The sequence below is a fragment of the Carcharhinus amblyrhynchos genome, chromosome 20 (genome assembly GCF_965287045.1).
Source record: "Carcharhinus amblyrhynchos chromosome 20, sCarAmb.v2.hapA, whole genome shotgun sequence".
Lineage (NCBI taxonomy): Eukaryota > Metazoa > Chordata > Chondrichthyes > Carcharhiniformes > Carcharhinidae > Carcharhinus > Carcharhinus amblyrhynchos.
The window spans coordinates 9,348,901-9,420,989 of NC_137343.1; positions in this window are offsets into that span (position 1 = coordinate 9,348,901).

Below are 72,089 nucleotides of genomic sequence, written 5' to 3' on the forward strand. Positions count from 1 at the left end.
CTGTCTACACTTGCCACTGCCTTGGAAAAGCAGCCAGCATAAACAAGGACCCAATGGACCCCAGACGTACTCTCTTCCACCGACTTCCATTGGGAAAAAGATATAGAAGTCTGAAAACACATACCAAACAATTCAAGAAGAGCTTCCTTACTGCTGCCATTAGACTTTTAAATGGTCTTACTTCGCATTAAGTTGATCTTTCTCTATACTCCAGCCATGACTATAACACTACATTCTGCATTCTCTCCTTCCCTGCTTCCCTATGTACTTGATGAATGATATGTTTTGAATCTATAGCAATAACAAATCAATCTATCATAAGTCACCACACCCTGCCAACCAGACAGAGAACCATTTATGCCAACTATTTTCCATTGGCTCACCAATCTTCAATCCATGCCAATATGTTACACCCTACACCATGAGCTTTTATTTTTGCGATAAGCTTTGATTTGATTTAATTTATTATTGTCACATACATTGGTATACAGTGAAAAGTATTGTTTCTTGCATGCTATGTGGACAATGCATACCATTCACAGAGTACATTGGGGAGAAGGAAAGGAGAAGTGCAGAATATAGTGCTACAGCCATAGAAAGATCAACTTAATATAAAACCAAAAGAGAAAATGCTGGAAAATCTCAGCAGGCCTGGCAGCATCGGTGAGGAGAGAAAACAGCTGACATTTTGACTGTGTCAAAGCTCCACGCAGTTCATCCAAAGCATTGACAAACGATCATCTGGACTTGAAATGTCAACTCTTTTTTCTCATTACAGATGCTGCCAGACCTGCTGAGATTTTCCAGCATTTTCTCTTTCAGTTTCAGATTCCAGCATCTGCAGTAATTTGCTTTTATCAACTTAGACACAGACTCCTACAGCAGCGCCACCTGATTTGCAGGCTGACCAATTACTGCTGGCTGACACAATTGGGGATCAGTTATAAAACATGAAGACTCCAAGTTGAATCTTTTTGTGTGACGAATACATCTTCTAACATCTGCATGGTGAACAGGAGAGAAAAATCGACCGAGGTTGGAAGTTTTGGGGCGGCACGGTAGCACAGTGGTTAGCACTGCTGCTTCACAACTCCAGGGACCTGGGTTCAATTCCCAGCTCGGGTCACTGTCTGTGTGTGGAGTTTGCACATTCTCCTCGTGTCTGCGTGGGTTTCTTCTGGGTGCCCTGGTTTCCTCCCACAGTCCAAAGATGTGCGGATTAGGTTGATTGGCTGTGCTAAGAAATTGCCCCTTAGTGTCCTAAGATGCTTAGGTTAGAGGGATTAGCGGGCAATAATATGTAGGGATATGAGGGTAGGGTCTGGGTGGGATTGTGGTCAGCGCAGACCTGATGGGCCGAAGGGCCTCTTTCTGCACTGTAGGGTTCTATGATGATCTATAATTTTGTCTCTGTGTGATAACATGTAGGCTTCTGCAGAAAATGCAGATGTATGGGATTGGGGGTAATCTAGGTACTTGGATCAGGAATTGGTTAGCAGATAGGAGACAGAGGGTGGTGGTTGATGGTGAATATTCGTCATGGAGTTCGGTTACGAGTGGTGTGCCTCAGGGATCTGTTTTGGGGCCACTGCTGTTTGTAATTTTTATTAATGATCTGGATGAGGGTATAGTTGGGTGGATTAGTAAGTTTGCTGATGACACCAAAGTCGGAGGTGTGGTAGATTGTGAGGAAGGGTGTCATAGTTTGCAGGGTGACTTAGACAGGTTGCAGAGCTGGGCCGCGAGGTGGCGGATGGAGTTTAATGCAGAGAAGTGTGAGGTAATTCATTTCGGTAGGAGTAACAGATGTGTTGAGTATAGGGCTAACGGGAGGACTTTGAATAGTGTGGAGGAGCAGAGGGATCTAGGTGTATGTGTACATAGATCCCTGAAAGTTGGGAATCAAGTAGATAAGGTTGTTAAGAAGGCATATGGTGTCTTGGCGTTTATTGTTAGGGGGATTGAATTTAGGAGTCGCAGCGTCATGTTACAACTGTACACAACTCTGGTGCGGCCGCACTTGGAGTACTGTGTGCAGTTCTGGTCCCTGCATTACAGGAAGGACGTGGAGGCTTTGGAGAGGGTGCAGAGGAGGTTTACCAGGATGTTGCCTGGTATGGAGGGGAGGTCCTATGAGGAGAGACTGAGGGATTTGGGGTTGTTTTAGCTGGAAAGAAGGAGGCTAAGAGGGGATCTTATTGAAACATATAAGATGATTAGAGGTTTAGATAGGGTGGATAGTGATAGCCTTTTTCCTCGGATGGAGAAAGTTAGCACGAGGGGGCATGGCTTTAAATTAAGGGGGGGTAGTTATAGGACGGATGTCAGGGGTAGGTTCTTTACCCAGAGGGTGGTGAGGGATTGGAATGCCCTGCCTGCTGCAGTTGTAAATGCGCCTAGTTTGGGGGCGTTTAAGAGATCTCTGGATAGGTTTATGGACGAAAAGGGATTGGTTTAGATTAGTGGGTCAGTGTTTTTTTTTAAAAACTGGTCGGCGCAACATCGTGGGCCGAAGGGCCTGTTCTGCGCTGTAATGTTCTATGTTCTATGATTCACAAAGTCAAAGGAATTTGGGGAACTCAAAGTGTGGTCTGAATGCAAAGAAAAATGTAATCTCCCGAATGGATGCTAAAAATCACACAATTGGCTATTCAGAACTGGTTACGTGTAAAGTGGAAAGTTAAGTGAGACCCTTCGAAGATGGGGGTGGTGAAGGAAAATGACTGATTCAAAGAGAACTTTATTCTGCAACTGATTGTGGTATGCCGCAAAGATAGGGGGGTTGCGTATGAGAACACTCAGTACATGTACCCACTGAGATACTGGGATAACTCACCCCGGTGAGATAAAAGCAAGTCAGCAGTGGTTATCTCAGCACACCGAGAGGCCATTTTTGGGCTAAGGTCGTTTTTATTTCAATGGCACACTTGTCTGCCTCTAATAAATATATAAGATTATAAGGCTGAAGCGCGACTCCAAGCAAGTATATACCATCAGGCCTTAATTATACAGCGACCCCGACGTGGGAATCCTCTTCGCTGTGACTCCGTGGGCAGCACTTGCCCCTTTGAGTCAGAAGCTTGTGGATTCAAATCCCATTCCATAGCATTAGCCAGCCTGTCGGCGCCAGTGCTGTGCTGAGGGAGTGCTGCTCTGTTGGAGATGCCAGCTGGAATTTTACTGGCACGCCCGCCCCAATTCCAGGGGCAGGCGAGGCTTGGAGAATGGCATTTTCCGTTGGCCTTGGGCAGGATTGTACGAACCTCGGGCTGACGCGCCGGTAAAATTCTGCCTGCTGTCTTTCCAACAGGACTAAAACTTTGTTTGCTCTCTCAAGTGGACAGAAAAGAACTCTATTTTGCAGAAAAGCGGGCACGTCTCTCCAATATTTAGCCCTCAACCAACATGGTAAAAGAAAGGATGCCATCTTATGGAAACAAATTCTAAGTGCTGAGCAAGCAAGAAAATGGGAGAGAATGGTGTTGTATTTTTCAGCGAACCGTTAGTCACTGTCTTCCAGCACTCAGTGCCAAAAAAGATCCTGGATGCTATTCTCGCCAGGAGAAGAGGGTTGGTACTTAACCTCGGTGGTGAAGCCAGAGTGCGTGGGGCCCTATTGTGAGTGCCCTGATCCCCCAATGAACTCAATGATCTCCTGCCACCCTCCCAACCGTCATCATCCCCTCCCTTTCCCCCCACAACCCCGCCCTTGCCAATTGCTCCCTGTGACTTCCAGCTGATCATCACTCCTGTAGATTTCCCCTCCCCCTGCCGATCACCCACTGTCAACAGAGTTCCCCCGCCCCCTCAAAATTTCAGAGCTTCCCCCTACTGCCGATCTCCTCCTTGCCTTCCACCCCGTCATTCCCCCACCCCCACTCAGGCCCCAGTGATTTGGCATTGCTCCTGGCACAGTTACGATGCCTGGCGGGCAGTGCCAGGATTCCTGGTGGGCAGTGTCAGGGTGCCAGTTTCGCCAGCAAAACAGGGCCAGTCAGATTGGGCGAGGCGAAAATCTGGGCACTAAATGGATTTTTAGCTTCTCATGCAATCTTACCGGGTCACCACACTGGTCAACTGGTGCGGTGAGCCAGTAGGATCGCGGTTCAATTATTTGATCTTAGATACATTGCTGTTTGTGGGAGTTTACCGTGGGAAGATTAAGTTGCTGTGTATCTGACATTACAACACTGCTGACACCAATACTCCTTCATTGGCTATGAAATACTTTGGAAGATCCATAAGCGTGAAAGGCATTATGTTTCTGAAAGTCTTGTGACCTACAAGGAAGAGATAGAGGAAAATCTATCGTTCGTCTTACAAATGAATAAACACTGAAGAAGATTGAAAGTTTTTACTACGGGTTGATCACATTGCCTTGAAACTTTGTACAATCGCTGGTGGAATGTCTTGCTGGGACCAGGTTCAGGTATATCAGACCAAAAGAAAGATCGAGAAATAAGGACCATCATTTATATAGCACTTTTCATGATCACTGGATGTCTGAAAGCATTTTATACAAATGAAATGTTTATAAAGTGAACTGATACGGTAATAATAATCTCTCTCTCAATGTCAACAGATGAAGGAGATTGTCATTGACTCCAGGAAATGTAACAGAGAACATGCCCCTGTCTACATCAACGGGGACAAAGTAGAAAGGGTCGAGAGCTTCAAGTTTTTACGTGTCCGGATCACCAACAACCTATCTTAGTCCTCCCATACCGACACTATAGTTAAGAAAGTCCACCAATACCTCTACTTTCTCAGAAGACTCAGGAAATTTGGCGTGTCAGCTACAACTCTCACCAATTCTTACAGATGCAACATCGAAAGCATTCTTTGTGGTTGTATCACAGCTTGGTATGGCTCCTGCTCTGCCCAAGACCGCAAGGAACTACAAAAGTTCGTGAATGTAGCCCAATCCATCATACAAACCAATTTCCCATCCATTGACTCTGTCTACAGTTTCCACTGCCTCGGCAAAGCAGCCAGCATAATTAAGAACCCCATACATCGCACACATTCTCTCTTCCACCTTCTTCCACCGGGAAAAAGATACAAAAGTCTAAGTCACGTGCCAACCGACTCAAGAACAGCTTCTTCCCTGCTGCTGTCAGACTTTGAATGGACTTACCTTGCATTAAGTTGATCTTTCTCTACACCCTAGCTATGACTGTAACACTACTTTCTGCTCTCTCTCGTTTCCTTCTCCATGAACAGTATGTTTTGTCTGTATAGCACGGAAGAAACAATACTTTTCAGTGTATGTTAATACATGTGACAATAATGAATCAAATCAAATCAAATCAAAATCCTGTACAGTCCCTCGGGAGCGAGGGTGACTCAGTCCCACCCTGGTTCGATGGATTTGGAGATAGATGTGAGTCCAGTGCCCAATTGGCCCACTCTGCCACATGTGGGGGAGCTGGTTTGAGGGTTCAGGTGTAGGATATTGAAAGGTAGTCACTGATGTAATGTAGGAAACATGGCAGCCAATTTGCACACAGCAAGATCCCAGAAACAGCAATGTACATGACCATGATCAATAATCTGTTTCAGTGGTGTGTGCAGAAGGGTGGACATTGGTCAGGATATTGAGACCAATTTCCCCTCCTCTCCTTCAAAATAACGCAACTGTACAGATCATCTCCTTCCACCTGAGAGGGCAGACATTTGAGAGATGCTGAGGTTGTGAAAAGTGTGATATAAATGCAAGTTCTTTCTCCACCTGCTCTCATTCCATCCTACCCATTCATATTTTCCCCACTGGATCTGTGACCTGCACTAATTCCATCCTATCCATTCATATTTTCCCCACTGGATCTGTGACTATCTAACTGATCTATGCCATTCATTATTTTATAGACCTCTATAAGATCACCCCTCAGCCTCCTATGCTCCAGAGATAAAAGTCCCAGTCTATCCAGCCTCTCACTAATCCAAACCATCAAGTCCCCGTAGCATCCTAATAAATCTTTTCTACACGCTTTCCAGTTTACTAATAAGAGGGTGACCAGAATTGCACACAGTATTCCACTGTGTTGGCCTTACCAACGTCTTGTACAACTTCAACAAAACATCCCAAGACTCACTTTAACATCTCATCTGAAAGACAGCACTTCTACAGCTTGGCCAATTTACACTGGGTATACACAGGATACACAAGGCGGCACAGTGGCGCAATGGTTAGCACTGCTGCCTCACAATGCCAGGGACCTGGGTTCAATTCTGGCCTTGGGTGACTGTTGGAGTTTGCATGTTCTCCCCATGTCTGTGTGGACTTTGCATGTTCTCCCCATGTCTGTGTGGAGTTTACATGTTCTCCCCATGTCTGTGTGGAGTTTGCATGTTCTCCCCATGTCTGTGTGGAGTTTGCATGTTCTCTCTGTGTCTGAGTGAGTTTCCTCTGGGTGCTCTGGTTTCCACCCCCCCACCCCAAAGATGTGCAAGTTAGGGGATTTGCCATTCTAAATTGCCCCTTAGGTTAGATGGATTAGCCATGGGAAATGTGTGGGGATAGGGCAGGGGAAAGGGCCTGGGTAACACAATTTGTCAGAGAGTGGGTGCAAACTCGATTGGTCAAAAGTTCTCTTCTGCACTACAGGGATTCTGTGATTCTATGAAAGATCTTTGGGCCTAACATCCAGAGTTGTCTCAAGAGAGCTTCTGTATTGTCAGAATTGTCACCCTTTTAATGAGAGTCGAGGCCACATCCAGCCATCACGGATCCAGTGGGCAAAGTATGAATGGACAGGATGGAATAAGAGCAGGTGGAGGAAAGAACTTGCATTTATATCATGCTTTTCACGACCACGGCATCTCTCAAATGCTTCACAATCAGTGATGCTTGTGTGAAGTGTTGCAATGAGGCGAATGCAGCAATAGCTTTGCACGCAGTGAATTCCGTAAACAGCAATGTGACAATGGCCATGTTCGTATTAGTGTTGATTGAAAAATAAATGCCGGTCAGATGTTCCATCCTGTAGATCTGGCCATCGAGATGGCATCTCACTGTTGCTTTGTTTGTTGCTGTTTATTATTTCTTCACAGTTCATAGTGTTATTCATAGAGAGTGAGGATTATTCATAGAATCACAGAATCTCTACAGTGCAGAAGGAGGCCATTTGGCCCATCGAGCCTGCACCGACCACAATCCCACCCAGGCCTTATCCCCATCACCCCATATATTTACCCTAGCTGGTCCCCTGCCACCAAGGGGCAATTTAGCATGGCCAATCCACCTAACCCACACGTCTTTGGGCTGTGGGAGGAAACTGGAGCACCTGGAGGAAACCCACGCAGACATGGGGAGAACATGCAAACTCCACACAGACACGGGGAGAACGTGCAAACTCCAGACAGACAGTGATGACTCAAGGCCAGAATTGAACCCAGGTCTCTGGCAATGTGAGGCAGCAGTGCTAACCACTGTGCCACCGTGCCACCCTCGTAATTTGGCTAACATCTCCCCCTTAAAAAGAGATTGAGCTATAATTCACCTCACCAGTGGGAATTTGCCTTGTGTAACACAGCTGCCACATTGCCAACATAACAGCAGTCACTACAGTGCAGAAAGAGAGGCCATTTGGCCCATTGGGTCTGTACCAACTCTCCAAAGGAACATCCCACCCATCACTGTCCTATCCCCGTAACCACACACATTTTTCCTTGGTTAATCCTCCTAACCTACACATCTTGAGACACTAAGGGGCAATTGAACATGGCCAATCCAGCTAATTGCGGACTGAGCACCTGAGGAAACCCACACAGCCACGGGGAGAACATACAAACTTCACACAGTCATCCAAAGCAACAATTGAACCCGAGTCCCTGATGCTGTGAGGCAGCAGTGCTACCGTGCTCCCTTGTTAGTTGGTTAGTTAGTCCCATATTTCTCCATAGTCCTGCAAATGGTACGTGTTCATAGCTCTTTGAAAGTGGAGTCACAGGCGGACAAAGTAGTGAAGAAGGCATTTGGCGTGCTTGATTTCATTGGTCAGAACATTGAATACAGGAGTTGGGACGTCTTGTTGAAGTTGTACAAGACATTGGTGAGGCCACACTTGGAATACTGTGCGCAATTCTGGTCACCCTATTATGGTAAGGATATTATTAAACTAGAAAGAGTGCAGAAAAGATTTACTAGGATGCTACTGGAACTTGATGGCTTGGGTTAAGGAGAGACTGGGACTTTTTTCTGTGGAGTGTAGGAGGCTGAGGGGTGATCTTATTGAGGTCTATAAAATAATGAGCGACATAGACAAGATAGATAGTCAATATCTTTTCCCAAAGGTAGGGGAGTTTAAAACTAGAGGGCATAGGTTTAAGGTGAGAGGGGAGAGATACAAAAGTGTCCAGAGGGACAATTTTTTCACACACAGGGTGGCGAGTGTCTGGAACAAGCTGCCAAAGGTAGTGGTAGAGGTGGGCACAATGTTGTCTTTTAAAAAGCATTCAGATAGTTACATGGGTAAGATGGATATAGAGGGATCTGGGCCAAATAGGGGCAATTAGGATTAGCTTAGGGGTTTAAAAAAAAGATGGCATGGACAAGTTGGGCTGAAGGGCCTGTGTCCATGACTATGATCTAAATGTTGCCTTTTCGACTATTTGTCCAATTCCCTTTTTGAAAGTTATTATCGGAGCTGCTGCCACCACTCCTTTCAGACAGAACGTTCCAGATAACAACAGCTTCTTCCAATGATTCAGAATCAAGCACAGGATGTCTCAAGCATAATCTTCTCAGATAAGGTTCCTTAAACAACTCCTACTGTCGGTGAGAGCTGTGCAAAAGCAGGCTGGAAGTTCATGAGGTCAAATAACGATGAACTTGCTGATCGCATGAGTCATATGTACAGAAAATGCTTGTTCCACCCAAATGGCAGCATTTGTTTTCAAGGCTGGGACTCAGGTTAGTGCCTCTGATACCGATAACCTACATTTTACCTTGAAGCCTCTTGAGATGTTTATCTAAATGTCCTGGAGACACCATGTAGTGTGCAGATCCAGAGGCCTCAGCACAAAGATAAAGGCTGATATTCACAGTGGAATATCGAGTGAGGGGTAGCACAGTGGGTTAGCACCGCTGCCTCATAATGCCAGGGTCCCAGGTTCGATTCCCAGCTTGGATCACCGCCTGTGCGGAGTCTGCACATTGTCCCCCTGGGTCATAGACTTACAGAGTCCTACAGTGCAGAAAGAGGCCCTTTGACCCATCGAGTCTGCACCAAACACAATCCCACCTAGGCCTTACCTCCATCTCCCTACATATTATACCCACTAATCCCTCTAACCTACACATCCCTGGACACTAAGGGGCAATTACTTAGCCTGGCCAATCAACCTAACCAGCACATCTTTGGACCGTGGGTGGAAACCGGAGTACCTGGAGGAAACCCAGGCAGACATCAAGAGAATGTGCAAACTCCACACAGACAGTGACCTGAGCCAGGAGTCGAACCCGGGACCCTGGAGCTGTGAAGCAGCAGTGCTAACCACTGTGCTACCGTGCCGGGTCTGCGTGGGTTTCATCTGATTTTCTCTCAGACTCTAGAAGATGTGCTGGTTAGGTACATTGTCCATGTTAAATTCTCCCTCAATGTACCCAAACAGGCGCCAGAGTGTGGCAACGAGGGGACTTTCACAGTTAATGTGACACTGTTTGTGACACTAATAAATAAGTGAACTTTAAAAAAAAGAGTGTTGCGCTGTTGAAAGTGCCATCTTTTGAAGGAGACCTTGGGTGAAGAGTCACCTGTGATGTCCTTCATGATGGAATAGTTCGCTTAGACACACAGAGACCCATGGGCTTCTGAAACCTGTCATCAGGCCCAAATTGGGAAACCCAAACTGTGTGGGGAAACAGTCACCCCATTGCTTCTCCCAAGAACAGCCAATTGGTGGCCAGAGAGTGGTGCAAAGATGCCCTTTCACAGCCTTTGTCAGCAGACACCAAATGGTATTTATTAATAAGAGTTGGACAGCAGGCACACGGCTGCAGCGAGCTCCCAAAGGTGGGATTTTCCAGCTGCGCTTGCCCTGAAACGGGAAAATCCCGCCTGAGGTCAATGGACCTTTCCATGGGTCCGTCCCTCACCTGCTCCGATTTCCACAGTGGGCGGAGCGGGAAAACTCGCCCCAAAATGTTTCTGGGGGGCCTCTCTCGCCATGGGGCGACTCCACATTCCAAGTCCTGACCCTTACTCTGCTGTGTTGCCATGAAAGAGTTGATCACCACAGGTGGGCTCACTGTTAATGATGGGTGGGCAGTCTGTCCAATTCAGAGGGCCAGTCAGAGGCCTTCCAACAGGAAGGTAGCAGCAGAATACCATGACATGAGTGAGAGAGAGGGTGCTTCAAAATGGCCACGTCCTTTCTCCAACCTCTTTGCATTTGTAATAAAAAAATGGCCTCTGAAGCTGGGTCAGAGGGGAGACGGGAAAGGCCCATTCTTCTGTCTCAGGTGGAAGTAAAGGATCCCGCCATTTGGAAGGCAGCAGTGAGGTTCTCCCCTCTTCCTGACCAATACCTACCCTCAGCCTACATTGCCAAAAAATTAAAATAAAAGCAAAATACTGTGTGTTCTGGATTCTGAAAGAGAAAATGATGGAAAATCCCAGCAGGTCTGGTCTCGTCAGAGCTCTGACTCGAAACGTTGGCTCTATTCTCTCTCTTCACAGATGCTGTCAGACCTGCTGAGATTGTCCAGCATTTTCTGTCCCTGTTTCAGTAAAGAATTCATCGTCCCATCATTATCACATTGATGTTTGTGGGAGCTTGCTGTGCGCTAATTGGCCTCCACTTTCCAACATTATAGCTACATTATAACTCGGCAATTTTTACCTGCCAAGGATGGGGGAGTTTGGCAAAGATCAGGAGCGTAGGATTTAGGAGCAGGATTAGGCCATTCGAGACCTGCTGGTATCAGGATTAGGCACTTACAAAAAGTACATTGAGGTATATTTATTAGTCACAAGTTATATTAACACTGCAATGAAGTTAGTGTGAAATTGCCCTATTTGCCAATCTCTGGTGCCCGTTTGGGTCAATGCACCTAACCAGCATGTCTTTAAGACTGTGGGAGAAACTGGAGTATCCTGAGGAAACCCACGTGGACATGGGGAGAAAGTGCAAACTCCACACAGGCAGTGACCTAAGGCGGGGATTGAACCCCATTCCCTGGAGCTCTGAGGCAGCAGTGCTAACCAGCGGGCCACTCTTTGACAACAAGTGAAGTCTCAGACTGTAGCAAGCTACTAAAGCCAATGGTAACCATCTTAGATGGCACATGTCTTCAAATCTTTCAGGACTTCTTTTTATCTCCCTTGTTCTCTCTACATTTTTCAATTGAAAGTTAGGATAAGTTCCTGGGGCCAGGATTTGTGGGAGCAGGAGTCAGGAGTACCGGTGATTGGGTTGAGGTGATTGGGAATAATCAGGGGAATCAGGAATGGTGCTGAGTTTTTTTATAAATGTTTTTTTATAAATTACCACATCCAGGTAAGTAAGTACCTTTGGAAAACTTACCTTGTTAAAATTGCTGAAATAGTCCTTAGTGTCAGAGGGGGTAGTAGGGTAAATAGGTGGTGTCACAGAGATAGGGCCTGGGTGGGATTGTTATCGGTGTAGGCCCAATGGGCGGAATGGCATCCTTCTGCACTGTAAGATTCTATGATATAGGAGCTTTTACTCACATTACGATGATTTTACCCTGATACATGTCCACATTGGGTTTGTTTTAACCTTAGATTATAGGCTTGCTGCAATTTGAGAGGTGGCCTGGTATATTGCTTTCACAGAATGAAATGGTTCGATAGGCTTGACGTAGCGATGTCCCCACTAATCCACACGTTTTTTGGACACTAAGGGGCAATTTAGCATGGCCAATCTGCCTGTCCAGCATGTCTTTGGGACAGTGGGAGGAAACAAGGGCATCCGGAGGAAACCCATACAGACACGGGGAGAACATGCAGACTCAGCACAGACAGTGACCCAAGCTGGGAGTTGAACCCGGGTCCCTGGCGCTGTGAGGCAGCAGTGCTAATCATTGTACCACCCCATCGTTGACTGGAATTGGGCACAAATTTCTTTCCTGTCCTACTGGGGCGTCTGGTGGATCAGTAAACATCCGAGAAACAGGCTTCAAAACGTACAGGTCCAGATGTTGTGACATCATGCATTAGTCATGTTAAAAGCCCCAGTGTACGTGGTATGAGTACCTTCGAAATGTGGTCACAGACTGAAAGGAAGGAATTAGACTAGGCGGAAATGAGAAGCAGACAACCCATGTGCTGTTTAACCCTCTCAGAGCCGTACAGTGTAGATTCTCGCCTCCATCACTCACTGTACTCAGCCTGCCTCTTTCACAGAAGTAAAACCTTCTATTGCTTTAGCTTAGATAGGGAGGCTGCACCTTAAGCTGCCGCCTCCCCCCACCCCCCCACCCTCACCCCACACCACACCACCCCCTCGCCCACCCCTTCACCCTACACCCACAACACCCCCCCACCCACCTCACTCCTCCCCCACCCCACACACACAACCCCATCTCACGCCCCACACCCATTCCATCTCACACTCCACACCTACCCACCCCACTCCCGACCCCACACTATAGTGTTGGCAGCAGGGACCAGGACAGGTTGTTGGTGATCTGGACACCTAGAAACGTGAAGCTCTTGACCATTTCCACTTTATCCCCATTGATGTAGACAGGGGCATGTTCTTCACTACGCTTCCTGAAGTCAATGACAATCTCCTTCATTTTGTTGACATTGAGGGAGAGATTATTGTCATCGCACCATTTCACCAGATTCTCTATCTCTTTCCTGTACTCCATCTCATCAGTTTGAGACCTGACCCACCGTGTAACCACATACAAAGCATTATACAGATGCAAGCTGCTGTTTTTGTAGCAATCCAACATGAGAATGTCACTAGCTGCCTTAGCTTCAAGCTCCAGATTTGATCTGATTTGATTTATTATTGTCACATGCATTAACATACATCGAAAAGTATTGTTTCTTGCGCGCTATACAGACAAAACATACTATTCGCAGAGAAGGAAAGGAGGGAATGCAGAAAGGAGTGTTACAGTCATAGCTAGGGTGCAGAGGAAGACCAACTTAGTGTGAGATAGGTCCATTCAAAAGTCTGATGGCAGCAGGGAAGAAGCTGTTCTTGAGTTGGTTAGTACGTGACCCTAGACTTTTGTATCTTTTTCCCGAAGGAAGAAGGTGGAAGAGAGAATGTCCAGGGTGCGTGGGGTCCTTAATTATGCTGCTGCTTTGCCAAGGCAGCGGGAAGTGTAGACAGAGTCAATGGATGGGAAGCTGGTTTGTGTGATGGATTGGGCTACATTCACAACCTTTTGTAGTTCCTTGCAGTCTTGGGCAGAGCAGGAGCCCATACCAAGCTGTGATACAACTGGAAAAAAAGTTTTCTATGGTGCATTTGTAAAAATTGGTGAGAATCGTAGCTGACATGACACAGTCAGCGAGCAGAGGGGGTCCCGTTACACATGGGCAGCAGCAATCCTCAGGTTTATTCAGGTTTGTAATTTTCTGTGTCATTCTAATCATTATTTCTATTTAGGGGTAGTGTTGCCTTTATGCTCCATCCCGCTCCCATTTTTTGGTGAGATCTCTGGGAATATGTTGCCTTTCTCCCTGTGGCGAGGTTACAGAGCTGCTGAAGGCTTTCCCAGACATCAGTGGTTTATGAGATTGCATTCAGATTCCGTCTGCATGGAAAGGGATTATTTAAAGGCTTCTCCTTAAAGCTGTGCATTAGCAATGGATCAACATGAAGAACAGAATTCCCTTTCATTTGAAGAGGTGAAAGTCTATGTCTAATAAGTCTATCTGTGTTTGGAAGATCATCACATATGCTTTGCTTTGTTATCATTTCTCTCAGCCATCATCGAAACCCCACAGTGCAGAAGGATTATATTCAGCCCATCGAGTTTGCACTGACTCTGACAGAGCATCTTAGCCAGGCCCTAACCCCACACACTTATCCTGCTAACCCACACATCTTGGAACATGAAGGGGCAATTTAGCATGGCCAATCAACCTAACCTGCACATCTTTGGACTATGGGAGGAAACCGGAGCATCCAGAGGAAACCCACGCAGACACAGAGAGAACGTGCACAGACAGTGATCCAAGCCAGGAATCGAACCCAGGTCCCTGGCGCTGTGAGGCAGCAGTGCTAACCACTGTGGTATCATCCCATTTTATCTCTGCAACCTCCTCCAGACCCCGCATCCTAATCCAAAGTCTTTGCGTTACCCTGGTCCCCTCTACAAGAAGGCAGCTCTCCACCACCTCCTTAAGGGCAATTAGAGATGGACAGTAAATTTACTCTAGTCAGCGATAACTAGATCCCATGAATAAATTTTTTAATCTCTCACAATCTTTACTACACCATTGTTGGAAAAACTGTAGTTTTACTTTTTGACGTATCCTCCCCAAACATCTTCATGTCTAAATTGGTGGCCATGCCTTATACCCACCTGAGAGTGCAGAACCAGAATCATAGAATCAAACAGTGCAGAAGGAGGCCATTCAGTCCATCGAGCCTGCACCAACAATACTCCTACCCAATCCCTATCCCCATAATGCTGCTCATCCCACTGACACTATGAGGCACTTTAGCATGAACAACCAACCTAACCCGCACATCTTTGGAGGCCATAGTTTGAGGATAGGGGGTAAACCTTTTAGAATTGAGGTGAGGAGAAATTTCTTCACCCAGAGGGTGGTGAATGTGTGAAATTCACTACCACAAAATGTAGTTGAGGCCAAAACGTTGTCTGATTTCAGGAAGAAATTAGATAGATATAACTCTAGAGGCTAAAGAGGCCAAGGGATATGGAGAGAAGAGAGGGTCAGGATATTGAATTCGATGATCAGCCATGATCAAAATGAATGGTGAAGCAGGCTCGAAGGGCCAAATGGCCTACTCCTGCTTCTAGTTTCTATGTTTCTATGACTGCTGAGTGAACTTTCTAGTTGGTGAGCAATTATGAATCCCAACTCATCAGGAAAAGGTGTTCCTGGTCAGCTGCAAAAATAATCCTAGTTATTTTTTACCATATATAATACGCACCCTAACCTCTCAATGGTGGGGGAGAGGGTGCATATTATATTCTCCAAGTTGTGGTTGGCTCACAGTTTCAAAACGCCAGCTTTGCATTCTCAAAATGTTATCGACAGACTTAATCTGAAAAACACAGACAGTTTTGCTTAGAGGCTGGAAGATTGGCCCGCCTTTTAAACTGCCGAGAACTATTGCCTGGAGCATTGAATAAGGCTACAGCTCTCTGCATGTCTCACAGGGTCTCCATTCAAACATGAAGTATAAGAGACTGGCCCTCCTATTGGGAACTTTTGCATAGGAACTGGCAGTGTTCAGCCAACTAATTATCCCTGCGCAGATATTTTGAAGCAAAGGCGTTCTTGAGGCGTTGCCACAGACAGAATCTGGTGAACTGGACTGGTGCGGCAACAACAGTCTTTCCCTCAATGTCAACAAAATGAAGGAGATTGTCATCGACTTCAGGAAGCATAAAAGAGAACAAGCCACCAATGGGGACAAAGTAGTAAGAGTCGAGAGCTTCAAGTATTTATGTATTAAGTAACAGATCACCAACAACCTGTCCTGGTCCCCTCATGCCAACACCATAGTTAAGAAAGCCCATCAACACCTCTACTTTCTCAGAAGACTAAGGACATTTGGCAAGTCAGCTATGACTCTGACCAACTTTTACAGATGCATCATAGAAAGCATTCTTTCTGGTTGTATCACAGCTTGGTATGGGCTCCTACTCTGCCCAAGACCGCAAGGAACTACAAAAGATCGTGAATGTAGCCCAATCCATCACGCAAACCAACCTCCCATCCACTGACTCTGTCTATACTTCCTGCTGCCTCGGCAAAGCAGCCAGCATAATTAAGGACCCCACGCACCCCGGACATTCTCTCTTCCACCATCTTCCTTCGGGAAAAAGATACAAAAGTCTGAGGTCATGTGCTGACCGACTCAAGAATAGCTTCTTCCCTGCTGCTGTCAGACTTTTGAATAAACTTACCTTGCGTTAAGTTGATCTTTCTCTACACCCCAGCTATGACTGTAACACTACATTCTGCACTTTCTCATTTCCTTCTCTATGAACAGTATACTTCACCTGCATAGCAAGAAACAATACTTTTCGCTGTATGTTAATACATGCGGCAATAATAAATCAAATCAAATCAAATAAAGGAGGTGATGGCCTGGAGGTATTATTCCTGGACTATTAATCCAGAAACTTTGCTAATTTTCTGGGGACCGGGGTTCGAATCCCGCCACAGCAGTTGATGAAATTTGAATTCAATTAAAAATATCTGGAATTAAGAATCTACTGATGACCGTGAAACCATGGTCAATTGTTGTAAAAACCCATCTGGTTCTCTAATGTCCTTTAGGGAAAGAAATCTGCTGTCCTTACCTGGTCTGGCCTACATTTGACACCAGAGCCACAGCAATGCCCTCTGAACAAGGGCAACCAGAATGGGCAATAAATGCTGGCCAGCCAGTGACATCCATGTCCCATGAATGAATAAGAAAAATTGAGGAGCTTCACATCCCATGGGATGAAAGATTGACCCCATATCTGATTTTGATTCACACCCAAGTACAAATTAGAGAGAAACGGTGAGTTTCTCAGGCTAGCCGTCACACTGACAAGGGCTATTCGGATTGGTCCGCACCTTCTGTAACCGGAGTACCAGCTGTTGGGCTTGGGGGGTTGTCACCATCGGTGGGACTGGAAAATCCTGCCAGCTGGAAAATTCTGCACATGAACTTGATTCTTATTCACGTAACACCTTTCATTGCCATTCTTGCACCCAGCGAGCTCTCACAAACATCCGACCAGGCCACCTGTTTCTTGTGATGTTGGCCGGGGGATGGGACGTAAAAGATCGCGTGGCGCTGTTTCGAGAAACGGTCGGGCTGTTATCCTAATGTCCTGGTCAATTATCGCAGAAAGCAGCGAATTATCTGATCACGATCACAGTGATGGTTCTGGGATCTTGCTGTGCACACATTGACATTTTCTTTGTGGTGAAGGGAGCGAATGTTTAAGGTGGCAAGTGGGCCGAATGGTCTCACCCTGAGGTGCACTTTTGTTGTAATTCTTAACTCGAGAAATGAGCAGCCCTCCTGGCAATTCCACGCAGGGGGCCATCTCACGACGCATTCGGGAAACTGGACCGTGACTACAAAGTTCTGTGCGATTACTACGGAGGAGACTAGCCATTAAAAATGAATACCTCGTCAGTGAGAATGAATCCAGTTTCACTGGGCGGATTGGTGGCGGGAGTGGGATCTAGTTTTTCAGCGTCTATTCACTGTGCACAATGGGCTGGGTATTCAGTTAGACCGAATTAAGCATTCATTGAAATGAATTTGACACTTGATACCAGGAGCTGTTTGTTCGTTTTAATTTGACTTCTGTTCTCAGAGTGAAAGATAATCAGAGATCCCACACTGCTGTTATCATGGGCAAAATGGTTTCCGTCACAGTGAAGCAGTTTTTTTCTAAAAAAAAGGCCTGTTAACTAGCTCAATCCCAGCACCTCCGAGATCCCAGATCATATCGTGACTCCACATCCAGTCACAGTCAAAATATTTTGGTTTCATTGGTCAGAATACAGGAGTTGGGACGTCTTGTTGAAGTTGTACAAGACATTGGTAAGACCACATTTGGAATACGGTATACAGTCCTCGTCACCTGATTATAAAAAAACATGTTATTAAACTAGAAAGAGCACAGAAAAGATTTACTAGATGCTACCAGGGCTTGATGGTTTGAGTTATAAGGGGAGGCTGGATAGACTGGGACTTTTTTCTCTGGAGCATAGAATGCTGAGGGGTGGTCTTATAGAGGTCTATAAAATAATAAGGAGCACAGATCAGCGAGATAGTCAATATCTTTTTTCAAAGGTAGGGGAGTCTAAAACTAGAGGGCGTAGGTTTAAGGTGAGAGAGGAGAGATACAAAAATGTCTAGGGGGCAATTTTTTCACTCAGAGGGTGGTGAGTGTCTGGAACAAGCTGCCAGAGGCAGTAGTAGAGGCGGGTACAATTTAGAATTTTAAAAAGCGTTTACAGAGTTACATGGGTAAACTTTAATTAAGTTTAAATTTAAAATTTACATCTTGTAAAATTACACTTAGCACATCAAATATACAAGTTTCAAGTATTGTTTCAAACATTATACAAGTTCAAAGGTATCCCAATGCAGTCTACTTTTTTATATGGTATATAAAAAAGATATGGGCCAAACACGGGAAATTGGGACTAGCTTAGGGGCTTAAAAAAAGGGGTGGCATGGGCAAGCTGGGCCGAAAGGCCTGTTTCCATGCTGTAAACTTCTACGACTCTATGTTCCCCTTCTCTTCACTGTCCCCACTCCCACCACAGCCCACCCCCACTGCCCCGACTGCCCCCTCAGTGAGCCTTTTCTACTCTGCTTGATTCTATGGGCGGGGTTTTACGGCCTCGCTTGAGCGAGACTGGAAATTTCTGCCTGAGGCCAATGGGTATTTCCATTGTCCGCCCCTCACCCACTCCGATTCTGTGGCAAGTGGGGCAGATGAATTCTGGTGTTTATCCAGAATCTTACCACCATTCATGCCGGCGGGATTGTCCCAGCCCACCTCAGGAAATGGAGATTTGGCTGGCCACGGGGGTTCCTTTGAGGTTGGAACGGAGGTACTTCCTTCAGCACGAAATATCATTGTATCTCCCAATGCCACACCTCAAAGTCAAAGGCTCAGTGTTCCAATACCAATCCAGAAATGTGATCAGTGTCCTGCATCATTACGGGCTCTGTCTTCTGGATAAGGTGTTAAAATAAGGTTCTCTTAAATGACACAACAGACTACATAGCCTGGTGTGAATGGCAGGTTAGATCGTGTCCTATGACCTGTGACAGGCTGTCCCAGAGAGGCCAAAGCAGAGTGAAAATAACCCTCTGGCATTGCCCCTTAGTTTAGCTCAGTTGCAGCTCTAATGTCTCTGAGCCTGATGTGGAGATGCCAGCGTTGAACTGGAGTGGGCACAGTAAGAAGTCTCACAACACCAGGTTGAAGTCCAACAGGTCAATTTGGTAGCATGACCTTTGGGAGTGCTGCCCCTTCATCAGATGAGTGCAGGAGTTGGTTCACAAATATATATGTCCCGTTTGTGAGCCAAATCCTGCACGCATCTGATGAAGGGGCAGCACTCCGAAAGCTGGTGCTGCCATATTAACTTGTTGGACGTTAACCTGGTATTGTGAGACTTCTTACTGAGCCTGAAGGTTGCAGGTTCAAATCCTCTTCTCACACTTGAGTACAAAGATCTGGGCTGACCCACCGATGGAATGCTGTACTGTCAGAGACGCTGCCTGTCAAATAACAGGTCTAATGACAAGTTCTGCTCTCTCTCGGGTGGATCCCAGGGTGCGGGTTGAAGAAGAGCAGGGGAGTTATCCTGCATGCAAATGTATTTCTCAACCAACATTACTGAGGGAGTAATTAGGTCTTTATCATGCTGTACATTGTGGGATCTCGCGGTGCGAAAATTGGCTGCTGTGCGTGGTTGCAAAGTTCTTTTGGGATGTGCTGAAATAAATAAATATAACTATTATTCTCTTTTCATTTCCAGCACTAAACTGTGTGATCAAACACTGAGGTGAACTAACTGTGAGAGCAGTGATGTAAATTGAATTCCTGCTCCATACTGCGCCTGGTAAAGTGCTTGCTCCCTGCTTTCCAAGCGCGTGGAGATTGGACTAGTGGGAATGAATGTGGGTCAAACAAGGCATATGGTTTCCATGGAAGCACTAATGAATATCATTGGCTCAGCAGTTTCCAAGCCAATATAGATCTCATTAAATTTCAATGACTTCTACACAGTGTGAGCGTGTAGTTCATATCTTATGCATTGACCAATCTGAAGAATCAGTCAGCGCGCGCTGTTAGTGAGAATTTGGGGTGAAGTTGACTGTTTTAATACCTCTGTGGGAATCGCCCACTCCACAAACACTGGCTGCTATACCGGTACATATTTTTTCAAGAAGGGGGAAGGGTGGCAAAGTGCGTCGGAGATGGAGGACGGAATGAAATACTGCTGCTGTCGGATGGTTGCAGGGGGTGGGGGGAGATTCCCTGGGGGTGTCAGCATTGTGAATGTGCTGAGGGGACCGTACATTAGTTCGAAACAAGACACGCTCAGTGTCCCGGTGACTCTGACCTTGCACAGACCCAGGCCCGCCCTGCTATCTAGGCTCCTCTCCGTCAGGAAGGTGCTCTGGGTGCTATCCAGGACAGGAGAATCAGTGAGGATTCCGAATGCCGGCTGGGAACACCACGAGGGAGCGTGTGTGAACCTACAGGCAACCTCAACAAGGGAATATCCCACAGCATTGACCTTACACACCCCTCGAGCCTGTGTGGTGCTATTCAATTAGATAATCATACAATCCCTACAGTGCAGAAGGAGGCCATTCAGCCCATTGAGTCGGCACTGACTGCAATCCCACCCAGGCCCTATCTCCCTAAGCCCATGCAGTTACCCTTGCTATTTCCACCTCCAGCTTTGCCCCTTAATTCAGCTCAGTTGGCAGTTCAAATGTGGCTGAGCCTGAAGGTTGAAGGTTCAGATACCCTTGTCGCACTTGGGTATGAGGATCTGGGCTGGCCCACTGATGGAGTGCTGTACTGTCAGCGATGCTGTCTGTCAAACCAGTTAAACCAAGGTTCTGCCCTCTCTCTGTCTCTCTCTATCTCTCAGGTGGACTGACTGACTCCCACTCTCCCGGGAAAACTGACTCCCACTCTCCTGGGAAAACTGACTCCCACTCTCCCAGGATAACTGACTCCCACTTTCCCGGGATAACTGATTCTCATGGTCCTGGGATAACTGACTCCCACTTCCCCGGGATAACTAACTACAGCTCTTCTCGGATAACTGACTTCCCACTCTTGGGATAACTGACTCCCCCTTCCCGGGATAACTGACCCACGCATTCCCGGGATAACTAACTCCCACTCTTCCAGGATAACTGACTCCCGCTGTCCCGGGATAACTGACGCCCATGTACCCAGGATAACTAACTCCTGCTCTGCTGGGATAACTGACTCTGGTTCTCCCGGGATAACTGAGTGCGGCGTTCCTGGGGTAGCTGACTCTGATGTTCCCAGGTAACTGATTCCCGTGCTCCTGGGTTAACTGCCTCCGTGCTCCCAGGATAACTGCCTTCCGCTCTCCCGGGGTAACTGACTCCTGCATTCCTGGGATAGCTGACTCCCCAATCCTGGGATAAGTGTTTCCAGTGTTCCCGGGCTAACTAACTTGGCGCTCTTGGGATCTGACCTCTCCCATCACTGCATCATCACATCATCATGTGACCACCCAGTCTGCAATATCTTGAATAAGAATCTACCCACTGCCATTTTGAGCATTTTAATTGACTCCCCCCCAGCCCACCCACTCCGCAGTGCTTTGGCAGCACATTCTAGATTTCTACCAGATCTTCCTGAAGAGGTCAAACATGCCCGTGTCCTCTGTCTAGTGACCAGTCAGAACAGGAAAGCCTTATTTGGGAAGGTACTGACTTTGTGGGGTGACATCGGAGAGAGTGCACAAACCTCCAAACAGCCCGTCTACCCAGGCCCTCGAGTGCCATCTCCAGAGGTGGCAGGATCTACAGGCTGCCAACCTTTTCAGAGCCCATTGAACCAAATGGAAGCAAGTCACTCTCAATCCCGAGGGACTGCCGAAGATGAGACATTTGCTTCCTGGCATCACCCCTGGATGACCTAGCTCCAATTCCAAGGTTGTGTCACCCTTCTTTTTATTCATTTGTGGGATATGGGCATCGCTGGCTGGCCAGCATTTATTGCCAATCCCTAGTTGCCCGAGGGCAGTTGAGAGTCAACCACATTGCTGTGGCTCTGGAGTCACATGTAGACCAGGCCAGGTAAGGATGGCAGATTTCCTTCCTTAAAGGATATTAATGAACCAGATTGGATTTTCCGACCATCAACAATGGTTTCATGGTTATCAGTAGATTCTCAATTCCATATTTTATTTTTAATTCCACCATCTGCCTCGGCAGGATTCGAACCCCAGTCCCCAGGACATTAGCTGAGTTTCAGGATTAATAGGATGGTGATTATACCACTAGGCCATCGCCTCCCCCTTGTTGAGGACTCTCCCAACACCAGGAGACATAATTTCTCTCCGTCTACCCGAACAATTTCCTTAATCATTTTAAACACTTCAATTCAATCATCCCCTAATCCTCTACACTCAAGAGAATACAGGCCTGGTCTGTGGAACCTGTCCTCATAATTTATAGCCCACAGCAGATCCATACATGAATAAAGGATATTCGGGAGGGCAGCTTGGGTCATCATCCCACTCTGATCAAATGTGGGGGAGGCAAATATCGAAGGGACTCATTAGAAGAGGGAGGGAGAGACAAAATAACACAGCCTTAGACCTCAAGTTTGACCTTTCCCATTTTTACCATAATCTGTGACCAATAATGTTCGGCAGCAAACAAGAAAATGGAATATATTTTGGTTGGAATTCTCCGGCTGTTCATGTCCTATCTCCGCTACAGTGGGGCGGGGTGGGGGGTGGGGGGCGTGGTGGGGGGGGGGGAGGTGGGGGAGGTGGGAATGGAGAATTTGGCGCTCAGGTAAATCTCCATTCAGTGCAGTGGGATTCCAGCTGAGAAACTCAGAGATAGGCGCAATCTTCTTGGAGATCCTCTCCACTTGGATCCAAACTCAGAGAATCCAGCCCTTCATTTTAGGTGAAATTCTTTGCAAACTGATTCTGAATTATTTTGTTGTGGATCTGCACTGCTGCATGGTGGGGAGAGAATTGGAATCTACGATGCTGCACTGTTTAGTCTGGGCTGAAAATGTGACTTCCCCAACTCCACGATCCCCCTGAACGATTTGGAGTTGGACGTGCTCGGGGGCTGTGAGATTGTGAATCAGGTTATACAGTTGGGACCCACACGCACTCACAGAGTCATAGAGGTTTACAACATGGAAACAGGTCCTTTAGCCCAACTTGTCCATGCCATTCTTTTTTTTTTGGCCACTGAGCTAGTCCCAATTGTCCACGTTTGGTCCATAATCCCTTTATACCCAGCTTATCCACGTAATTGTCTAAATGCTTTTTAAAAGACAAAATTGTACCCCCCCCCTCTAGTACTACCTCTGGCAGCTCTGTGTGAAAACATTGCCCCTCTGGACCCTTTTGTATCTCTCCACAGTCACCTTAAACCCAAGCCCTCTAGTTTTAGACTCCCTTACCTTTGGGAGTCTAAGGACAGTCTCCTCAGGAGAATCACCTTGCGTTTCACTTCCACCCTCACTTTGTTCACTTGGAAGTAATACCTATTGTGTCTAATTCTCCAGAAAGAAATCAAGTGGATCTATCCATCCAAAACCGGGCATCTTGGTAAATATTCTCATCTGTTTTTTTCAACTTCAGGGTAAACTGGATACTCCCAGTCTGAGGATCTCTTTTCATCTTTATCACCAAACGTAAAGATTTTTCTTCACTGATTTAGGAAAAACACAACTCTTTTATTCACAGGTTAAAATTATACAGAAGCGGGCAGCCTCCTGGCTGCAAACAGCTCCTGAGATGACCCTGAGCACACAAGCCCTCACTTAACAGGGCATTCTCCAACCCCCCCACCCCACCCCCCAGCCCCCCCCCACCCCACTCTGCTCCCCACCCTTCTCCCTGATCGGTTCCCGACCGGAGACACTGCAGCTTGATCACCGCAGAGTGGGAAGTTTCTCCCTGTCAACTCTGTCCAGCCCCCCTCATGATTTTGAAAGTCACTATCAAATCTCCACTGAGCTTTCCAAGGGGAACAGTCCAGTAGGGGAGTTGAAAGCTACAGGGCATCATTTTAAGGGGAGAGACACAAAAGGGTCCAGAGGGGCAATTTTTTCACTCAGAGGGTGGTGAGTGTCTGGAATGAGCTGCCAGAGGTAGTAGTAGAGGCGGGTACAAGCTTGTCTTTTAAAAAGCATTTAGACAGTTAGATGGGTAAGAAGGGGATAGAGGGGTATGGGCCAAATGTGGGCAATTGGGACTAGCTTAGTGCTTAAAAACTGAGCGGAGTGGACAATTTGGGCCAAAGGGCCTGTTTCCATGCTGTAAACCTCTGTGACTCGAACCTCTTCAATTTATCCTCATAACTGAAGTGTTTTATCCCTGAACCCATTGCTGTAAACTCCTTCTGCACTCTCTGCAATGTGTTCACATCATTCCTGTAGTGAGACATCCAAAACCATGCACAATACTCCAGCTGATGTCTAACTTGTATAAATTAGCATAATCTCCTTGCTCTTGTACACACTATGTTCCTGTTAATAAAGTACAGGGTATTTTATGCTTTATTATTGCTCTCTCCACCCATTCTGCTACCTTCAATGCTTTGCACCTATCCACCCAGGTCCCTCTGCTCCTGCACCCCTTTAAGAATTGTACCCCTTATTTTATATTTTCTGTTCATGTACTACCTACCAAAATGCATCACCTCACACGTCTCTGCATTGAACTTCATTTGCCCACTCCACCAACTTGTCCATGTCTGTCTGAAGTTCTACACAATCATTCTCATAGTTGACAGTACTTACAAGTTTTGCACCATCTGCAAACTTTGAAGTTCTCTCCTGCACACCAAGATCTAGACCATTAATATATACCAGGAAAAGAAAAGGCTCTAATTCCCAACTCTGGGGAACTCAACAAACTTTCCTCCAGCTCAAAAAATATCCATTAACCATTACTCTCGGTGGCACAGTGGTTAGCACTGCTGCCTCACAGCGCCAGGCACACGGGTTCAATTCCGACCTCAGGTCACGTCTGTGTGGAGTCTTCACATTCTCCCTGTATCTGTGTGAGTTTCCTCCGGGTGCTCCAGTTTCCTCCCACACTCCCAAGACATGAAAGTTAGGTTGATTGGCCATGCTAAATGGAGCCTAGCGTCAGGGGGATTAGCAAGGGAAATATGTGGGGTTACGGGAATAGGGAATCCCTGGGTGGGATTGTGGTCAGTGCAGACTTGATGGGCCAAATGGCCTCCTGGTGCACTGTTGGGATTCTATGATTCACTCTGTTTCTTGTTACGCAGGCAATTTTGTGCCTGTGTAGCTACTTCCCTTTTATTTCGTGAATTATGATTTTTCTCATCGTCTGTAAGGATGACTGTTGTGTGACACTATATCGCATGTTTTCTGAAAGTCTGTGCACAGCACATCAACAGTGTTACCCTCATCGACCTTTGTTACCTCATCAAAATCTCAGAAAGATAGTTAAATTTAGTTATCCTTTAGAAATCTGTGCAGATTCTGCCTAATGAACCCACATTTTCCTTGTGACTAACTCTACCTCAAATATTTATTTCCCACCACTCAAGTTAAGCTGACTCATTCGTAATTGCTGGGTTTTTCCTTTCAACCTTTTTTTGAACAAGTACGCAATTCTCCAGTCATAGAATCATAGAATCCTACAGTGCAGAAGTAGGCTATTCATCCCATTGAGTCTGCACCAGGCCCTGTCCCCAAAACTCCATGCATTTTCCCTAGCCAGTCCACCCGACAGTAATGCTGGAATTGTACTACCATTGCGGCTTGCAAAACAGAATTCTCCATTGGCCTTGGCTGAGCGGGATGGTAAAATACCGGCCTACATGTCAATTAAGCATGGTCAATCCACCTAACCCGCGCATTTTTTGGACTGTGGGAGTACCCAGAGGAAACCCACACAGACAAGGGGAGGATGTGCAGAGTCCGCGCAGACAGTGACCCAAGCTGGGAGTCAAACCCGGGTCCCTGGCGCTGTGAGGCAGCAATGCTAACCACTGTGCCTCCATGCGGTCCTGTGTCCGTCCTCGAGCTGTTCATACATAAAGTTATAGTAAAGATTAGGGCAGGCACATCCAAGCAAAGGAGCCAGCTTAGGAACTTGGAGACCTAAGAAAAATCTAGGTGAAGGGGCAATGGTGCTATGCAGTAATGTTCTTTTTAAGAATGAGCACAGTATTGCCAACATTCACCATCTCGCATGAACGATTTATTCATTTTGGGCTGTTTAATGTGTGGAATGTACAAGGGTTGGACAGCAGTTAATCATTTTTCTTTCTCCCTCTATCATAGAAGCTGCATGTATAAAGACAATGGCACCAAGTCAATTAATCACCTGAAGAGTTGCTCTTGTTGCCAGCATTGGCTTTGTGTCAATTGTTTGATTGCTGTTCCGTGAACTGTGAATGCTTTAACGATGTTATACCAGGACAGGTTAGTATTGCTGTTGACCCATGTTCAAAAGCGCCCGTGTGGATGTTGGGTTGAGGAGTTGGGTGAGGACAGCACTGAGCGAGTATACATGACTTCCCCACAGTCAAATAACTACTCACTTCCGAAGCCCACACAGGCAGGTTGGCTGCCAGGATGAAGGGCCAGACAACTGGCACTTCCCGTTGCACAATAAGAAGTCTCACAACACCATGTTAAAGTCCAACAGGTTTATTTGGTAGCAAACGCCACTCGCTTTCGGAGCGCTGCCCCTTCATCGGAGGAGCGGGAGATTGAGGTAAAGATGGCACCAGAAACATAGCCCCCAGTGAACTCCATACCAGCACAGGTTAACTCCAGAAACTTGAGCTCGGTTGTGGCTCAGGTGGGAGCATTCTGCGTCAACCTACTCTGAGTTCAAACCCCAGTCTAGGAATGAGGTTTATATTCTAGTGTAGTACTGAGGGAGCGCTGGCATTGTCAGACACAATGCTTTTCCATACAATGCTAAACTGAAGCCCTATCTGCGCTTCCAGGCAAAAAAATCCCACGGCACTAGTTTAAAGTGGAGGTGTAGAAATATCCCTGGTCAATATTTATCCTTCAATCAGCATCAGGAAAACAATTATGGCAGCACGGTGACACAGTGGTTAGCGCTGCTGTCTCACAGCACCAGGGACCCGGATTCCATTCCTGTCACTGTCTGGGTGGAGTTTGCACATTCTCCCCATGTCTGCATGAGTTTCCTTCCAGTGCTCCGGTTTCCCCCCACAGCCCAAAAGACGTACTGGTTAGGTGCATTGGCCGTGCTAAATTCTCCCTTACTGTACCTGAACAGTGTGGCAATTAGGGGAATTTCACAGTAACTTCATTGCCGTGTTAATGTCAGCCTTCCTTGAGACTAATAAATACACTTACTTACTTAACATTACCCCCCATGATCACGTTACTGCTTGTGGGAGATCGCTTTGCCCAAACTACCTACAATGTTTCCCACATCACAAAAGTGACTTCACTTCAAATATATTTATTTGCGTGAAAAGCACTTTGGGGTTCTCGGAGCTCATGGACGGTGCTATTTAAATGCAAGACATTTTTCTTTTCAAGTGGGGAGGGAAGAAAATTGAAATAAAAAGGAATAGTTTATTTATGAGTGTGACAAATAGGCTTACATTAACACTGCAATGAAGTTACTGTGAAAATCCTTTCGTCTTCACACTCCAGCACCTGTTCGGGTGCACCGAGAATCAATTTAGCATGGCCGATGCACCTAATCAGCATGTTTTTCAGACTGTGGGAGGAAATCGGAGCAACTGGAGGAAACCTGGGGAGAACATGCAAACACAGACAGCGACCCATGGCTGGAATTGAACCTGGGTCCCTGGCACAGTAAGGCAGCAGTGCTAACCAGTGTGCCACTGTGCCATCTGGTCAGCTTTTTCAGAAATTTAGATAATTTAATTTGTGTTCCGGTTTCAGCATTGAACTCACTGCGGGATATGTTCCTGGTTCTGCTTTTACCTTGATCAAAGGTGCTCCTGGATTACACCAGGGTATGTTTGACTCCGAAGATATTGAGCACAGTGCAGAGCTGAGGTGTCAGTATCCTCCTGAAGGCTACCCTCAACCGGTTTCACTTCCCAGAGCTTACATGCTGTTCTGTGTCATTCTGAGGGGGGAAAAAATAGTTCCCATCGTGTAATGGGAAAATATAGTATCAGCTTGATTTGGTCAAGAAACTGTCTTGTTCCTCTTATGTTCCAAATATACCATCTTACACATTCTTCCTCCTCCTGTTGACTTCACTGTGTTGAAACTGGAACTGATTCATCCTCGCTGAGTTAAGTTGGTTCACCAATATCTTGATTTAAAAAACTTTCCTCCTCATGATCCAATCTCTCCAGGGTCTTTCTCCTCCCCATCTCTGTAGCCCCTTGACCTTCTGAGAACTCAATGACCCCGAACCTGACCTCTTGTGAATCTGCACTCCCTTCAGCCTGTGGGAGGCCACATTCAGTTGCCTAAGCCCTAAGTTTGCATCTCCTTTTTGCCTCTCTCTGCTTACAGCCTCTGCTTAAATCCTGCCTCTTTGACTAACATTTGGTCACCTGTCCTAAAGTCTACTATTGTGATCCGGCGACAAGTAATGTCTGAGCACACTGCCTTCAGATGGTTCCCTACCTTAATGGTGCTACATAAATGCAGATTGTTGTTGCTGATCTCACCATCGCCACCAATGCATATATACAAAACCCCTTTAACATTATAAAACCAAGCATTAGATCGAGCCACATAGGAGATATTAGGTTAGATCACCAAAAGCTTGGTCAAAGGTCTATGCTTTTGTTGTAAGAACTGAGAGCAAGAGTAGGCCATTCAGCTCCTTGAGCCTGCCCCAGTATTTAACATGATCATGGCTGATCTCATCTCAGACATTCCTGCGTATTCTCCAAAGCCCTTCAAACCCTCACTAATTAAAAATCTGCCCACTTCTTCCTTAAATCTACTCAAAGACATGACATCTACTGCACTCTGAGGTAGTGAATTCCACAGACTCACCACCCTTAGAGAGAAGGAGTTTCTCCTCATCTCTGTTTTAAATCTGCCACCCCCTTATCCTAAAACTGTGACCTCTTGTCCTAGGTTGCCCCACAAGCGAAACATCCTTTCCACATCTACTTTATCAATCCCCCTTTATCATCTTGTATACCTCAATTAGATCTCATCTCAATCTTCTAAACTCCAGGGAGTTTAGGCCTAAATTGCCCAATCCCTCTTTGTAAGACAAAGCCCTCGTCTCTGGAATCAATCTGGTGAACCTCCTCTGGACCACCTCCGATGCAACTACATCCCTCTTCAAGTAAGGAACCAAAATTGTATGCAATATTCTAAGTGTGGCCTCACTCATGCATTGTACAATGGCAGCAACACTTTACTATTTTTAGATTCTATTTCTTTAGCAATAAATACCAAGATTCCATTTGCTTTCCTTATTGTCTGCTGCACCTGCATACAGATTTCCTGTGATTTATGTCCCAGGGCACCCAGATCCCTCTGCACCAAAGCACTATGAAGTTTCTCTCCATTTAGTAATAATTTGCTTTGCATTTTCCTACCAAAATCGATAACCTCACACTTATTCCCGTTAAGCTCCATCTGCCAAATTTTGCTCCTTTCACTTAACCTATCCATATCCATTTGTAAATTTTTTATTTCGTGATCGTAGCTTACTATCCCACCTATCTCAGTTTCATCTGCAAATTTGGTTATAGTACCTACTATCCCTGCGTCCATATAAGAACATAAGAACATAAGAAATAGGAGCAGGAGTAGGCCATCTAGCCCTTCGAGCCTGCCCCGCCATTCAATAAGATCATGGCTGATCTGTCGTGGCTCAGTTCCACTTTCCCGCCCTCTCCCCATAACCCTTAATCCCCTCTCTTATCAAGAACCCATCAACCCGCTTCTTAAAAATATTTAGCGAGGCAGCCTCCACCACTTCAACGGGCAGAGAATTCCAGAGATTCACCAGCCTTTGAGTGAAGAAGTTCCTCCTCAACTCCGTTCTAAACCGCCTCCCCTTTATCTTGAGGCTGTGCCCCCTAGTCCTACTGTCTTTTTTGAGCGGGAAGAGTCTCTCCACCTCTATCCTATCCATCCCATTCATCATCTTATACGTCTCAATGAGATCTCCCCTCATTCTTCTAAACTCTAACGAGTACAAGCCTAGTTTATTCAGCCTCTCCTCATAGCTCAACCCCCTCAACTCTGGTATCAGCCTAGTAAACCTCCTCTGCACTCCCTCCGAGGCCAAAATATCCTTGCACAGGTGCGGCGCCCAAAACTGCACACAGTACTCCAGCTGCGGCCTCACCAATGCCCTATACAGCTGCAGCAAGACCTCCCTACTTTTATATTCAATCCCCCTCGCTATGAAGGCCAGCATCCCATTTGCCTTCCTGACCACCTGCTGCACCTGCAAGCTGGGTTTTTGCGACTCATGCACAAGGACCCCGAGGTCCCTCTGCACCGTCGCCTGCTGCAGTTTTTCGCCACGTAAGTAATAGTCCTTCCTACCATTATTCCTACCAAAGTGGACCACCTCACACTTGCCAACATTAAATTCCATTTGCCATTTCCTGGCCCATTCGCCCAGCCTATCTAGATCCTTCTGCAGACTTTCCACACCCTCCTCACAATTTGCCTTTCCCCCAATCTTGGTGTCATCAGCAAATTTCGACACCCTACACTCGGTTCCCTCCTCCAGATCATGTATATAAATGGTAAATAGCTGAGGCCCCAGCACCGACCCCTGGGGCACCCCACTAGTCACCAACCGCCAATCCGAATAGCACCCATTGACCCCCACTCTCTGCCTCCTATTTGACAACCAATCCTCTATCCACGCTAACACCCTACCCCCAACTCCATGTCCCCTGACCTTCTGCAATAACCTCTTGTGAGGTACCTTGTCAAACGCCTTCTGAAAATCCAGAAAGACCACATCCACCGGCTCTCCTCTATCCACTGCCCTAGACACATCCTCATAGAACTCCAGTAAATTTGTCAGACACGACTTCCCTTTAATGAAACCGTGCTGCGTCTGCTCTATCAAGCAATTGCCTTCAAGATGCCTCGCAATTTCCTCCTTAATGACGGATTCTAACATTTTACCTACCACAGACGTTAAACTAACCGGCCTATAATTCCCCGCCTTTTGCCTGGCACCCTTCTTAAACAACGGCGTAACATTAGCCGTTTTCCAATCATCCGGCACTTCCCCGGAATCCAGCGACGTCTGGAAAATAACCACCAAGGCATCCACTATCACCTCCGCCATTTCTTTCAGAACCCTCGGATGCATTCCATCCGGTCCTGGGGACTTGTCCACAATCAGCCCCTCCAGTCTGTCGAGCACCACCTCTCTAGTAACAGTAATGTCATTAAGACCCTCCAGTCCTACCACCTTTCCATCGCTAACACCCGGCAAATTATTCACGTCCTCCTCCGTGAAGACCATTAATATAGATTGTAAATAGTTGGAGTTCAAGGGCTGAATCCTGTGGCACTCCACTTGTTACATCTTGCCAATCCAAAAACGGCCAGTTTATCTTGACACTCTGCCTTCTGTGAGTTAGCCAATCCTCTGTCCAAGGTAATAAATGACGCCTAACCCCATGTAAACTAATCTTGTGTATTAACCTTTCGTGTGACACCTTATCAAGGTGGCACAGTGGTTAGCGCTGCTGCCTCACAATACCAAGGGACCTGGGTTCAATTCTAGCCTTGGGTCACTGCCTATGAGGACTCTGTGAATTCTCCCCTGTTTCTGCATGAGTTTCCACTGGGTGCTCTGGTTTCCTCCCACAGTCTGAAAGACGTGCTGGTTAGGTGCATTGGCTGTGCTAAATTCTCCCTCAGTGTACCAGAACAAGCGCCGGAGTGTGGCAACTAGGAAATTTTCACAGTAACATCATTGCAGTGTTAATGTAAACCTACTTATAACTAATAAATAAACTTTAACTTATAGCCAGAGATACTACATCTACAGGATCTCCCTTATCCACCTTGCTTGTTGCATCTTCGAAGAACTCAAGCAAATTAGTCAAACATGATTTACTCTTCATGAAACCTGATGGATTGCATTTTGACTTTCTAAACTGCACACAGAGAGTGACCTAAGCCCGGAATCAAATCCGGGTTCCTGGTGCTATGAGATAGCAGTGCTAGCCACTGCGCCACCCTGAGTTCTGAGTATTATTTTTAAACAATTTTCATTTGCTTTGTTAAAAGGGTTTTGTCAATTATGTATACTGAATGTTTAGGAGCATGACCAACCTCAGGCTGTCCCAAAGTGTGTTCTAACCAATAAAGTATGTTTCAGTGCTTCCTTTGTAACGAATTCTAACAATATCCTAAATGCAAATGTTAAGCTAATTGGCCGACAGTTTCCTACATTTTGCTTCCCTCCCTTTTTGAATAAAGGAGTGTATTAAAGGAGGAACGTGAGGTCGAGAGCTGGAGACGTGCACAAAGCAAATTCCAGAACTTAAAGCCAAGCAACTGAAGGGATAGCCATCTATTGTGGAGCAACTAACATCGGGGATCCATAAGAGACCAGAATTAGAGGAGCGCAGTTATCTCGGAGCTTGGAATATTTGTGGGGCTGGAGGACGGTAAATGTTAGGGAGTGTCGAGGCCTTGGACCGATTTGAAAAAAGGGATAAGAATTTTAAAATCAAGATGTTGCTTGACTGGGGGCCAATGTTGGTCAGCAAGCACAGGGATAATGGAGGAACAGGACTTGGGGCCAGTCAATAGATGAGCAGTAGATTTCTTAATGACCTCAAGTCGCATGTAACACATGGCCGAACACATTCTCTCTTAAGGATAGTCTCAGGATAGTCTCTCGGTCTTCCATTCAACCTATAATCTACAGCCTATTAAATGCCAAGCCTTAAGGTCACAGCGCGGTGGCACAATGGTTAACACTGCTGCCTCACAGCACCAGGGATCTGGGTTCAATTCCGACCTTGGGTGACTGTCTGCGTGGAGTCCGCACATTCTCCCCATGCCTGCATAGGTTTCCCCTGGGTGCTCCGGTTTCCTCCCACAGTCTGAAAGATGTGCAGGTTAGGTGGATTGTCCATGCTAAATTGCACCTTTGTGTCCAAATGCGTGTAGGTTAGGTGGATTGGCCATGGTAAATTCCCCTCTTTGTGTCCAAAGATGTACAGTTTAGATGCATTCGCCATGGTAAATGTTTGGGGTTACAAAGGAATAGGGTATGGAGAGGGCCTGAGTGAGACACTCTGTCAGAGAATCAGTGCAGACTTGATGTTTTGCACTGTAGGGATTCTATGATTCTTTACTTCTTGATTTGTCTTTTTTGGTGTTCCACTCTGACCGCAATCTACGTTAATTATGGATCCAAGCCAACTAGATTTTAATTGAAAAAAAAACAGGTGGAGAAAAAAAGACACGATAAAATCTCACTTATTTTAACTTTGCACGACATCAGAATAGCTTTGTAGCTTTAGCAATCAAAATCATTTTCAGTTTTAATGTCGTTAGTTAACAAATATGTGGCAAAGTTTGCAAAACAATAGCAAATTAATATCATGTTGCAGTTCTGTCATTCAAAGATAACTGGCTGCAAACACTTATCTTTCTAACCGCAGCACATTATCTTATCGGAATTAATAATTTTATTTTGTTTTTTCACTGTATCATGCGTGTTGCTTCTTTGAATTCTAATGCACTGCTTCCTGTTGCTTTTCACTCAGTTCCTCATTTCCCTTTCAGTCTTTCACTCAGCAAGCTTCTGTGAGATACCCGAGGAAGATTGGCAGTCCAAGGAGACTTGGGGGTAACATGGGATCATCAAAATGTCATGAACAGGTACAGGGAAAAATCAGAAAGGCTAATACTGACCTTTATATCTAAAAGACTCACATTCAAGTAGAAGAAGAGACAAGAGAGAAATCAGGAGGGCAAAAAGAGAGCATGAGATTGCTCTGGCAGATAAGGCAAAGGAGAATCTAAAGCGCTTCTACAAATACATAAAGTAAAAAGGTAAAGTTTATTTATTTGTCACAAGTAGGTTTCCATTCATACCGCAATGAAGTTACTGTGAAAATCCCCTAGTCGTCACACTCTAGTGCCTGTCCGGGTACGCTGAGAGAGAATTTAGCAAGGCAAATGCACCTAACCTGCACATCTTTGGACTGTGGGAGGAAACAGGAGCACCCGGAGGAAACCCGCATAGAAACAGGGAGAACGTGTAAACTCCACACAGGCAGTGACCCAAGGTGGGAATCAAACCCAGGTCTCTGGTGCTATGAGGCAACATTGCCAACCACTGTGCCACCATGCCACCCTATACATCAAGGGCAAAAGAGTAACTAGGGAGAGAGTAGGGCATCTTAAGGATCAACAAGGTCTCTATATGCGGATCCACAAGAGACGGGTGAGATCCTAAATGAATATTTCTCATCGGTATTTACTGTTGAGAAAGGCATGGATGTTCGGGAACTTGGGGAAATAAATAGTGATGTTTTGGTGAGCGTACATATTGCAGAGAAGGAGGTGCTGGGAGTTTTAAAGTGCATCAAGGTAGATAAATCCCCAGGACCTGATGAAATGTATCCCAGAATGTTGCAGGAGCATAGGGAGGAAATTGTAAGTCCTCCAGCAGGGATATTTGAACCACAGGTGAGGTGACTAAAGATTGAAGAGGGGCAAATGTTGTGCCTTTGTTTAAGAAGGGCTGCAGGGTAAACCCTGGGAACTACAGGTCAGTGAACCTCACATCTGTTGTGGGTAGGTTGTTAGAAGATATTCTGAGAGACAGGATCTACAGGCATTTAGAGAGGCAAGGACTGATCAGAGACAGTCAGCATGGCTTTGTAAGCAGAAAATCATGTCTCACAAATTTGATTGAGTTGTTTGAAGGAGTAACCAAGAAGGTAGACGAGGGCAGTGCAGTTGACGTTGTCCACGTGGACTTTAGTAAGGCTTTGACAAGGTACCGCATTGTAGGTTGTTGCATAAGATAAAATCTCATGGGATCCAGGTTGACGTAGCCAATTGGATACAAAATTAGCTTGATGATATAAGACACAGGGTAGTTGTAGAGGGTTGTTTTTCAAACTGGAGGTCTGTGACCAGCATTGTACCTCAGGGGTCGGTGCTGGATCCACTGTTATTTGTCATTTATATTAATAATTCAGATGAGAATTTAGGAGGCATGATTAGTAAGTTTGCAAATGAGACCAAGATTGGTGACATAGTGGACAGTGAAGAAGGTTATCTAGGATTGCAATGGACCTTGATCAATTGGGCCTGTGGGCTGACAAATGGCAAATGGAGTTTAATTCAGATAAATGTGAGGTGATGCATTTTGGTAGACTGAATTGGGGCAGGATCTTCTCAGTTAATGGTAGGCCACTGAGGAGAGTTATAAAACAAAGGGATATAGGGATGCAAGTTCATAGCTCCTTGAAAGTGGAGTCACAGATGGACAGGGTGGTGAAGAAGGCATTCGACTTGCTTGGTTTCATTGATCAGAGCATTGAATACAGGAATTGGGACGTCTTGTTGAAGTTGTACCAGACATTGGTAAGGCCATACTTGGAATAATGTGTACAGTTCTAGTCAACCTGTTATAGAAAGGATATTATTAAATGAGAAAGAGTGCAGAAAAGGTTTGCTAGGATCCCACAGGGACTTGATGGTCCGAATTATGAGAGGTTTGATAGACTGGGACTTCTTTCCCCTGGAGCGCAGGAGGCTTCAGGGTGATCTTATAGAGGGCTATAAAATAATGAGGGGCATAGATCAGCTAGATAGTCAATAACTTTTCCCAAAGGTAGGGGAGTCTAAAACTAGTTGACATAGGTTTGAGGTGAGAGGGGAGAGATACAAAAGGGTCCAGAGGGGCAATTCTTTTACTCAGAGGTTAATGAGTGTCTGGGACGAGCTGCCAGAGGCAGTAGTAGAGGTGGGTACAATTTTGTCTTTTAAAAAGCATTTAGATGGTTAGAGAGGGATATGGGCCAAACACGGGCAATTGGGACTAGCTTAATGGCAAAAACTGGGCAGCATGAACAAGTTGGGCCGAAGGCCCTGTTTCCATTCTGTAAACCTCTATGACTCTAAGTCATGCTTCAGTTATATAAACCCTTGTTAGATCACACCCGAACTACTATCAGAGGGTTGGGACACCACACCTTGGGAAGGATATATTGGCCTTGGAGGGAGGATAATGTAGATAAACTAGAATGAAATCTGGACTACCATGGTTAATTTACAGGGCAAGATTAGACAAACCAGTTCTGTTGCGAGGTCACATCCTGAAAATCGGAATTCTACTGTCTTGTCCGCCACGGAATCAGAGTGGGCGAGGCTGGACAACGGAAATGTCCATTGTCCTCAGGTGGCAATTTTCAGTCTCGCTCGAGTGAGGTCATAAAATCCTGCCCATTAACTCTGTTTCTCTCTCCACTGATGTTATCAGTTTTTTTATTAATTCATGAGGACATGGGCGTCGCTGATTGGCCAGCATTTATTGCCCATCACTAGTTGCCCTTGAGAAGGTGGTGGTGAGCTGCCTTCTTGAATCGCTGCAGCCCATGTTCTGTGGGTTGACTCACGATGCCATTAGGGAGGGAATTCCAGGATACACTTCTTCACATTTACTGGTTTAAGCTGCCTCTTTGACTGAGCTTTCGACCAGGTATCTTTATGACTCACTGTGACTCAGTCTGCAGGTGATCAAGAAGGCGAATGGGATGCTGGCCTTTATAGTGAGGGGGATAGAATATAAAAGCAGGGAGGTCTTGCTGCAACTGTACAGGGCACTGGTGAGGCTGCAGCTGGAGTACTGTGTGCAGTTTTGGTCGCCGCATTTGGGAAAGGATATATTGGCCTTGGAGGGAGTGCAGAGAAGGTTCAATAGGCTGATACTGGAGGTGAGCAGGTTAGCCTATGAGGAGAGATTGAATAGACTGGGTGTGTACTCGTTGGAGTTTAGAAGGCTGAGGGGGGACCCTATAGAGACATATAAGATAATGAAGGGGATGGATAGGGTAGAGGTAGAGAGATTCTTCCCGCTTAGAAAGGATAGCGGGACTAGAGGGCACAGCCTCAAGATAAGGAGCGGGGGGGAGCAGTTTAGATCAGAGTTGTGGAGGATCTTCATTCAAAGGGTGGTGAATCTCTGGAATTCTCTGCCCGTTGAAGTGGTGGAGGCTGCCTCACTGAATATATTTAAGTCACGGGTAGATAGGTTTCTGATAGACAGGGGAATTAAGGGTTATGGGGAGAAAGTGGGAAAGTGGAACTGATCCACTTCAGATCAGCCATGATCTTATTGAATGGCGGGGCAGGCTCGAAGGGCTAGATAGCCTACTCCTGCTCCTATTTCTTATGTTCTTATGTTCTTTATGTTCTATTTGGTTCGATGCAATGACTGTAACACTACATTCTGCATCTTCTCCTTTCCTACTCTGTGAACAGTATGCTTTGTCTGTATAGCGTGCAAAAACAATACTTTTCACTGTATACTAATACATGTGACAATAATAAATCAAGTCACGGTGCTAACACAGAGTGGCTAATGGGCTGGAACAGTCAAGGCAATTGTGCATAATTCCATAGTGCTGCACTAATCCCAAATATTTATTACTGTTCATCTAAAGAATGGTCACAGCATAGAGGGACAGTGTGGGGATGGCACGGTGGCACAGTGATTCGCACTGCTGCCTCACAGTGCCAAGGACCTGGGTTCAATACTGGCCTCAGGTGATTGTGTGGAGTTTGCACATTCTGCCTGTGTCTGCGTGGATTTCTCTCCACATTTCAAAAGTGTGCAGGTTACGTGGATTGGCCATACTAAAGTTGCCCCTTAGTATCCCAAGATATTTTGATTTGATTTATTATTGTCACATGTATTAGCATACAGTGAAAAGTATTGTTTCACGTGCCCTGTACAGACAAAGCGTACCATTCATAGAGAAGGAAAGGAGAGAGTGCAGAATGTACTGTTACAGTCACAGCTAGGGTTTAGTGAAAGATCAACTTAATGCGAGGTAGGTCTATTCAAAGTCTGATGGCAGCAGGGAAGAAGCTGTTCTTGAGTCGATTGGTATGTGACCTGAGACTTCTGTATCTTTCTTCTAATTGAAGAAGGTGGAAGAGAGAACGTCTGGGATCTTTGATTATGCTGACCGCTTTTCCGAGGCAGCAGGAAGTGTAGGGGGTTAATGGGGTGAATACGTAGGGTTTGAGTCTGGATGGGATTCTCCATCAAAGAGTCGGCGCAGACTCAATGGGCCAAATGGCCTCCTTCTGCACTGTTGAGACTCTATCTGGCTGAGGCAGGAACTAATGAAATATTCTTACTGTGACATAGAAGGAGTTAAGTGTGATCGTGACAGATACAGTGAACAGCCCTGAGATTAAGAATCACTGTCACTTTATAAAGAAACCAATGCTGTTGGTGCCCAGGCCTTCCGAGAGCTTTTTAATTCTTTTACATTCATTACAAACGGAAAGGTCCTGCACTAAATGGATCTTTTTTTTGTTTTCCTTGGGGGAGAGAAGGTGGAGAGGAGATTTGATGGAGATTTTCAAAATCGTGAGAGGTGAGAACAGTGCAGATAGGGAGAAACTGTTCCCTCTTGCGAGAGGCTAGAGAATGAGAAGGAACAGTAATTAGTCAAAGAAGCAAAAGCGACCTGAGGGGAACATGCAGAGGTTAGGGCCTGGACCGAGCTGCCTAGGAGAGGGTGGTGGAGGCAGGTTTGAACTGAAGCAATCAGAAGGGAATTCAGACAACCCCTACAGTGCAGAAGGAGGCCATTTAGCCCATTAGGTCTGCACTGACAACAATCCCACCGAGGCTCTATCCCATAACCCCACAAATTTACCCTGCTAATCCACGTGGCACTAAAAGGCAATTTAACATGGCCAATCCACCTAACCTGCATATCTTTGGGCTGTGGGAGGAAACTGAGATACCCGGAGGAAACTGGTCGCTCCAGGCTTGGAGGGCTGAAGGGTCTGGTCCTGTGCTGTTAGTTTCTTTGTTCTTTGAAAGCTGCAGACAAACGGGGAGAAGGTGCAAACTCCAAGCAGACAGCCAACTAAGGCTGGAATTGGACCCGGGTCCCTGGCGCTGTGAGGCAGCAGTGCTAACCAGTGTGCCACCATGCCAGCCACTTTTAACTGGAATTAACAGTCACTTAAGAAGGAAGAACGTGCAGAGTTATAGAGAGAAATGGGGAAATGGAACTAGGTGATCTGCCAAATCAGGGAACCAGTGCAGACACAGTGGGCTGAATGGCTTCCTTCTGCACAGTAACAATTCTGTGATTCTGTGAATTAATTCAGAACTTGTGACAAATATATCTCCCCTGGACTAATAAAACCACTTCAGGAAGAATGATGCAATCAACAAGAAAGGTTGAAGATTGCATTAGGCAGAAGGAAATGTTGCCAAAATGAATAATAAGCTAGATTTGGGATTCAGCAAGGGATAACCAAGAAATTAATACAGAGAGAAAATAGGATCTGAAAGTAAATCGGGAAGGGACATGGAAATGATTGTAAAAGTCTCTATAGGAATATGTAATGAAAGTGAGTATGGATTCCACAGAGGTCAAACTATTAAGAGAAATTGTAAAGGGAAATAAGGAACTTGCAGAGACATTAAATGAATAATTTGTATCGGTCTTCATGGTTGCAGTCACAAAACAAATTCTGGAAATAATAGATCCAAGTTTCTTGTAAGAATGAGAAACTTTAAGAAATTAGTACTCATGAAGAAATATCTGGGTGAAATTAATGGGATTAAAAGTTGGCAACGAGATCTGGACAATATCCAGGTTTGGGCTGACAAGTGGCAAGTAACATTCACGCCATACAAATGCCAAGCAATGACCATCATCAATAAGACGCACTCTAACCACCGCCCCTTGACATGCAATGGTGTTACCATCACTGAATCCCCCAACATCCTCGGAGTTACCATTGACCAGAAACTCATCTGGACTCGCCACATAAACACAGTGGCCACAAGAGCAGGTCAGGGGCTAGGAATACTGCAGCGAGTAACTCACCACCTGACTCCCTAAACCTATCCACCATCTACAAGGGACAAGTCAGGAGTGTGATGGAATACCCTCCACCTGCCTGGATGGGTGCAGCTCCAACAACACTCAAGAAGCTCGACACCATCCAGGACAAAGCAGCATGCTTGATTGGCACCACATCCACTCCCTCCATCACTGACATTCAGTGTGTGCTATTTACAAGATGCACTGCAGTAATTCGCCAAAGATCCTTAGACAGTAAAGTAATGTTTATTTATTAGTTGCAAGTAAGGGTTACATTAACATTGCAATGAAGTTACTGTGAAATTTCCCTAGTCACCACAGTCTGGTGCCTGTTCAGATCAATGCATCTAACTAGCACATCTTTCAGAACATGGGAGGAAACTGGATCACCCGGAGGGAACCCGCGCAGATATGAGCAGAACATGCAAGCAGACAGTGATCCAAGCTGGGAATCGAACCCGGGACCTTGGTGTTATGAAGCAGTAGTGCTAACCACGGTGCTATCATGCCATCCTTGCTGCGCCTTTCAAATCCATGACCACCATGGACCAGCTTGTTGTCTAACGAGGGGCATGCACACGGTGGGTCGTGCGGGGGCTGCTCTTGGATGTTTCGAGAGTGGCCTAGTACTTTGCGTCGTTTGTGTTTGCTTAAAACTGGACCAGCAGATGGGCACCACAACAGCTCAGTGACTATCACTGTTTGCTGTGCAGATACATGGATTTGGGCCAGTGTCTGTGGGAGTTTGCGCATTCTCCCTGTGGTTGCGGGTTTCCTCCGGGTGCTCTGGTTTCCTCCCACACCCTAAAGATGTGCTCTTAGGCTGATTGGTGTAACAAATTGTCCCTAAATTATTCTCCCCTTAATCTGGTTTCCAATGGGGATACCATAAGCATAGACAAGGGTCATGGGTGGAGTAAGAAAAACACATTGCTGAGATGGCGGCGCAGGCTCGTTGGGCCAAAGGGCCTGTTTCCCGTGCTATGTTGTTCTTTGTTCTTTGTTCCATCTAGAAGGACAAGGGTAGCAGATACATGGGATCACACCCCCATTTGCAAGTTCCCCTCCAAGCCACACACTGTCCTGACTTGGAAATATATCGCCGTTCCTTCACTGGGTCAAAATCCTGGAATTTCCTCCCTAACGGCATTGTGGGTCAACCCACATCACATGGACTGCAGCGATTCAAGAAAGCAGCTCACCACCACCTTCTCAGGGGCAAATGGGGATGGGCAATAAATGCTGGCCAGCCAGCAATGCCCATGTCCCACGACAGAATGAACAAAAAAGCCCCTGAATCTGATGAATCTAGGGTTTTTAAAGAGTTGGCCACAGGGATGGTGGATGTAATCATTTTAGTCATCATACATTCCCTTGAATTTTTGACCCTTCTCATAAACTGAAAGGTGGCAAATAAAAGCAAAATACTGTGGATGTTGGAAATCTGAAATAAAAACAGAAAATGCTGGATGACCTCAGCAGGTCTGGTAGTGTGTAGAAAGGTCATCCAGACTCTGAACTTTCACTCTGTTCCTCTCCCACAGATGCTGAGTTTATCAGGTATTTTTGATCTTACGTCAAACGAACCTTGCCATTCAAAAGAACGAGCAGAGATAAAAAGAGATGTATAGGCCAGTTAGTGGTAAGGAGAAAGCTATACCCGGCAATGTGGAAATTGTTCAGATACGTCCTGTGCACAAGAAACGCACCAAATCCAACCCGGCCAATAACCGCCCCATCAGTCTACTCTTGATCATCAGTAAAGTGATGGAAAGGATCATCAACAGTGCTATCAAGCAGCACCTGCTCAGCAATAACCTGCTCACTAATGCTCAGTTTGGGTCCCGTCAGGGTCACCCAGCTCCTGACTTCAATTCAGCCTTGCTTATAACATGGAGAAAAGAGCTGATTTCCAGAGATGAGGTGGGGGACACTGCCCTTGACATCAAGGCAGCATTCGACCAAGTGTGGCCTCGAGAAGCCCAGGCAAGACTGCGGTCAATGGGAACCGGGGGAAAACTCTCTGCTGGGTGGAGTCAGGCCTGGCACAAAGGAAGATGGTTGTGGTGGTTGGAGGCCAATCGTCTCAGCTCCAGGACATGTCTGCAGGAATCCCCCAGGGTAGTGTCCTGGGCCCAACCATCTTCAGCTGCTTCATCAATAACCTTCCTTCTATCATAAGCTCAGAAGTGGGGATATTCGCTGATGATTGCGCAATGTTCAGCACCATGCACGACTCCTCAGATACTGAAGCAGACCACGTCCAAATGCAATATTAATCGGGCTGGGATTGACAAGGGGCAAGTAACATTTGAACCACAAAGCGCCAGGCATTGACCATCTCCAACAAAAAAGGGTCTAATCATCATGCATTGACGCTCAGTGGCATTACCGTCACTGAATCCCCAAACATCATGAGGTTATCATTGACTGAACTAGACGAGACATATAAATACTGTGGTTGCAAGAGTATGTCAGAGGCTAGGAATCCTGTGGTGGGTAACTCACCTCCTGACTCCCCAAAGCCTACCCACCATCTTCAAGGCACAAGTCATGAGTGTGATGGAATACTCTCCACTTGCCTGGATGACTACAGCTCCAACACTAGAAAACTCGGCACCATCTAAGACAAAGCAGCCCACTTGATTGGCACACCTTCCACAAACATCCAATCCCTCCACCACCGAAGAACAGTGGTAGCAGTGCGAAACATCTACAAGATCCACTGCAGGAATTCACCAAGGTCACCTTCTAAACCCATGACCACTACCATCTAGATGGCAGCAGATACATGGGAGCACCATCACTTGCAAGTTCCTCTCCCAAGTCACTCACCATCCTGAATTGAAAATATGTTGGCTGTGCTGGGTCAAAATCCTGGAACTCCCTCCCTAACAGCACTGTGGGTGCACCTACATCACATGGATTGCAACAGTTCAAAAAGGCAGCTCACCATCACCTTCTCATGTAAGGTTGGACAATAAGTGCTGGTCTAGCATGAATAAAGAACCAAGGGTGTAATGAGGTCAGAGGCTGAGTGCCCCGGCGGAACACAATTTGAGTGTTTGTAGACAGGATATTGTGATGTAAGTACCACTGTTGGTGTCCCCTTCCATTGCTTAATTGAAGATTGACAGGAGATCAATGGGGCAGAAATTGGCCGGGTTGGATTTGTCCTGCTTTTTGAGTGCAAGACATACCTGGGCAATTTTCCTCACTGGTGGATAGATACCAGAGCTGTGATTGTATTGGAGCAACTTGGCTTGGAATGCGGCAAGTTCTGGAAATTTTCAGTACTGTTGCTGGAATATTGTCAGGACCCATAGCCTTTGCGGTATACAGCGCCTTCAGCTACTTCTCGATATCACATTGGAAAGAATTGAATTGGTTGAAGTTTGACATCTGAGATGCTGGGGACCTCCAGAAGAAGCTACATTGGATCATCTACTCGACACTGCTGGCTGAAGATTGCTGTGAATGCTTCAGCCTTAACCTGTGCACTGCAGTGCTGGGCTCCTCCATCACTGAGAGTGAGGATATTTGTGAAGCTTCCTGCTCCAGTCAGTTGTTTAATTCCCTCCCCAACTTCTAGGCCAGACCAGTGAAAAATTCAGGTCCTTGTTTGTTTCATATTGGCCGTGCACAGCTGATATTTAGATTACATCTCTGTTTTCTGTTTTTCAAGTTAGAGTACTAAAATTAAGCATAGGAATTTCCCATCTTGTTCACGCCCACTGTGCTGTGAGAATGGAGAGTTTGGTAAGCCAGCCAAAACTCCATTCACTTTCAAAGCTACCGGAGAATCCCAGCCACGAGGGGGGACGGAGATTTTCGGTAAACATGTCTTTTATTTTACTGCACCACAGACCAGGCCAATGAGTAACCTAATGATATGGGGTGGTCGCTTAGTGAGCAGTGGAAGATGAAGTTTCATTAATGGGCATAACAACTGATTGGTGGCTGAAAGAAAGACGCCTTCAAAAGTTGTGTAACCGATTAGGATATTGCAAAGTCTACAAGGCTTTGCAGTGCCTGGGAGGAGAACTGCCTAAGACTGGAGGAAGGCGATGGTTTAGTGATATTATCACCATGTTATTAATCCAGTAACTCAGCTAATGTTCTGGGGACCTGGGCTCAAATCTTACCATGGCAGGTGGTGGAAATTGAATTTAATTTTTAAAAACCTGGAATTAAAAACCTACCGGTGGCCATAAAACCATTGTCGGAAAACCCATCTGGTTCACTAATGTCCTTTAGGGAATGAAATCTGCCATCCTTACCCAGTCTGGCCTACATGTGACTCCAGAGCCACAGCAATGTGGTTGACTCTCAACTGCCCTCCAAGGGCAACTAGGGATGGGCAGTAAATGCTGGCCAGCCGGTGACGCCCATGTCCCACGAATGAACGAAAAAAACTCAGATGCATTTTGGGAAAGGACTATCGAGGTCTTAAAAATCTGGAAGGGAGCCAGAAATTTGGGACGCTGTTTCGAGGACTCGGTCCTGCTGCTGTAGTGGAATAGTCATCACTGGAGAGGGCAGGAGGGGCCAGGAACAGAATGACTGCCCCCACAGCGCCCACCCGCTATAAAGTTACTCAGCGAGTTGGTGGTGCCTTTGCCAAGGGGATTGTGACGTACGTACCAATTCAACACGCTGACTAATTTGAGGTTATTATTTGCGCAGAAGCAAAAATTTATCTTTCTTCTTTCCTTCTGAAACACAAGGTGGGAGTTTCCATTCGCACTCACCCCAAAAGTGGAAAATCCTGCCTGAGGTCAACAGACATTTCCGTGGAATGTCCTCCGCCCACCACCACCACCCCCCCACCGCAACCCCGCCCCCCCCACCCCACCAAACCCCACCCCACGCATTATGATTCCCATGGTAGGCGGGACAGCAAAATTTGCCCCGTGAAGTCCTTTCTCCTATCAATAAAGTTATCTTTCTTTTCTCTTTACTTTCTTGCATTGTCAATTATAATTGTCATAGTGTTATTATCACTATTTTTATTATCATTTCAATTCCACATTGCTGTTTTAACACATTACTCATCACAGTCATTTCTGTTATGCCCAAAGTGTGGCTCCGAATCTAAATGAAACTCCGGAAAGCACTCTCACGGCTCCTAGCCCAGTCTGGCCTCCATATGACTCCAGACCCACAGCCATGTTGTTAACTATTACTTGCCCTCTGAAATGGCCCTACCAAGTCACTCAGTTCAAGGGCAATTAGGTGTGGTCAATGAATGCTGGCCTAGCCATTGACACCCGCATCCCATGAAGGAGTAAGGCATGGTGGCACAGTGGTTAACACAGCTGCCTCACAGCGCCAGAGATCTGGGTTCGATTCCTAGCTCAGGTCACTGTGTGTGCGGAGTCTGCACGTTCTCTGTGTGGGCTTCCTCCGGGTGCTCTGGTTTCCTCCTACTGTCTGAAAGATGTGCATTGGCCATGCTAAATTCTCCCACGGTGTAGCGACTAGGGGATTTTTGCAGTAGCTTTATTGCAGTGCTAATGTTAGCATGACACTGATAAACAAACTTTTAAAATTGCACCAATCATCTCATTTGCTTAGTTTTAGACAGGTTCATCAGAACATTCCAGAAAAAGTATTTCTTCAGTGAATGAGACGATCATTTTTTTTAATGTGGCTAATCGTGGAAATGAGTTCTCTGCTGAGAACTGAACTTCACAGCAAAACAGCAAGAGCTCAAACCAATGCAAATTAACAATGAAAGCACAACTGGGGAAAATTTCAGATGACTACACTTTTAAATTTGTTAATGTGGTTAAATATGCGCTCTTTCTGCAGTGCACGATGGGTGTCCCACCCTCTCTCGCCCACACACCACACGAAATAAAGCTTTCAAGTAACGGTGTCTTAACCTTACTAGGTCAGATACTCATCATCAATATGAGTGAAGTGGTCCCCCCAGTGACCTTTCTGAATGACTGTTTCAACCATTGGTGATGTGATTCTCAAACTCACAATTATTTCAGCCTGTGATTCATTGTGAACTTACTATTTTAAAAGCTCGTTACTTTTGAGATTACCATGGAATAAATCATTTGACTTGCATCCATTAATGGGGCTGAGGAGAAGGACTCAGATATCCATCGCTGCAGTTTATGGGGCGGCACGGTGGCACAGTGATTAGCACTGCTGCCTCACAGCGCCAGGGGCTCGGGTTCGATTTCAGCCTTGGGCGACTGTCTGCGTGGTGTTTGCACATTCTCCCCATGTCTGCGTGGGCTTTCCATTGGGTGCTCCGGTTTCCTCTAAGTTGCCTCTTAATGCCCAAAGGTGTGCAGGTTAGCTGGATTGGCCATGCTAAGTTGCCCCTTAGTGTCCAAAGGTGTGGTTGGGTGGATTGACCATACTAAATTGTCCCTTAGTGTCCAAAGATGTGCAGGTTAGCTGGATTGGCCATACTAAATTGCCCCTTAGTTGTCCAAAGATGTGCAGGTTAGCTGGATTGGCCATGCTAAATTGCCCCTTAGTTGTCCAAAGACGTGCAGGTTAGCTGGATTGGCCATGCTAAATTGCCGCTTAGTGTCTGAAGATGTGGTTGGGTGGATTGGACAGACTAAATTGCCCCTTAGTGTCCAACGATGTGCGGGTTAGCTGGATTGGCCATACTAAATTGCCCCTTAGTTGTCCAAAAATGTGTGGGTTAAGTGGATTGCCATGCTAAATTGCCCCTTAGTGTCCAAAGATGTGCAGGTTAGCTGGATTGGCCACGCTAAATTGCCCCAAGATGTGTGGGTTAGCAAGGTGAGTGCATGGGGTTTGGGGGGGGGGCAGTGTGCCTGGCTGAGGTATTCTGTCAGAGAGTTGGTGCAGATTTGCTAGGCCAAATGGCCTCCTTCTGCACTGTAGGGATTCTATGACCAACCATTCATGCTAGTGCCGATACACAGGGTGGAATTTTACGGCCTCATTCATCCTGAAACTGTAAAAGCCCATCTGAGGTCAACAGAACTTCCTGTTGTTTGGCCCTCACCAGCTCCGATTCCTTTGGGGGGGGGAGCGGTGCGGTGGTGGTTGGTGGGTAAAATTCCAGCCTTTTGAGTTTATTTCAGATCTGTATTACTGGTGTGTAGGATGCAAACGAAATATAGGTTTGATTCAGTGAAGAGGATGAATGAAATTAGACAATTCTTGTTCCCCTTTAAGGGACGGCTTCAAGATCATTTATCAATTCTCTCTTTCTTTAAGATTAGCTATAACGATTCGTTTTGAATACAGTTTGCAATTTATATGATGACTTGTGTGTAACGTGTTAAGAATTGTAGGATCATAGAAACCCTACAGTGCAGAAAGAGGCCATTCGGCCCATCGAGTCTGCACCGTCCGCAGTCCCACCCAGGCCTTACCCCCATATATTTACCCACTAATCCCTCTAACCTACGCATCTCAGCGCACTAAGGGGCAATTTTAGCATGGGCAATCAAACTAACCCGCAAATCTTTGGACTGTGGGATGAAACTGGAGCACCTGGAGGAAACCCACACAGACACAGGGAGAATGTGCAAACTCCACACAGACAATGACCCGAGCCGGGAATCGAGCCCGGGTCCCTGGCGCTGCGAAGCAGCAGTGCTAACCACTGTGCTACCGTGCCGCCTCTCTTAACTTTTATACTTGCCAAAAACACAAAAAGACAAACTCACCTTTCCAATTACGTTTTTCTCACATCTCTCTCAAGCATTCTCTCTGGTTGTATCACAGCTTGTTACGGCTCCTGCTCTGCCCATGGCCACAAGAAACTACAAAAGATCGTGAATGTAGCCCAATCCATCGTGCAAACCAGCCTCCCACCTATTGACTCTGTCTACACTTCCCACTGCCTCAGCAATGCAGCCAGTATAATTAAGGACCCCACACACCCCGGACATTCTCTTTTCCACTTCTTCCGGAAGAAGATATCAAAGTCTGAGGTCACGTTGCAGCCGACTCAAGACTTTTGAATGGACCTACCTCGCATTAAGTTGATCTTTCTTTACACCCTAGTTATGACTGTAACATTACATTCTGCACTCTCTCCTTTCCTTCTCTATGAGTGGTATGCTTTGTCTATTTAGTGCTCAAAATCAATACTTTTCACAGTATGTTAATACTTGTGACAATAACAAATCAAATCAATCAAAATCAAAAATTTTTATTTCTGAGAAAATTGACAGATGTGGCAATCAGGCCAGGTGTTAAATGGGCTGTTGATTTACTGTCACGAGCCTTACACTATGATACAAAAATCATAATGATTGCTTTGATGTGACACTGAGCTATTGGTAATAACAGAAATAGGCCATTTCATTCCTTGAGTCCATTCTGATATTGAGTTAGAATCATGCCTAATCTTTGCCACAACCCCATTTCCCCACTTGTGCTCCCTTGACCTTAATTTTGTGTCTTGTACCATGAAGAGACAGATACAAAATATTTGTTCAAACTCTCTCCCATTCCCTTGTTTTTCATTATTAATTTTCCAGTCTCCTCCTCGAAGGGACTTTAGCTACTCTCTTCCTTTTTATATATATTCTGAGATTGTGACCTCATGTTCTAGATTCCTCTGACAGGAGAAGTATCTGCTCTTTCAAGCAAATCCTTAAGGATTTTAAAGGTTTCAATGAGATTACCTCTCATTCTTCTAAACTCCCACTGTGCAGAGACATTCAACCTGAAATGTACAATGCACCTTTCTGAAATTTTCTGATCTTATTTTAACTAAATGCATTCATTTTAAGATTTATCTGTGGAGCCAATGTTTCATTTATTGACAAATACACAGGATGGAATTTTCCTCTCCCTCTGTGGTGTGTTTCACGGCGGCAAGAGGTGGCGAGCTGCTCTCTGGCAACGGGATATTATGACCCCATAGTTGTCAAGAAGTTGTTTCCTGTTGAACGCTCCTCTCTCTGCCAGGAAACCTACGGTGGGGATGCGCCCATGGCAGAGACCGTAAGATTCCAGCATAAAGAGCGGCAAGAGTTTGCCAATAATCAAGTGGCAAAATAGTCTTATAGCCACAAGTATCAGCTTGCGTTGGGAGTCACATGCTCTGTGGTAATAAAGCAGGTAAACAAGACTTCAGGTGACTTACAGATGTGATCTTACTTGTGTGAACAGGAGTCCTGAATTCACCTGTATCCCAGAAGGTTGCTGGGACACATTCGTGAACACACTTACCGTCGTTGCTGTAGTAGCATTCATACACGATCTACAATCATTTCTCCAGTCCAATCATTCCCATTCCAATGGGTAAAGCAGCTGGAGGAAGATAAGCAGAATTTGGTTCCAGTTTTCATGCAATGAGTTGCTATGGTCTGGACTGATGGAGTGGTGGAAGCAGATTGGATCATAATATTCCAAAGGGAATGTGATATAGACTTGAGGAATAGGTCAGGCTATATGAGCAGTGGGCGTGGATTAATTGGATTGCTTTTGCAATGAGCTGGCATCAACACAATGGGTCAAATGGCCTACTTCTATCCTGCATGGTTCTGGAGAACACTGCGGGCTGGCCATGTAAAAGAGGGCACTGTTCTTTCCACATATGCAAAGCATCTTACAATTCTGCACACAAATCAACCAGTCCAACGCATATTGGCTTGTCAAATATAATCAGTACATATTTGTTAAGAGCAAATCATGTTTCACTAGCCTCGATCGAGTGAAGTGATGGGCATGATTGATAATGGGCATAGGTGGCTTTGGATAAGGTATCCCATTTTAGGGTGGCATGGTGGCACAGTGGTTAGCACCGCTACCTCACAGCGCCAGGGACCCTGGTTCAATTCCAGCCTTGAGTCTGTGTGGAGTCTGCATGTTCTCCCCGTGTCTGCGTGGGTTTCCTCTGGGTGCTCCAGTTTTCTCCCACAGTCCAAAGATGTGCAGGTCAGCCATGCTAAATTGCTCCTTAGTATCAGGGGGATTTATAGGGTAAAGTGAGTGGGGTTACAGTGATAGGGCCTGAGGGGGATTGTGGTCGGTGCAGACTCGATGGGCCGAATGGCCTCCTTCTGCGCTGTAGGATTCTATGAATAGGCTTCTTAGTGTGATTGAGGGGTACAAATTAAAGGGGCAATGGCAGAGGGGTACAAAACTGGTGAAAGGTCAGAATGGCAAAGAGTGGTGATGAATGATTGTTTGGGTTGGAGGGAAGTATGCTGGGTCATTCCTAAAAAGCTGATCTGAGACCCACGGCTCCTTTTTAGATATATTAATGGCCTGGACTTATGTTTCCAGGGCGTAATTTCAAAATTTGCAAGTTATACAAAACCAGTAACAATGAGAAGGATAACAACAGATTTCAGGCTGACTTAAATGGTGAAATCGGGAGGCACTTAGCCGGTGAAATTTAAGATGTGAAAGTGTGAAGTTATACACTTTGATGGAGAGGTTGAGGAGAGACAATGGGCTGGATTTTCCACGCCAGCCCAGCACAGAGGTAGACCGCCATTGGACGGCGATGGGATCTTCTGGTCCCACCTCTGTCGATGGGAATTCCTGTTGAATACGCCCTTCGCTGCCGGGAAACCTGCGGCGGGAGTACGCCATCAGCTGGAGGGGAAGATCCCACCAGTGAAGATGGCCAGAAGATTCTGACCAATATGTGTGGAACGGTACAATCTTGAAGATGTTCAGGAGACATCCGTCCACACATCTTTGAAGATAAAAAGCACTGACTTTATGCAGCGAATTAAAAAGTACAGAAGTAAGGACATTGTGCTAAATCTTTCTTAAATCTTTCAGCTACACTATTATGTAGGATTCTGAGCACCATTATAGGGTGTCAAGGCCTTGGGGAAATGGGCGGAGGGATTGCAGAGGTGATTTACTCGTATCAGAAATAAGAGACTTACTACGAAGAGACTGGAGAAGCTGTGCCTTTTCCTTAGGGGAGGCTGTGGTGCAGTGGTATTGTCACTAGACTAGCAATCCAGAGACCCCAGGGCAAGATCTGGGGATCCGGGTTCAAATCCCACAGTGAAATTTGAATTCAATAAGGGATCTGGAATTAAAAGTCTAATGATAACCATTGCTGATCATCCTAAAAGCCCATCTCGTGATCATTATGTAAAGAAATCTGCCGTCCTTACCTAGTCTGTCTGTGACTCCAGACGCAGAGCAAAATGGTTGACTCTCAACTGCCCCCTAGATTGGGGGGCATTTAGGGACGGTCAATAAATTCTGGCCTAATCAATGACGTCCACATCCCATAAAAATGAAAATAAAAAATCTCGTAGAGTAGGGAATGTTTAGAGGATATTTGAGGGAAGTGACGGCCTACTGGTATTACCACTCGGCTAGTAATCCAGAAACTCAGCTAATGTTCTGAAGACCCAGGTTCAAATCCCCCCATGGCAGATTGTGGAATTTGAATTCAATGAGGAAAAATCTGGAATTAGGAATCCACTGCTGCCATGAAAGCGTTGTCAGAAAATCCCATCTGGTTCACTAATGCCCTTTAGGGAAGAAAATCCGCTGTCCTTATCCAGTCTCGCCTACACGTGACTCTGAACAAGGGCAATGAGGGAAGGGTAATAAATACTGACCAGCCAGCCATGTCCATGTCCCACAAATGACCAAAAAAAGGTCAAAGTGTTTAAAATCCTGAACGGTATTGATAAGAGATCATAAGGTGAAATTGTTTCCAGTGGCAACGGGGTTTAAACAGAAGATACAGGTTTACGTTTTCTGGCCAATAGAGCTGGAAGTGAAATTTCTTTTACAGATGGTTGTTGTGAAATGGAGTTCACCATCTGAAAGGATGATAGAAGCAGATTCAATAGGAACTTCCAAAGGACATAAGAAATAGGAGCAGCGTCAGGCCATTCAGCCCATCATGTCTGCTCCACCATTCAATCATGGCTGATATGATTCTCATCTCCATTCTCCTGCCTTCCCCCCATAAACCTTGCGCCCTTTATTGTTCAAGAACCTATCTATCTCTGTCTCAAAGACACTCAATGACCTGGCCTCCACTGTCCTCTGTGGCAATGAGTTCCACAGATTCACCACTCTCTGGCTGAAGAAATTCCTCCTCATCTCAGTTTTAAAGGAGCGTCCCTTCACTCTGAGGTTGTGCCCTTGAATTCTAGTCTCTCCCACTCGTGGAAATATCTTCTCCATATCCACTCTATCTAGGCCTCTCAGTATTCTCTAGTTTGATTTGGTTTGATTTATTATTGTCTCATGTATTAACATACAGTGAAAATTATTGTTTCTTTTGCACTATACAGACAAAACATACTGTTCATAGAGAAGGAAATGAGAAAGTGAAGAATGTTGTGTTACAGTCATAGCTAGGGTGTCAAGAAAGATCAACTTAATGTGAGGTAGGTCCATTCAAAAGTCTGACAGCAGCAGGGAAGAAGCTGTTCTTGCGTCAGTTGATACGTGACCTCAGACTTTTATATGTTTTCCCGAAGGAAGAAGGTGGAAGAGAGAATGTCCGGGGTGCGTGGGGTCCTTCATTATGCTGGCTGCTTTGCCGAGAAGGCGGGGAGTGTAGACAGAGTGGATGGATGGGAGGCTGGTTTGCGTGATGGATTGGGCTACATTCACGACCTTTTGTAGATCCTTGCGGTCTTGGGCAGAGCAGGAGCCCATACCAAGCTGTGATACAATCAGAAAGAATGCTTTCTGTGGGGCATCTGTAAAAGTTGGTGAGAGTCGTAGCTGACATGCCAAACTTTCTTAGTCTTCTGGCAAAGTAGAGGCATTGGTGGGCTTTCTTAACTATAGTGTCGGTGTGGAGAGACCAGGATGACAATTAAGATGACAATTGGCTAAATACTTCCAGGGCTTTGGGGAAAGAGCAAGGAAGTGGGACAGCCTTGCCAAAGAGTAAGCACAGACACTGTGGCTTCCTCCTCTGATGCACACTTTTCCTCTGAATGACTTAAGCGTTGTTTTAATGGAGTCAGCGCTCTAGATAAAGCTGAAACGGATGCTTTTAGACAGGGAACTGCCCTCCATGCTTTCGCGCAGCATCGCGCGCTCTGTTATATTCAGGGCAAAGGGAAGAAAAACCCTCGCTGCAGTCGACAATAGCCATTAAAAAAAGAAATGCTGCAAATAATCCTCTCTGAGTGATCCCAGCTGCCTCTGGGAGTTCAGGCCTCTGAGGCACTGTGCACGCACGACCCCGGGCAGCTGCTTTTTTTTTTCCCTTTCGAAATCAGAGTAAGTAAGTGTGGCGGAGGCTTTTGTCACTGCAGGCCGAAGTATTTTCAATTTTGCACTCGGAACAGAGCCAAAGACAACATTGATATACACTGCGTGACCCCATTGAGCGATGGGCCTGCAGGCTGGCAGGCCTAGACAGCGCGGCACAGTATAAAACGTGGATAGCTCCGTATAAAACTGGGTAATGTGAAGTGTTCAAAGTTAGATGAAAAGTTTTCTTTAAGTATCGAGTGTCAAATTCTCCAACACCTGAGAGGCCAGCTTTGTGTAAAAAGGCAAGTAATGTCTCAAGATCTGCAGCAATGCTACACAGAGACGCCTTTGTTTAAACTCCAGAAGGTGGCTTTTAAGTCTCCTACGTTATGTGACCTAAGTGGGTCATAGAAGGGGGAACTTTGTACATAACTGAACAGGTGAGTCACTTATTTGGTAATATACAGTGCTATCAAACATCAGCTTCCTCTTCGGAAGCAATTAATACAGTTGATGCTTCCTCTCCGACCCCCAAACGGCCAATTTGATCAGTTGCGGGGCCTGGGTCAGTCAAAGGGAGCTCATATTTGTCTGACACGGTGGCACAGTGGTTAGCACTGCTGCCTCACAGCTCCAGGGACCCGGGTTCAATTCCGGCCTCAGGTCACTGTCAGTGTGGAGTTTGCACGTTCTCCTCGTGTCTGCGTGGGTTTCCTCCCGCAGACCAAAGATGTGCGGGTTAGGTGGATTGGCCATGCTAAAGTATCAGGGGGATTAGCAGGGTAAATGCATGGAGTTAAGGGAATTGGGCCTGGGTGGGATTGTGGTCGGTACAGACTCGATGGGCTGAATGGACTCCTTCTGTACTGTTCTATGATTCTACATTTAATTCCGATTTATGTTAATGGGGGCACCAATGATGTTGATGCTAAAAAAAGGCTAAAATTGGGAGAAAATCTAGGTCTTGATGGAATGAATCCTATTGGAAAGGGAAGGGGAGGCCGTACTCGCAAAGTAGCTGGTTCTGGACCCCGGTAACCCGGCAATGTGAAGTCAAATCTCATCATGACCAGTTTGGTGAATTGAATTTAGTTCATTAAACTAAATCTGGAATAACAAGGAGCATTGATATCGGGGACCATGAGCCAACGGAATCTTTTCTCTGTTCATACTCTAGCCTGGCCGATATATCACCAGACTCAACATTGATGTGGTTGACTCTCAACTGCCTTGGAAATAGTCTGGCAACCCATTAAGATGATTCTCTCAAGGTGGACGACAACGAATCTGGTCAGATGTGCTCAGACATATAGGGCGATGGGTCAAGTGCTGGAGCATGGGATTAGAATAGTTAGATGGTTTGTCTTTGGGCGGTGCAGGTGCGATGGGCGTTTTTCTATGCTGTATATCTCTATGGCTGTAATGACACCCATATCGAAGAATCAATGACTAAGATCACCGTCATCTTCTCAAGGACCATTAAGGATGTGCAACAAGTCCTGGTCTTGCCAGCAATGTCCATATCGGGAGAAAGAATAATTAAGGAAAGGGCAAACCAGTGACTGCATTTACCTAGCCAATGTTTTGAGTCTGGATGACCCTTTGTCAGAGCACAACCATTGTTCTGTACACTGTTGAAACATTCTGACTTCGGATAGTTCATCTAGGGAATTTCATTGCCATTTTGACCATATCCCTTTGACTTCCCTTCTCCTCTGGTACTTGGGATGAGTGTCACTGTAGTCTCTTTCATATTTTTGAAGCTCTGTCCTTTCTAATCGTAACCATCTCTAGCATGAATCTGATGACTATTTTTGCTGGACTCTCCCTCCATCCCTACCGATTGGCCTCACACCCCTGGATGTAATGTCATTAACGAGGCCCAGGAGGTGGTCCTGTTAGAGTATGAGCTCCCTGATTGGGGTGGTTAATGTTGTCCAATCCGAGCGCCCTGCGGATGTATATAATGTGGAGTGCCCAGGAGTGTTACTGGCACTCAGGGTGTATTGTGTCTGCATTTTACTAACCATATGTATAGGAAAGAGATAGAGAATCTAGTGAACTGGTGTAGCGACAATAATGTCTCCCTCAATGTCAACAAAATGACAGAAATTGTCATTGACTTCAGGAAGCGCAGTGGAGAACAAAGGGACAAAGTAGAAACAGTTGAGAGCTTTAAGTTTTTAGGTGTCCAGATTACCAACAACCTGTCCTGGTTCCCCCCCATGCCCACACTATAGTTAAGAAAGCCCATCAACGCCTCTACTTTCTTGGAGGATATGGAAATTTGGAATGTCAGTTACAATCCTTAGAGATGCACCATAGAAAGCATTCTTTCTGATTGTATCACACCTTGGTATGGGCTCCTGCTTTGCCCAAGCCTGCAAGGAATTACAAAAGGTCGTGAATGTAACCTAGTCCATCAGGCAAGCCAGCCTCCTACCCATTGGCTCTGTCTATACTTGCCACTGCCTTGGCAAAGCAGCCAGCATAATTAAGCAGCTCACGCACTCTGGATGCACTCTCTTCCATCTTATTCCTTCAGGAAAAAGATACAAAAGTCTGAAGATATTGTAACACTACATTCTGCACTCTCTCACTTCCTTCTCTATGTACGGTATGCTTTGTCTGTATAGTGCCCAAGAAACAATACTTTTCACTGCATACTAATACATGTGACAATAATAAATCAAATCAAATATTAGAAATAACTCTGGATTTGGTGAAAGAACACCAGCCTCATGGGAATTATTTCACTGGTCACTTGCCTGCACTGGCTGAGCTAACCTGTTGCTGGTCCTCTCAATGTGCTGTCTCACTCACCGGACAGATAGGTACTATCCTGCAATCACACCACGGGGGATCCATCTGCTTACTAGCTCTAGGAGCAGCACGGTATCACAATGGTTAGCACTGCTGCCTCACAGCGCCAGGGACCCCGGTTCGATTCCAGCCCTGGATCACTGGCTGTGTGGCATCTGCAGGTTCTCCCCATGTCTGTGTGGGTTTCCTCCGGGTGCTCTGGTTTCCTCCCATGGTCCAAAGATATGTGGGTTCAGGTTGATTGGCCATGCTAAATTGCCCCTTAGTGTCAGGGGGATCAGCAGGGTAAATATGTGCGGTTATAGGGTTAGGGTCTGGGTGGGATTGTTGTTGGTGCAGGCTTAGTGGACCAAATGGCCTCTTCCTGCACTGTAGGGATTCTATGATTCATTCGTGTACTGTGCTGACACTGTATCTCTTCTAAGCTCTTCTGCACAGCCAACAAGCTGTGGTTTCAACACTCTCCAATGCTTTGACTTTGTTACAGTCTGTCCAAAACATCGAGGGTCATCGCATTCCATACAGCGCGAGTGAAAACTGTTCACCATGTTGTACTCCTACTTAACAGTGCTGCCAGACCGATCACCGTGTCATTTAGGAGGAACCATTGCCGCGCACATGTCATGTTTTATAATTATATGAAGGCATCACTCGCTCATGAGAAACTGAGTTGTGGGTTCATTCACTGAGACCAGGCACAGGAGAACAGATATTCATGGATACAAAGCCTGAAAATTTCAGCAACGGAGCTGTTACTACGTCCTCAGTTGAAGAACAAAAGTGACATTAAAACTGGTTCACACGACACACAAAGAAAGGACGGTATGGACAAGTTGGGCCGAAGGGCCTGTTTTCATGCTGTAAACCTCTAAGACTTCCTTTGCAGGGGCGTCACGCTCCCATTTAACGCTGGGGAACTCTCAGGTAGTCACAGTCTGAAAAGAACAAAGAGAAGAAAGAACAGTACAGCAGAGGAAAAGGCCCTTCGGCCCATCAAGCCTGCGCCGTTCACGTTGTCCTATCTAGAACAACCACCTGGATTTCCTCTCATCCCCATCTGTTCCTGTGTCTATCCAGATAAGTTTTAAATGTCGCTAATGAAGGACGAGGGGAGATCTCATGGAGACGTATAAGATGACGAATGGGGTGGATAGGATAGAGGTGGAGAGGCTCCTCCCGCTCAGAAAGGACAGTAGGACTAGAAGGCACAGCCTCAAGATAAGGGGGGGGCAGTTTAGAACGGAGATGAGAAGGAACTTCTTCACTCAAAGGGTGGTGAATCTCTGGAATTCTCTGCCCGTTGAAGTGGTGGAGGCTGCCTCGCTAAATATATTTAAGATGCGGGTAGATGGGTTTCTGATAGACAGGGGAATTAAGGGTTATGGGGAGAGGGCGGGAATGTGGAACTGAGCCATGACAGATCAGCCATGATCTTATTGAATGGCGGGGCAGGCTCGATGGACTAGATGGCCTACTCCTGCTCCTATTTCTTATGTTCTTATGTATCTACCTCAACCATCTCACTTGGCAATGCATCCCAGGCCCCCACCCCTGTCTGTGTAAAAAACGTCCCCTGCATATCTCTACTGAACCTTTCCCCCACTTACCTTGAACTTGTGCCCCCTTGTGATAGTCATTTCAGCCCTGGGAAAAAAACTTACAACTGTTCACCTTATCTATACCCCTCATAATTTTATTAATTTCGTTCCTCAGCCCCTGTCTTTCCAGAGGAACAATGCCAGTTTATTCAATCTCTCCTTATAGCTAAAACTTCAACTCTTGTTTGTCCTGTGACAGAGACTGCCTGGCCAGCAGAGTGTTTTGTACAAATTGTTTACTGTGTTAAGGAAGTTTGAGTAAGCGGTTAATGAGTCATTTAGGACGAACTTTATAAATGGGGGGGAAAAGTACAAGGAAGTTAAGGTAAACTTTAAAATGCTGCCTTTGCCTCACTTGGAATACTGTGTCCAATTCCCGGCACTACACTCAGAAAGACGTGAAGGTTTCAGAGAAGGTGAAGAAGAGACTCGTAAGGATGGTTCCGGGGATAACAAAAAGAATGTACAGTACAGGAACAGGACCTTCAGCCCTCCAAGCCTGTGCTGATCTTGATGCCCTAACTAAACTAAACAAAACCTTCTACCCTTACTTGGTCTATTTCCCTCTATTCCCTCCCTATCTATGAACCCATCCAGATGCCTCTTAAATGTTGCTAATATGCCTGCTTCCACCACCTCCTCTGGCAGCGCGTTCCAGGCACCCACCATTACCTGGGTGAACAACTCCCCTGCACATTTCCCTTAAACTTTCTCCTTCTCACCTTGAGCCTGTGCCCCCTTGTAATTGACACTTCCACCCTGGGACAAAGTATCTGTTTGTCCAACCTGTCTATGCCTCTCAGAATTTTGTAGACCTCTATCCTCAGCTTCCAACTTTCCAGTGAAAACAATCCTCGTTTATTCAACCTCTCCTCAAAGCCAACACTCTCAGACCAGGCGACATCCGGATGAACCTTCTTTACACTCCCTACAAAGCTTCCACATCCTTCAGGTAGTGCGGTGACCAGAACTGCACATAATAAAGGGATGAAGGATTTCCGGTGTATTGATAGGCTGGAGGAACTGGGGAGAAGATCGAGAGGATTGATTGGGCGGCACGGTAGCACAGTGGTTAGCACTGCTGCTTCACAGCTCCAGGGTCCTGGGTTCGATTCCTGGCTCAGGTCACTATCTGTGTGGAGTTTGTACATTCTCCTCGTGTCTGTGTGGGTTTCCTCCGGGTACTCCAGTTTCCTCCCACAGTCCAAAGATGTGCCATGCTAAGAATTGTCCCTTAGTGTCGGGAGATGCGTAAGACAGAGGGATTAGTGCGTATAATAGGTAGGGATATGGGGGTAGGGCCTGGGTGGGATTGTGTTCGGTGCAGACTCGATGGGCCGAAGGGCCTCCTTCTGCACTGTAGGGTTCTATGGTTCTAGGAGGCTTGTTGTAGGTACTCAAAATCATGAGGGGTCTGGACATGCCAGATAGGGAGAAATGTCCCCCATTGTTGGAAAGGTTACGAACCAAGGATATCAATTTAAAGTGAGGCGGGGGGGGAGTCGCGGAGGGTTGGAGGGAGGTGGAACGACATGAGAAAAACATTTTCATGCAGCATTTGGTTAAAGCACTGCCTTGAGGGTGTGTTGGAGGCGGATTCAATCACGGCTTTCCAAGGGGATTTGGAAGATTATCTGAAGAGAAAGGATTTGCAGGTTGACGGGGAAAAGGCAGGGGACTGGCTGAGTTGATCTTGCAGACAGCCAGCACCAACAAGATGGCTCAAATGGCCTCCTGCAACCAGTCTGTGACTCTACAGTTTCAGATTTCCATTGGTGAAAATAACATGAGGTTATCTGAGGCTGGTGTGAGCAGTCAACCAGTAAGGAACATGGGTTCTGAAAATGTGCTAACCTGACAGATAGCACCAAGCTTTATCTGCTTTCTCATCTTTGTGGCAGAGTGCAAGATGTGTGAAGCTAAGACAGGTGTAACCTTAACATTCTTGCAGCGAGTTCACCTTCAGATAGAAATAGAAACCTTACAATGCGTGCACCAATAAACGATTACCACAACTGACATGCTTATTCTACTGCACAAGAGCAGCAGGCAACACGAGACTAGCACGCTAACCTAGCCTGACCAACACCACAATAACTGCCCTCCCCACCGCCTGCCTCTTCCCACCCCCCGAATGTCAGGTGATCTTTTGGGAGACACCTCCCTTGAGAATTCTAGTTAAAATTCTGCATTACCGATTATAAAGAGTTGATGGCTCAAAGGGAGTAAGCAGTGGCTGATAATTATGGCCGTAGTTATACTCACTACTGTGCACATCTATTTTTTGTGATGAATTAGAGCTTAAGTTTTAAGTTTACTTATGAGTGTCACAAGTAGGCTTGCATTAACATTGCAATGAAGTTACTGTAAAAATCCCCCACTCGCCACGCTCTAGCACCTGTTCAGGTACACTGAGGGAGAATTTAGCTTGGCCAATGGCTACCGGGACTTAGTGGTTTGAGTTATAAGGAGAGGCTGCATAGCCCGGGACCTTTATCTCTGGAACATAGAAGACTGAGGGGTGATCTTATAGAGGTCTATAAAATAATGAGATGGTCAATATCATTTCCCAAAGGTAGGGGAGTCTAAAACTAGAGGTTTAAGGAGAGAGGGGAGAGATACAAAAGTGTCCAGAGGGGCAATTGTTTCACACAGAGGGTGGTGAGTGTCTGGAACAAGCTGCCAGAGGTCGTAGTAGAGGCAGATACAATTTTGTTCTTTAAAAAGCATTTAGACAGTTATATGGGTATAGAGGGATATGGGCCAAATGTGGGCAATTGGGATTAGTTCATGGAGTTAAAAAAAGGCAGCATGGACAAGTTGGGCCAAAGGGCTTGTTTCCATGCTGTAGGCCTCTATGACTACAAACCTATGACGGTGCACCTAATCAGTACTTCTTTCGGATTGCGGGAGGAAACCGGACCACCCAGAGGGAACCCACGCAGTCAACGTGCAGACTCTACACAGGCAGTAACCCAAGCCAGGAATCGAACCCAGGTCCCTGCTGCTGTGAGGTAGCAATGCTAACCACTGTGCCACCGTGCACTGCAAGTGAGTCCCCAAAGTGGAGCAGTGAGAGACCCGACCTAATCCTAGCAGAGATTCAAGAGGGGTGGGGGGGAGCTTCAAAAATGCTTCATGGTTTCTCTTTAGCTTTCATTGCTTTGTAAACTGAACGTGATGTGACATGTTATTTTTGGTAATGGTTTGGCTCCCGCCTCTGAAGTTCATAAGTTCCTACCTAAGCAAGTGGGCACACACCCCTTCCCCTTGGCATCAAGTTGGAGCCAGCTCTTGTAATAGATGTGGGGGTTGCCCACAAGGCCAGCATTATTTCCAGCCCTGATCGCCCTTGAACTGAATGGCTTTCTTGGCCATTTCAGAGGTAACCACATTGCTCTGGGTGTGGAGTCACATGTAGGTCAGGACACACCAGGTAAGAAGAGCAGGGGGCAATAGAATAGAATCCCTACAGTGAAGAAGGTGGCCATTCAGCCCATCAAGTCTGTACTGACAGCAATCCCACCCATGCCCTATCCCTGTAACCCCACATATTTACCCTGTTAGCCCCCCCGACACTAAGGGTCAAATTAGCATGCCCAATCCACCTAACCTGCACACCTTTAGAGTTTGAGTATTAGCAAACCAGGTGAGTTTTTACCACAATCGATGATAGCTGTCATCACTGGGGCTAACTTTGAATTCCGATTTATTTGCAGCTGGAGTAGTGGGATTTGAACCCATGTCCTCAGGGAATGAGTCTGAGTCTCTGGATTACTGGCCTAGCGACATAACCACTTCACCAGTGGACCTTCCAACATATTTTCTGGCTCATTTGTCTTACTTTTGAGCTTCTGGGGATTCCCTTGAATGTTTGCATAAGATGTGCATGTTATTGATGTTTTTCTCTTTTAATCCACAGGTGATTCGGTCCGCCTTGTTGTCCAACAAGGGGCATACACGTGGTGGGTCGTGCGAGGGCTGCTCTTGGATGTTTCGAGAGTAGCCTAGTGCTTCACGTCGTTAGTGTACGCTTAAACTGGACCAACTGATGGGCAACACGACAGCTCAGTGACTATCACCGTTTGCAGATACATGGATTTGGGCCTGTGTCTGTGGGAATTTGCGCATTCTCCCTGTGCTTGCGTGGGTTTTCTCTGGGTGCTCCGGTTTCCTCCCACACCCCAAAGATGTGCTCTTAGGCTGATTGGTGTAACAAATTGTCCCTAAATTCGTCTCCCCTCAATGTGGAATGCCATAAGCATAGACAAGGGTCATGGGTGGAGGGGGGACTCATAATGTTAAAATGGCAGCGCGGGCTCGTTGGGTCGAAGGGCCTGTTTCCCGGGCTGTTTTGTTCTTTGTGATGCCAAGCTCGAAACAGCTCTCTACCTCCTGCTCTCGAAACAGCAGCTACAGTATAAACACGGCCATAGACTAGATGACATGGAGCCTGCATGAGTAAAACCAAAAGTTGCTCCGAACTACCTCTTCCCTCAACGATGCATCTCTGGTCACGTAGTCTTTACTCAGTTTCAACCACATGCCACCCTGGCTTTTCTTCTAGAAGTACAATCAGACCAAAATATTTACCCACACAGCTAAAACATAATCTGATTACAGAAGTTGTGGTTTCCTTTTACTATCTTGAGACTCTGTGAAACATTGACGCAGAATGTGTTTTACTTTATACAGCACCGGTTTCGCACAATCGGTCACTACTGCTGCTACCAGACCTTTTGACCTCTGTTTCACCCAGAAGCCAGAGTTCACGGAAGTAATGGCTGATCAGACTATTTCGGCGTGTAGAATCCATTCCCAAACCTGTGGTCGGGAAGATTTTGCTGAAGACGGGATAATGTCACGTTGCTTGAAACGTGAGGGAAACGCGCTCTCAGAAATGACAAACCGCTGTGAAATCTCGTGTTAGGTTCATTTAATTAGATTGAGATTCCCACCTGAAATGTAGCAACGCTGGCAGGGTTATGATGGGCTCCTGCCACTTTCCTTTCCTTTCTTGCTCTTTCTTTAACCGTTAGATTTTCACATCGGCCTTTGTTGGGGCACACTCGATGGTTGGAATCTTACCGCTGTTCACCTCGGTGCGATTTTCCCATCCTGCCGCAGTGATCAGAGATTTGGCTGGTTGCCAAATTCTCCGACCTCGCTGCAGTGAGACTGCGGCGCGAACGGGCGGTAAGATCGCACCCAATATCTTTAACTTGTGGTTTCATTTATTTGTTATTTTGTGGTCAGACCAATATTTTCAAAAGCAATTATTCACCTAAAGTTTTCATTCCCTGCCTTCACAGCCTGCGCAGTAGCAGCAGTCTTCCATCTTACGAGACGCACTGCGGCAGTTTACTAAGACTCCTTTGACAGCACCTTCCAAACCCACGATCTCACCACCCTGCCCCCCTGCAACGGGGAAGGGGAAGCAGACGCCTGGGAATGTCATCAGCGGCAAGTCCCCCCTTCAAATCCCAGGCCATCCTGACTTGGGACTTCACCGTTCCTTCACTGTCACTGAGTCAAAATCCTGGCACTCCCTCCCAAACAGCACTGTGGGTGTACCTACAGCACGGGGACGGCGGTGGTTCAAGAAGGCAGCTCACCGCCACCTTCTCAAGGGCTGTTAGGGATGGGCGGTGAATGCTGGCCTAGCCAGTGATGCTCACATCCCATGAAATAACTTTTCCAAAAATTGGTAGGGTTCTCGTGATACAGTGTTAACGTTTAGGATATCCAAAGGTGTGCAGGTTAGGTTAACTGGCCATTTCAAATTGTCCCTTAGGGTCAGGGTTAATATGTGGGGTTACAGGGATATGTCCTGGGTGGGATTCATAGAATCATACAGTGTAGAAGGAGGCCATTCGGCCCATTGTTTCGGCACTAAACACAATCCCATCCAGGGCCTTAACCCCATGCATTTACCCTGCTAGCCCCCTGACACTAATGGTCAATTTAACACGGCAAATCCACCTAGCCCGCACATCTTTGGATTGTGGGAGGAAACTGGAGCACCCGGAGGAAACCCACACAGACACGGGGAGACCGTGCAAAGACAGTGACCCAAGCTGGGGATCGAACCTGGGCTCTGGCGCTGTGAGGCAGCAGTGCTAACCACTGTGGCACTGTGCTGCCCAATTGTTGTTGGTGCAGGTGCGATGGGCTGAATGGCTTCTTTCTGCACTGCACTGGTTCGAGGATTCTAGGACGTGTGGGGCTCGAGCCAGAAATAGGCGTGACTGGGTAGACATGGTCATTTGCTAAACACTATCAAACACTTACCAGTTACGATTCTGAATCAGGGTCAATTGCTAATATCCAATCTGAAAGGAAGTAAGTCTTGCTGCAGTCCTGACCTTTCCATGTTTCTCCAACTCCCAGTCATTGGAATTCTACTGCCCCGCCTGCCACAGAATCGGAGCGGGCAAGAGACAGACAACAGAAACCTCTGTTGGCCTCACTCGAGTGAAGCTGTAAAATCCCACCCAGTGTGTTATAACAATCATTAAATTGGGCAGCACAGTGGCATGGTGGCTAGCACTGCTGCCTCACAGCGCCAGGGACCCAGGTTCGATTCCCAGCTTGGGTCACTGTCTATATAGAGTCTGCACGTTCTCCCCGTGTCTGTGTGGGTTTCCTCCAGGTGCTCCAGCTTCCTCCTAAAGATGTGCAAGTTAGGTGGATTGGCCATGCTTAATTGCCCCTCAGGGTAGGAGATTAGCAAGCTAAATATGTGGGGTTACGGGGATAGGGCCAGGGTGGGTTTGTTGTTGGTGTAGGCTTGATGGGCTGAATGGCCTCCTTCTGCATTACGGGTATTCTATGAAATGTCCTTTTGGAACTTGTTGGTAGAACATTCATTGTGAATGTTGAACAGACTATCTATACATTCCTTAAGATTTGTGAGCATCATTGGCAAGGCCAGGATGTGTTGTTTGTAAGGTTGGTAGTGAGCCACCTTCTTGAACCTCTGCGGTCCATTGAGAGAGGTGCACCCACAGCGCTGTTAGGAAGGGAAGTCCAGGATTTTGACCCAACGACGCTGAAGGAATGGTGATAGAGTTCCAAGACGAGATGGTGACTGACTCGGAGGAAACCGTGCAGGTAGAGATGTTGCCATCTCTACTGCCCTTGCCTTTCCAGATGGGGTCATGGGTTGGAAGGTGCTGTTGAAGGCAGCTTGGGGGTTGCTGCTATAGATGGTACATAGTGCTGCCACTGTGTGCAGGTGGTGGAGAGAGTAAATGTTCACTGTGGTGGATGGGGTGTTGATCAAGTTGGGTTTTTTTTCTGGATGTGTGCCGAACATTTTGAGTGTCAAGGTAGCTACAATCATCCAGGCAAGTGGCAAATATTCCATCACACTCCTGGGTTAGAATCTATTGATGGCTTGTGCAGTATTGATTTGAAATATCTCTCACATAAAGAGAGGTCTTCTTGGTAAGCCATTAAATTCCCTGCAACCTTCCACCCCCTTTCCCAGCCTGTGAGAGATTATGGCCAGACGGTGGCACGGTGGTTAGCACTGCTGCCTCAGAGCGCCACGGCCTGGGTTCGATTCCTGGCTTGGGTCACTGTCTAGGTGGAGTTTGCACATTCTCCCTGTGTCTGCGTGGGTTTCTTTCGGGTACTCTGGTTTCCTCCCACGGTCTGAAAGATATGCTGGTTAGGTGCATGGGCCATGCTAAATTCTCCCTCAGTGTAGCCGAACAGGTGCCAGAGTGTGGCAGCTAGGGGATTTTCACAGTAATGTCATTGCAGTGTTAAATTGAACATTATAGCACAGTACAGGCCCTTTGGCCCTCAATGTTGTGCTGAGCTCTGTCCAATCCCAAGATCAAGCTATCCCACTCCCTATAATTCTGGAGTGCTCCATGTGCCTATCCAATAACCACTTGAAAGTTCCTAAAGTTTCCGACTCCACTATCACAGCAGGCAGTCTATCCCACACTCCAACCACTCTCTGAGTGAAGAATCTACCTCGGACATCCCTCCTATATCTCCTGCCATGAACCTTATAGTTACGCCCCCTAGTAACAGCTACATCCACCTGAGGAAATAGTCTCTGGACACCCACTCTATCAATTCCCCCCTCATCATCTTATAAACCTCTATTAAGTCGCCCCTCATCCTCCTCTGCTCCAAAGAGAAAAGCCCCAGCTCCCTCAACCTTTCCTTGTGAGACCTACCCTCCAAACCAGGCAGCATCCTGGTAAATCTCCTCTGCACTCTCTCCAATGCTTCCACATCCTCCTTATAGTGAGGTGACCAGAACTGAACACAATATTCCAATTATGTTAATGTAAGGCTACGTGTGACCCTAATAAATAAACATTAAAAAAAAAGAGTGAAATATAAAATCTGCACAAAAGCGTGCAAACGAAGACAAAATGTTATTTCCATTTCATGTTTTGTGGCCAAGCGACAGCTCTGCGGATGGCCAGATAATCGGTTTTAGTGCATATGTGATGTATAAGTGCTTATCAGAGCAGCGAGAGAAGGCCCTCGCTGTTCTTTGAATTATGGCTATGGGGTATTTTAGGTCTATTTGAGAGAGTATTGAAGTCCTACTCGAGAGACAGCACCCCCTCCACAGCCCACACCACCCCACCCTCCCCTCAACGCGCCCCCTCCTCCCATCCGCCCCCGCTGGCGTCGAGTCGGTTTCAGTACCTGGTGGAGAACCAGCCTTGGTGATGTGCTCGGTTATGGGATTTGAACCTGTGACCTCTGCTGACTCAGAGATAAGACAGCTACCCACTGAGCCACATCCGACACCTCATAGTGATACATGAAACCTACCATTTTAGCGATCAGATTGTACACTGGTGCTGCGCGAAATGGCAAATATTGTTGGGTCCCACAGACCGGTCGGGTCAGTGTAAAATCGATGGGAACGCTTTAAACGCTTGTCACCCACCCCGCCCCCTCTGCTTTCCCCAGAATTATGACAAACAGGCTGACTAGATCTCTGAAGATGATCCAACTGCAACTGAGGTGCAAAGTTTATTTAAAACAGAAGAAAATCAGCACGGCTTGTCTTTTGCACCTCATTAACATTCAGCGACACTGCAGCCCATTCACTTCCACAACACATTATACAAGAATCACAGAATCTCTACTGTGCCGAAGGAGGCCATTCAGCCCATCGAGTCTGCACCGACCACATTCCCACCTAGCACCTATCCCCGTACTTACCCTGCTATTCTCCCTGGCAGTAAGGGCCAATTTAGCGTGGCGCATCAACCTGACCCGCACGTCTTTGGCGTGTGGGAGGAAACCGAAGCACCCGAAGGAAACCCACGCAAACATGGGGAGAATGTGCAAACTCTACACAGGCAGTGACCCAAGTCGGAAATCAAACCTGTGTCCCTGGTATTGTGAGGCAGCAGTGCTAACTGTTGTAGCACCGTGCTGCGTCTATCCTATCTCTGCAAAGATTAGGTGCAAGGTTATCAGCTTGAGGGCCCAATGTCAGAAGAAAGGTGGCAGCAAACAGGATGACCTTATGAAAAGACAGAAAAGGTTTATCTCTCAGTGAAAAGCCCAAATAAATGCTCCAGCTAACTGCAGCGGCACAGTGCCACAGTGGTTAGCGCTGCTGTCTCCCAGCGCCAGGGACCCGGGTTCAATTCAGGCCTCGGGTGACTGTGTGGAGTTTGCATGCTCTCCCCGTGTCTGATAGGGTTTCCTCCGAGTGCTCCAGTTTCCTCCCACAGATGTGCAGGTTAGGTGGATTGGCCATGCTAAGTTGTCCCAAGACGTACAGATGGATTAGCCAAGGTAAAAACATAGGGTTTCGGGGATAGGGCAGGGGACAAGGGTTGAGTAAGATTCTCTGTGTCTCAGTGAGAGGGTCAGTGTGGACTCGATGGGCTGAATGGCCTCTTCTGCACTGTAGGGATTTTATGAAGTGCTAAACCTTGGGCTACTTGCATTCACAGCTTGGATAATGTCCTTATCTCTGAAGCAGAAACTTTAGCTTTGAGTCCCATCCCAGGATCTGATGTCCAAGGGAGGTACACCCATAATGTGGCAAAATAGTTTGAGCGTCAACCTGCAAATCTTTCCAGTGGCAGCTCGGCAGAGTGGGAGGGGTACCCGATCAGCCGTGTGACTAAAATAATGTCAAAGCCTCCACCATCATCATCCGTAGCTCCTGACTACAATGTGCATGTTGCCACAGCAACTCAGAGTCTCTGAGTAACCCACCAACACATGTATTCACTCATGAAAGAATATTCCAGTTAATGGTTGCCCTTTTTTATCAGCTATCATTGACACAACTTCACGCTTCCAGTGTGTGTCAAGTCTCTATTTCGATTTTCCCCTGTCCTTTCCCGGAAATGCCAACTCTTGCTAAGTTCCGATGTTGGGGTGCCGGAGGCAATGCTGCACCTTAATCAGCTGGGCAAGTGGGAGCCTACAAAAACAAGAATTTGACTTCCTATAGCGCCTTCAACTTAGTAAAGCCTCCTATGTTGCTTCACGGAGAGGAAATTCTGACACTGAGTTGAATGAGGAGATTTTTGCACAAGGTAACCCTAAATTTTGGCCAACGACGTAGCTCATTGGAAACATTTTCAAAGGTGGAGGGAGACATACGGAGGCAAAGATGGTGAGGGGGAAGGGCTGGGGGGTGTGGTGTAGATTCCAGAAATGCCTCACATTGTTTAAAAAGTACCTGGATGAGTACTTGGCACGTCATAGCATTCAAGACTATGGCCCAAGTGCTGGCAAGTGGGATTAGGTGGGCAGGCCAGGTGCAGACTCAATGGGCCAAAGGGCTTCCTCTGCACTGTAGTATTCTATGATACTAATTTGATGCCCAGACAGCTGAATACACAGACGCCCATGGTGGGGATCAATGAAAATTAGGGATGTGCAGGAAGCCAGAACTGGGGAGAAAGCAGGATTAGGCTATTGACCTGGAGTGATTAGCCATGATCATAATGAATGGCGGAGCAGGCTCGAAGGGCCAAATGGCCTCCTCCTCCTGCTCCGATCTTCTATGTTTCTATAAACTATTGGGTCCAGTGAGTCTATGTTGGAGATTAACCGCCATGCAAACAAACAGTCCCGAATCACATTTTCCCCACAGCTCCCATTCCCTTTCTCCTCTGCACTGCTCTCCAATCCAATGTTGATGTTTCTGCCTCAACCATTGAACCATAAAGTGAATTCTGTCAGTCCACAACCCTCTGTGTGACGCTGCTTCCCTTCATAGAAATCATAGAATCCCTACAGTGTGCAAAGAGGCCATTCAGCCCATCCAGCCTGCACTGACAACAATCCCAATCAGGTCTTACTCCTTCCCCCCCACTACCCCCCACCCCGTAACCCCAGATATTTACCCTGGTCATCCTCCTAACACTAAGGGACAATTTCGCCATGGCTAATCTGCCTAACCCACACATCTTTGGACTTCTTCTCAATTCGACTATCTTGTATTTAATCTCACATTAACTGAGAGTTATCCATTTCTACCTAGTCTGTCCCTTCAAAATTGTGAATTCTTCTGTCTTATCGCATTGTAATTGAACCATAGAATCCCTACAGTGCAGAAAGAGGCCATTCAGCCCATCCAGTCTGCACTGACTTTCTAAAAGAGCAGCCCGCCCAGGGGCCGCCCCTGCTCTCAATCCCTGTAACCCCGTGCATTTACCATGACTAATCTCCCCTAGCCTCCGCATTTTGGAAGGAGCAATTTAGCAAAAAGGTCATTCCACCCAAACTGCGCATCTTTGGACTGTGGGAGGAAACCGGAGCACCCATTGGAGAGCCATGCAGACACTGGGAGGATGTGCAAACTCCACACAAGCCAGGAATTGAATCCGGGTCCCTGGTGCTGTGAGGCAGCATTGCTAACCACTGGGCCACTGTGCTGCCCCACATTCCTGATGAGAAAAGCTGTAATGTTTCAAGCCTTTCTTGATATTTTACATTTCTTCATGCTGGCATTCCAGTAAATCTGCATTGCGCCCCCTCTAAGGATGTGGTTTTATATTGACGCACTGTACTGACCACAGGTCTATACAGAGCGGAACACCATGCCAACCCAGGCTGTTGTTGGTACTCCTGAGGGGCTAATTCTGTATTCAGGGGATGGTCCCCCTCGGAGGGAGCGATGCTGACACGGGGATACTAGTGCCTTTCTGAGATGTGTTCATCGCCAACCCTTTGCTGAGTGCCTTATCACAGAATCAATCCTCCTTATCTCAGTAACATGTACAGAGCGGGTTTGCCTTCTGAGTAGAGATTGGTTGGCAATTCTAACTGAGGGGCAGTTATGAAGGTCCTCTGACCATACCTTCCTAGGCTCCTCAATGTCTCAGCCACGCTGTAAGTAAGTAGGCAGTAAAGAAGGCAATTGGTATGTTGGCCTTCATAGCGAGAGGATTTGAGTACAGGAATAGGGATGTTTTGCTGCAATTGCATAGGGCATTGGTGAGGCTACACCTGGAGTATTAACAAACAAAACAAAGAGCAAAGAACAGTACAGCACAGGAAACAGGCCCTTCGGCCCTCCAGGCCTGTGCCGTTCATTGGTCCAACGAGACCATTCGTTTGTATCCCTCCATTCCCAGCCTGCTTATGTGACTATCCAGGTAAGTCTTAAATGATGCCAGTGTGTCCGCCTCCACCGCCCTACTTGGCAGTGCATTCCAGGCCCCCACCGCCCTCTGTGTAAAAAACGCCCCTCTGATATCTGAGTTATACCTCGCCCCTCTTACCTTGAGCCCGTGACCCCTCGTGATTGTCACCTCCGACCTGGGACAAAGCTTCCCACTGCTCACCCTATCTATACCCTTCATAATTTTGTACACCTCTAATAGGTCTCCCCCATTCCCCATCTTTCCAAGGAGAACGACCCCAGTTTACCCAATCTCTCCTCATAGCTAAGACCCTTCATACCAGGCAACACCCTGGTAAACCTCCTCTGTACTCTCTCCAAAGCCTCCACATCCTTCTGGTAGTGTGGCAACCAGAACTGGACGCAGTACTCCGAATGTGGCTTAACCAACGTTCTATACGGCTGCAACATCAGACTCCAGTTTTTATACTCTATACCCTGTCCTATAAAGGCAAGCATGCCCTATGCCTTCCTCACCACCTTCTCCAACTGTGCTGCCTCCTTCAAGGGTTTGTGGACTTGCACACCTAGGTCCCTCTGTGTTTCTATACTCTTGATGGTTCTGCCATTTATTGTATAACTCCGCCCTACATTAGTTCTTCCAAAATGCATCACTTCGCATTTATCTGGATTAAATTCCACCTGCCATTTCTCCACCCAATTTTCCAGCCTATCTATTGTGTGCAGTTTTGGTGTTGTTATCTGAGGAAGGATGTCCTTGCGAGTGGGAGTGCAGCGAAGGTTTTCCAGACTGATTCCTGGGATGGCACTGCAATGAAGTTACTGTGAAAGTCCCCTAGTCGCCACACTCCGGCACCTGTTCGGGTACGCTGAGGGAGAATTTAGGACCAGCGCATCTCACCAGCACGTCCTTCGAACTGTGGGAGGAAACCGGAGCACACAAAAGAAACCCACGCAGATGATGTACAGACTCCGCACAGTGACCCAAGCTGGGAATCGAACCCGGGTCCCTAGCGCTGTGAGGCAGCAGTGCTAACCATTGTGCCACTGTGCCGCCCTCTCTTATTGAGCTCTCCTCGGATTCATTGGTGAAGGAAGACTATCACAGTCCAGCACAACCAAACATCCACTTTTCAATAGACAGCTAGGATGGGGAAACCTGCCTTCCTTCTGTTCATCTTCATGACCTGGGGATACTCTGAGCCGTGAAGTCAACGCAGACCAGGATTGAATCTGGGACTTTCCTGAAAAGGCTGTGGGATCTTTCAGGACACTCACCCAGGAAAGGGGGGCCGTTAAGGCAATGCACCATTTTCCAACTGGCCAGACCACCTGGGGATCCTCTGCTCTATGTAACTCAGTGCCTGAATAATAATGCATCACTTCAGATCTATTAAGCAAGCTTGCTTCATAATCGAGGATTAAATCTCGCCAGTCTGCCGTCACACAGAGAGAGAGAACTACCAGTTGAAGATTTGACTGCAATGCTTTTGTGCAGATCATCCAGCTTGTATTCACATCAGGCCCTGATTCCCTCAGGGAATCTGGGATCAGGGAATTTTACCCTGATTATTTCATCCTGTTCTTACAGTGAAATCTCTGAAGATTTCTTCTGTAATCTTAATTCCATTGCTGCCTAATGCATTGGAAAAAGCCATTTAAATCCACTCTTTTAGTGAAACCTTATTCACTTAAATAGAGATGGGCTGCACAGTGACACAGTGGTTAGCACCCGGAACCCAGGTTTGATTCTAGTCTTGGGTCACGGTCTGTGTGGAGTCCGCATGTTCCCCCCATATCTGCGTGGGTTTCCTATGGGTGCTCCGGTTTCCTCCCACAGTACAAAGATGTGCAGGTTAGGTGGATTGGCCGTGCTAAATTGCTCCTTAGCGTCCCGGGAT